The sequence below is a fragment of the Coregonus lavaretus genome (assembly GCF_964263955.1).
Source record: "Coregonus lavaretus genome assembly, chromosome: 3".
Classification (NCBI taxonomy): Eukaryota; Metazoa; Chordata; class Actinopteri; order Salmoniformes; family Salmonidae; genus Coregonus; species Coregonus lavaretus.
The window spans coordinates 77,342,830-77,406,356 of NC_139990.1; the positions used below are offsets into that span (position 1 = coordinate 77,342,830).

The 63,527-nt window shown below is 46.3% G+C and overlaps 1 protein-coding gene across 1 annotated transcript; it reads left to right on the forward strand.

Annotated features, from left to right (window-relative positions):
• Window positions 1-504: 504 nt before the first annotated feature.
• On the forward strand, window positions 505-49,584 carry LOC311108672 (grainyhead-like protein 2 homolog; the record flags this gene model as incomplete). Its single annotated transcript, XM_084151382.1, has 14 exons — window positions 505-524; window positions 1,540-1,726; window positions 2,708-3,156; window positions 6,193-6,352; window positions 7,501-7,612; window positions 8,641-8,735; window positions 27,746-27,904; window positions 31,979-32,036; window positions 32,327-32,460; window positions 32,641-32,678; window positions 42,233-42,324; window positions 42,840-42,925; window positions 49,319-49,377; window positions 49,470-49,584. The coding sequence occupies 14 exons, from the start codon at window positions 505-507 to the stop codon at window positions 49,582-49,584; spliced, it is 1,764 nt and encodes a 587-aa protein (XP_084007508.1).
• Window positions 49,585-63,527: the final 13,943 nt, after the last annotated feature.

Here is a 63,527-nt window from a genome sequence, read left to right on the forward strand (position 1 = left end):
CTAGGAAACTCGGAACTCTCCGATTTGCTAACGCATTGTTGAAATATGATCCCGAGTTTCCAGCTTGGGATGTATTAGAATCAACCAATAGGAAGCTCTACGCAAATAACTTACGTTAATTTTCACTCAGAGGATCCGAGTTTCCTATAGCACGTCAACGCGGCATTACACACCGCACAAACGTTCTATTATATGACTTCTACAGTCATTTGCAACTATGTCAATGGGATATGACCGTCTTTCAATAGTTCGTTTTTTACTCCAGATCCGTTTAATTAGAAAGGGACTCATCGGCTAATCTACTGGTTTACTAAGCGCCAGGGAACGCACACGTTGCGCAGTTGCGCACATCATACAGCCAGCCTTGAACCAAAGGACGCAAAGACAGGATCCTGATAAAAAAAAGTGGTATTACCTGTGGGCCAAGTTCATTTGACATCCTTCCTCCCGTGCCTCAGCTACTGAAACTTGACAGTCCAGTTCCTCAAGCAAGACCTAGTGAACATGCCTCAGGAGTTTGACAAGTAAGTCGTGTACTGTGCTGCTTGCCGAAGTTATTATGCCTGTTATCTTTGGCCCTCTTGTTGACCTAATATCCCCCAAGGAATTTATTTTGCCTAATTGATGTACATATTACGTCAATTTACCTCGACGAACCTGTACCCCCGCGCATTGACTCCGTACCGGTACCCCCTCTATGTAGCCTCGTTATTACCTGGACGAACCTGTACTCCCGCGCATTGACTCGGTACCGGTACCCCCTCTATGTAGCCTCGTTATTGTTATTTTATTGTGTTACTTTTTCTTACTTTAGTTTATTTAATATAAAAAATTAAAAACATTGTAAGTAAGCATTTCTGTAAGGTCTACACCTCTTGTATTCGGTGCATTTGACAAATAAAATGTGATTTGATTTGATTAACACATTGGTGACACATTTCTACAACCACCAACAGTAGCAGCAGTAAATATTCGCAGATTATGGCAGGTCTAACTTCTGTGGCTATTATGGTAACATAACTTGTGGTGGAATACTTGAAATGATGTGTCAGCTATATAGTCTGCCTGCTGTCTAGCATCTTTGACTCAGAGAAAAATATTTTAGGAATGAAATGCATCATTATTATTGATAAATATTGTGAAAGGCTATATTTTGTGAGAAAAATCAATACATTCATTCATTGCTGTAGTTTAACATATGCTGCAGCTCAATCAACATGATCATTATCTGTGACTAGCAAATGATCAGAGGGATACCATCAACAGTGTCAGGGAGGCAGGAGCTGCTTGATGTAAGCTTGGTGAGAAACAGCCTTGGGCAGAGCTCACAGCAACAGTAGTGGCTTGGCAGACATTGTGGTGAATGCCCTTTAATGACGTAATAAACATGTTCTCCCACTGTTTCCCATTGTGTTGGTTCCAAGAGTGTGAATATATATGGGTGTGTCCTAGAGTAAGCATCTGGTAATGTCGTTGTATTGTGTCCTACTGGTTGAAGTGTCCTGGGGTAAGGAATACTTTTTGGGGATTGTCCCACAGTAGGCGTCTGGTGATGGTGGTGCCCAACGAGATGTCTGCCCCGTCCCGGAGGTCCTTCAGCAGTGAGGACGAGGCATGGAAGACCTACCCGGAGAACCCTCTGACTGCAGCTACCAAGGCCATGATGAGCATCAATGGAGACGAGGACAGTGCCACCAATCTTGGACTGCTCTATGATTATTATAAGGTGAGAGGTCAGGGGTTAGACTGCTCTATGATTATTATAAGGTGAGAGGTCAGGGGTTAGACTGCTCTATGATTATTATAAGGTGAGAGGTCAGGGGTTAGACTGCTCTATGATTATTATAAGGTGAGAGGTCAGGGGTTAGACTGCTCTATGATTATTATAAGGTGAGAGGTCAGGGGTTAGACTGCTCTATGACTATTATAAGGTGAGAGGTCTGGGGTTAGACTGCTCTATGATTATTATAAGGTGAGAGGTCAAGGGTTAGACTGCTCTACGACCACTATAAGGTGAGGTCAGGGGTTAGGAGTTAGACTGCTCTACGACCACTATAAGGTGAGAGGTTAGGCGTTAGACTGCTCTACGACCACTATAAGGTGAGAGGTCAGGGGTTAGACTGCTCTACGACCACTATAAGGTGAGAGGTCAGGGGTTAGACTGCTCTACGACCACTATAAGGTGAGAGGTCAGGGGTTAGACTGCTCTACGACCACTATAAGGTGAGAGGTCAGGGGTTAGACTGCTCTACGACCACTATAAGGTGAGAGGTTAGGAGTTAGACTGCTCTACGACCACTATAAGGTGAGAGGTCAGGGTCAGGGTTAGGAGGGTTGTGGTTAGTAGGCCATGATGAACCTCAGTAGAGACGAAGACAGCGCTCTATGACTAAGGTGAGACGGCTGCAGTGGGAGAGGTCATTAAGGGGGATTCCTTGTGTTGTACCTTTTCCTTATGTGCTTTATTTGCCCCAACCCTAAAACCTGCTGCTAGCCAAGGCTCTGATATGAAATCTGACAGGCCAACGTCAAAGCTAAGTTGATACTTATGTTCAGTCAAATCATTGTAACGTTTCACACTGTTGAAGTGAGCTAATAACCCTCCTTGTGATAAATGTATTTATTTTTTATTTCACCTTTAGTTAACAGGGTAAACCAGTTGAGAACAAGTTCTCATTTACCTGTGGTGTGTGATTATTCTTCCTAGATCCCAAGAGACAAGCAACTACTGCCCAGCTCTAAAGCAGCAGAGACATCAGACCCTGATACCCAGGGGCACCTGGAGACCCCGGAGAACCACGTTCAGGTGTTAAAGACTGAACCTGTCAACCTGTCTCTGAACATCCAGCAGCTGGACTGTACAGACAGGCAGGGGTATGGAGGGGGTGGAGGGGGAGCTGTGGTGAAGACTGAGGCCCAGACGTCTTGCTACATGGCTCCTGGGGGTCCGTACAGGGGAGCTGGGGAGCAGCAGCAGGTCCGGGTGGTTTATGAGCAGAACAATCCCTATGACCATGGTTCCCTGTTCAGTCATGTCAGCCATGTTGTGAGCCACAGAGGCTACATGAATGAGGAACAGAGCCAGAGAAGTTCTCCAGACAGCACCTATGATGGCTCCTACCCTGAGGAGCAGGAGGTGAGGCCTGGAGCAGAGTGGTGTGGTGTCTAGATGTTTTGTTATTCATTTGAATCCAATCAATTATGATCAACTGGAGCAAAACCTTTTCAGCCATTACTGTACTGTTGTTCCTGTTTCTGTTGGTTAATGACACTATACTCCCATATCTCCTGACATGACTGTACTGTTGTGTATTCATCATACAGAGATACAGACCATCACCTTCTATAGGAGGGGACAAATCCCTCTACAGTCAGCCTGGAGTGTAAGTTACTGACTGTCTCTTTAACCTCTACAGTCAGCCTGGAGCGTTAGTTACTGACTGTCTCTTTAACCTCTACAGTCAGCCTGGAGCGTTAGTTACTGACTGTCTCTTTAACCTCTACAGTCAGCCTGGAGCGTTAGTTGCTGACTGACTCTCTTTAACCTCTACAGTCAGCCTGGAGCGTTAGTTACTGACTGTCTCTTTAACCTCTACAGTCAGCCTGGAGCGTTAGTTACTGACTGTCTCTTTAACCTCTACAGTCAGCCTGGAGCGTTAGTTACTGACTGACTCTCTTTAACCTCTACAGTCAGCCTGGAGCGTTAGTTACTGACTGACTCTCTTTAACCTCTACAGTCAGCCTGGAGCGTTAGTTACTGACTAACTCTCTTTAACCTCTACAGTCAGCCTGGAGCGTTAGTTACTGACTGACTCTCTTTAACCTCTACAGTCAGTCTGGAGCGTTAGTTACTGACTGACTCTCTTTAACCTCTACAGTCAGCCTGGAGCGTTAGTTACTGACTGACTCTCTTTAACCTCTACAGTCAGCCTGGAGCGTTAGTTACTGACTGTCTCTTTAACCTCTACAGTCATCCTGGAGCGTTAGTTACTGACTGTCTCTCTTTAACCTCTACAGTCAGCCTGGAGCGTTAGTTACTGACTGTCTCTTTAACCTCTACAGTCAGCCTGGAGCGTTAGTTACTGACTGTCTCTTTAACCTCTACAGTCATCCTGGAGCGTTAGTTACTGACTGTCTCTCTTTAACCTCTACAGTCAGCCTGGAGCGTTAGTTACTGACTGACTCTCTTTAACCTCTACAGTCAGCCTGGAGCGTTAGTTACTGACTGTCTCTTTAACCTCTACAGTCAGCCTGGAGCGTTAGTTACTGACTGTCTCTTTAACCTCTACAGTCATCCTGGAGCGTTAGTTACTGACTGTCTCTCTTTAACCTCTACAGTCAGCCTGGAGCGTTAGTTACTGACTGTCTCTTTAACCTCTACAGTCATCCTGGAGCGTTAGTTACATTTACATTTACATTTTAGTCATTTAGCAGACGCTCTTATCCAGAGCGACTTACATGAGCAATTAGGGTTAAGTGTCTTGCTCAAGGGCACATCGACAGATTTTTCACCTAGTCGGCAGTTACTGACTGTCTCTTTAACCTCTACAGTCAGCCTGGAGCGTTAGTTACTGACACTCTCTTTAACCTCTACAGTCAGTCTAGAGCGTTAGTTACTGACACTCTCTTTAACCTCTACAGTCAGCCTGGAGCGTTAGTTACTGACTGTCTCTTTAACCTCTACAGTCAGCCTGTAGCGTTAGTTACTGAACCTCTGAATAACCCAGCTCTTGACCACTGCTGCAACCACTACTATGCTGCTACCACTACTATACTGCTACCACTTCTATGCTGCTACCACTACTATGCTACCACTACTATGCTGCTACCACTACTATACTGCTACCACTACTATACTGCTACCACTACTATACTGCTACCACTACTATACTGCTACCACCACTATACTGCTACCACTACTATGCTACAACTACCACCACTATACTGCTACCACTACTATGCTACAACTACCACTACGATACTGCTACCACTACTATGCTGCTACCACTACTATACTGCTACCACTATTATACTGCTACCACTACTATGCTGCTACCACTACTATGCTGCTACCACAACTATACTTCTACCACTACTATGCTGCTACTACTATGCTGCTACCACTACTATGCTGCTACCACTACTATGCTGCTACCACTACTATGCTGCTACCACTACTATACTGCTACCACTACTATGCTACCACTATTATACTGCTACCACTACTATACTGCTACCACTACTATGCTGCTACCACTACTATGCTGCTACCACTACTATGCTGCTACCACAACTATACTTCTACCACTACTATGCTGCTACCACTACTATGCTGCTACCACTACTATACTGCTAACACTACTATGCTGTTACCACTACTATGCTGCTACCACTACTATGCTGCTACCACAACTATACTTCTACCACTACTATGCTGCTACCACTACTATGCTGCTACCACTACTATACTGCTACCACTACTATGCTGCTACCACTACTATACTGCTACCACTACTATGCTGTTACCACTACTATACTGCTACCACTACTATGCTGCTACCACTACTATACTGCTACCACTACTATGCTGCTACCACTACTATGCTGCTACCACTACTATACTGCTACCACTACTATACTGCTACCACTACTATGCTGCTACCACTACTATACTGCTACCACTACTATGCTGCTACCACTACTATGCTGCTACCACTACTATACTGCTACCACTACTATGCTACCACTACTATGCTGCTACCACTACTATGCTGCTACCACTACTATGCTGCTACCACAACTATACTTCTACCACTACTATGCTGCTACCACTACTATACTGCTACCACTACTATGCTACCACTACTATGCTGCTACCACTACTATGCTGCTACCACTACTATACTGCTACCACTACTATACTGCTACCACTACTATACTGCTACCACTACTATGCTGCTACCACTACTATGCTGCTACCACTACTATACTGCTACCACTACTATGCTGCTACCACTACTATGCTGCTACCACTACTATACTGCTACCACTACTATGCTACCACTACTATGCTGCTACCACTACTATGCTGCTACCACTACTCTAATTCAATTCCATTTAATTCAATAGAACTTTGTCCGTGAAGGGCAGTTTGGTCACGCTCAACACACATTAGTGTCCTCTTCTCAACAGTGACACGTTCCAGTATTCTCTAGAGGCACCCAGGTCTGTCCATCGGAAGCAGAGGGAGGGGCCTATGACCTACCTGAACAAGGGACAGTTCTACGCCGTGACGCTGCGCAAGATGGGCGGAGCCAACAAGGGCCAGCACAATCCATTCAGCAAAGTGCGGGTGAGTGGGCCGTGGTAAGAGCCAGGGAGGAGCCACAGCTTTGTGCAGGTGAGGGGGAGACAGCTGGAGGATGGGGGGAGGGAGACAGATGGATGATGGGGGGGGGGTGCTGTAGAGGAGTAGAGAACACATTCTGAACTCTACCAAAGTTTCCTGAGACGTTCTAAAGCTGTGAAAAATAGTTTCTGTTTCTGGGTACTGGGTATTGAGCTGACCCCTAGCCTGGATAATTATGTACTGGGTATTGAGCTTAACCCTAGCCTGGACAACGATGTACTGGGTATTGAGCTGAACCCTAGCCTGGATAATGATGTACTGGGTATTGAGCTGAACCCTAGCCTGGATAATGATAAATAATGATGTACTGGATATTGAGCTGAACCCTAGCCTGGATAATGATGTACTGGGTATTGAGCTCAACCCTAGCCTGGATAATGATGTACTGGGTATTGAGCTCAACCCTAGCCTGGATAATGATAAATAATGATGTACTGGATATTGAGCTTAACCCTAGCCTGGATAATGATGTACTGGGTATTGAGCTGAACCCTAGCCTGGATAATGATAAATAATGATGTACTGGATATTGAGCTGAACCCTAGCCTGTATAATGATAAATAATGATGTACTGGATATTGAGCTGAACCCTAGCCTGGATAATGATGTACTGGGTATTGAGCTGAACCCTAGCCTGGATAATGATAAATAATGATGTACTGGATATTGAGCTGAACCCTAGCCTGGATAATGATGTACTGGGTATTGAGCTGAACCCTAGCCTGGATAATGATGTACTGGGTATTGAGCTGACCCCTAGCCTGGATAATGATGTACTGGGTATTGAGCTGAACCCTAGCCTGGATAACGATGTACTGGGTATTGAGCTGAACCCTAGCCTGGATAATGATGTACTGGGTATTGAGCTGAACCCTAGCCTGGATAATGATGTACTGGGTATTGAGCTGAACCCTAGCCTGGATAATGATGTACTTGGTATTGAGCTGAACCCTGGATAATGATATACTGGGTATTGAGCTGAACCCTAGCCTGGATAATGCTGTACTGGGTATTGAGCTGAACCCTAGCCTGGATAATGATGTACTGGGTATTGAGTTGAATGTGAGCTAAATGTACTGTATTCTCTCCAGAGTGTGGTGATGGTGATGTTCAGTGAGGACAAGGACAGAGATCAGCAGCTGAAACACTGGAAGTACTGGCACTCCAGACAACACACCACTAAACAGAGAGTCCTAGACATCGGTAAGAACAACTAACTGTAGCTAACTAACCCTAACTAACCAACGTACTGGCACTCCAGACAACACACCACTAAACAGAGAGTCCTAGACATCGGTAAGAACAACATCCCTTTTCCCACATTGATATGATCAACCATGATATCAGTGTCCTCCAGGTAAGCCACAGTGTCTTTGAGCCAAAGCCCAGATAATGGAAAGACCGTTTTAATACCACTCCTCTCTCTGTCTGGTCTCCTGTTACGGAAACACACTGCGACTCATAACCAGTCTACAGATCCATGGAAAAACAGATGGGGAATACAGCGGGGCAGTGACAGACTCTAGCGAGGGAAGAATCAGTTAGATTTGAGGTCGACTGCCCCAGGTACCCAAGATATTAGGACTAGAGACCCCCAGAGCAGGTTGTAGACCTGGGAGATGAGAGGAGAGCCCTCCCATTACTGGTAGTGAAACCTGACACAGGGCAGTGATTAGAATAACGGTCTGGCACGATTCCACCTGAGGCCCGGGGCGATGTCACTGCATCAGGGATTTGAATAGAGCTGTTAGCATGAAACGTGGGGGAGGGGGGGACTTGTCTCAACTTGTGGGATGGAGTAAACTGTGGGTAAATAGGCCGTTTAGTTTATCTTCCTCATGTCCTTGTCCATGCACATAATTATATTTTGTATTCCTAAAAACTGTTGGTGCTGTGCTTTGTGGATTTGCCAACTAAATCCTTATAATCTGATTCAGCTCAAAAGATGTTGCAGATTTTGAAATAGTGATATTTTCTTGAAGTGAATTTAGTGTGGCCCCATTATCCATGCACTAGCAGTGTTAAAAACATTTTATACTGTGCAGCCGCAGGGAATATTTTCTCACTTAGGTCTTTGAGGTAGACATCCACTCTCCCCGTGCTCTCTCTGTGTGTGTGTGTGTGTGTGTGTGTGGTATTTTGAAATGCTCTTTAACATGCTCTATGTAAATGAAACAGTAAAGTAGCGTTTGAGAGATACTGATGTCCTGTGACCTCCTCTCTGCATGCAGCCGACTACAAAGAAAGCTTCAACACCATCGGGAACATTGAGGAGATTGCCTACAATGCCGTCTCCTTCACCTGGGATGTCAATGAGGAGGCCAAGGTAAGGAGACACATGACTGTTGTATAAAGGTGCTTCAACAGAAGTGGCAACTTGCTCTCAGTACCATACAGGAGACGGTGATATGAAAAAGTTAACAAGAGAAAACATTTCTAGGGTCCTAAATCTTTGGAGGATGTTGGAATACAGTATGTGGGAAATAATGAGTTCCATCGTACCTGTGGTGCCATTATCCACTCTGTTGGTCTGCCAGAAACAGGTCTACAGACAGACCATTATCCACTCTGTTGGTCTGCCAGAAACAGGTCTACAGACAGACCATTATCCGCTCCCTTTTGGTCTGCCAGAAACAGGTCTGTTTCTGGCAGACCAACAGAGTGGATAATGGTCTGTCTGTAGACCTGTTTCTGGCAGACCAACAGAGTGGATAATGGTCTGTCTGTAGACCTGTTTCTGGCAGACCAACAGGGAGCGGATAATGGTCTGTCTGTAGACCTGTTTCTGGCAGACAAACAGGGAGCGGATAATGGTCTGTCTGTAGACCTGTTTCTGGCAGACAAACAGGGAGCGGTCTCTGAGTGTTTCTCGTTCGAGGTGGCCCTGTAATCCTGATAGTACTGTAGGTGTGACACACTGGGCCACTCTGAGGTACAGAAAGGAGCAGCTCAGGTTTCAGCTCAGATTTCAGCTCTGAAAGAGACCCAGCTTCAGGCTCCAGCTCTCTAGATAAATATTGACCGTTCAGGAGGGCCTCTGTTGAAACAGCCTACAACTATTAGTAGTTTGTTGGTCATGTGATTGGGACATATATTATTTTGCATTGTTTAAAGGATGTATGTTATTTACAAAGGAAATCAATCTTTCCTAAAGGCCTCCCTATATTGTGAGTGGGTCAGACATGCGGTTGTTTTGTTCTCAGCTATTATATTTGTACTCTGTTATTGTCTGTTGATGAGCGGTACCAGATGAATTTAAATGCTTTACAGTTGATAGATCACACAGTTCTAAGCAAACTGTCTGAACTCTCAGAGCATGTAGGGTTCAGAGCAAACTGTCTGAACTCTTAGAGCATGTAGGGTTCAGAGCAAACTGTCTGAACTCTTAGAGCATGTAGGGTTCAGACCAAACTGTCTGAACTCTTAGAGTATGTAGGGTTCAGAGCAAACTGTCTGAACTCTTAGAGCATGTAGGGTTCAGAGCAAACTGTCTGAACTCTTAGAGTATGTAGGGTTCAGAGCAAACTGTCTGAACTCTTAGAGCATGTAGGGTTCAGAGCAAACTGTCTGAACTCTTAGAGCATGTAGGGTTCAGAGCAAACTGTCTGAACTCTTAGAGCATGTAGGGTTCAGAGCAAACTGTCTGAACTCTTAGAGCATGTAGGGTTCTGAGCAAACTGTCTGAACTCTTAGAGCATGTAGGGTTCAGAGCAAACTGTCTGAACTCTTAGAGCATGTAGGGTTCTGAGCAAACTGTCTGAACTCTTAGAGCATGTAGGGCTCAGAGCAAACTGTCTGAACTCTTAGAGCATGTAGGGTTCAGAGCAAACTGTCTGAACTCTTAGAGCATGTAGGGTTCTGAGCAAACTGTCTGAACTCTTAGAGCATGTAGGGTTCAGAGCAAACTGTCTGAACTCTTAGAGCATGTAGGGTTCAGACCAAACTGTCTGAACTCTTAGAGTATGTAGGGTTCAGAGCAAACTGTCTGAACTCTTAGAGCATGTAGGGTTCAGAGCAAACTGTCTGAACTCTTAGAGTATGTAGGGTTCAGAGCAAACTGTCTGAACTCTTAGAGCATGTAGGGTTCAGAGCAAACTGTCTGAACTCTTAGAGCATGTAGGGTTCAGAGCAAACTGTCTGAACTCTTAGAGCATGTAGGGTTCAGAGCAAACTGTCTGAACTCTTAGAGCATGTAGGGTTCTGAGCAAACTGTCTGAACTCTTAGAGCATGTAGGGTTCAGAGCAAACTGTCTGAACTCTTAGAGCATGTAGGGTTCTGAGCAAACTGTCTGAACTCTTAGAGCATGTAGGGCTCAGAGCAAACTGTCTGAACTCTTAGAGCATGTAGGGTTCAGAGCAAACTGTCTGAACTCTTAGAGCATGTAGGGTTCAGAGCAAACTGTCTGAACTCTTAGAGCATGTAGGGTTCAGAGCAAACTGTCTGAACTCTTAGAGCATGTAGGGTTCAGAGCAAACTGTCTGAACTCTTAGAGCATGTAGGGTTCAGAGCAAACTGTCTGAACTCTTAGAGCATGTAGGGTTCAGAGCAAACTGTCTGAACTCTTAGAGCATGTAGGGTTCAGAGCAAACTGTCTGAACTCTTAGAGCATGTAGGGTTCAGAGCAAACTGTCTGAACTCTTAGAGCATGTAGGGTTCAGAGCAAACTGTCTGAACTCTTAGAGCATGTAGGTAGGCTGTAGTAGTATGTTTTGTGGAGACTGTATTGGCATCAGGTCAGGAGTGTGTGTATGAGTCAGTGGTGTATGACAGACAGGGACAGAGTGGAGACATGATGTTAAAGGGTCAGTGTTGCTGAAAACAAACACATTCCCTCCCTGATCCCTCAGTCTCCACTACCTCTCTACCCCTCCACCTCTCTACCCTCCCCTGTCCCCTCCACCCTCCCCTGTCCCCTATACCCTCCCCTGTCCCCTCTACCCTCCCCTGTCCCCTCCCCTCTACCCTCCCCTGTCCCCTCCCCTGTCCCCTCCACCCTCCCCTGTCCCCTCCACCCTCTACCCTCCCCTCTCCACCCACCCCTGTCCCCTCCACCCTCCCCTGTCCCCTCCCCTCTACCCTGTCCCCTCCCCTGTCCCCTCTACCCTCCCCTGTCCCCTCCACCCTCTACCCTCCCCTGTCCCCTCCACCCCCCCTGTCCCCTCTATCCTCCCCTGTCCCCTCCATCCTTCCCTGTCCCCTCCACCCTCCCCTGTCCCCTCCACCCTCTACCCTCCCCTGTCCCCTCCACCCTCTACCCTCCCCTGTCCCCTCCACCCCCCCCTGTCCCCTCTATCCTCCCCTGTCCCCTCCATCCTTCCCTGTCCCCTCTACCCTCGCCTGTCCCCTCCACCCTCTACCCTCCCCTGTCCCCTCCACCCCCCCCCTGTCCCCTCTATCCTCCCCTGTCCCCTCCATCCTTCCCTGTCCCCTCCACCCTCCACTGTCCCCTCTACCCTCCCCTGTCCCCTCTATCCTCCCCTGTCCCCTCTACCCTCCCCTGTCCCCTCCATCCTTCCCTGTCCCCTCCACCCTCCCCTGTCCCCTCTATCCTCCCCTGTCCCCTCTACCCTCCCCTGTCCCCTCTATCCTCCCCTGTCCCCTCTCCCCTCCCCTCCACCCTCCACCCAAAATGCACATTCACTAATAATGATCAACTTCTTGTAGCAGGCATTATAGAAAATTAACACAGGTCTCATAAACAATCTCTCAAGCACAAGCCCATGCGCTAGTGAGTAGCCAGCTAATCTTTATAAAGTATTTCAAGTCTAGCCAACTTGGATCTATTTGCTAGCGAACACACCCTCCTGTCCGTCTCTAATTGTTTGAACTGCATGTTATCCTGTCCACTTAGTTCAGATGTTGAAATAGAGTGGCTTACCTCATTTCTCAGAATGAGAACGAGTTGCCAATTCTGTATATAATTGTATTTTTTATGCTCATTGCACATTTATAAAACACAGACTAAATTATAAGAGGCCGTCTAGGCTCTTTTAAGATCCTTACTACTGAATAGTGTCTGTTCCAGGTGTGTAGGAGTCAAAATAACAATACTGGAAGAGATGGAGACCCGCACACTGTCTTTTTTTTTGGGGGGGGGGAATAAATAAAAAAGGAAGCTTGAATGATAAAGATGTTTATTAAAACATCATGGTGGCCCAAAAGACCATAGTGCATAAATGAAAGGTGAAACCAAAACGCAACCGTTTCAGCCTCTGAGAAGCACCCCTACGTGAAGATTTATCTGCTGTAGAGCACAGAAGGACATGGAGGAGACGGGGTGACCGGCCTCTGAGAAATGACTTGCAATAGGGGATGTAGGGTCATTTCTCCTTGCAGCACTCTTGTGTTCTATAATACGTGTTCTTATCTGTCTACTGGTTTAGATCATGTATTGCTTATTGCGTGGACAAGAGATAAGGTATATGATGTTAGAAGAGCTGCATGTGAGGAACTGTTTGAACGTGTATTGTTTGAAAGTGGCAGAGCTGCTGAATACGCTCACTTTGTTACAGGAATCCCTACAACTACAGCAAGGAGAGAAACCAGACTAGACAGCTAGTACACTGAACAAAAATATTAACGCAACATGCAACAATTTCAAAGATTTTACTGAGGAAATCAGTCAATTGAAATAAATTCATTAGGCCCTAATCTATGGATTTTACATTACTGGGAATACAGATATGCATCTGTTGGTCACAGATACATTAAAAGACATGGGCCTCACAATGGGCCTCAGGATCTCGTCACGGTATTTCTGTGCATTTAAATTGCCATCGATAAAATGCATTTGTGTTCGTTGTCCGTAGATTATGCCTGCCCATACCATAACCCCACCGCCACCATGGGGCACTCTGTTCACAACACTGACATCAGCAAACCGCTCGCCCACACGACGCCATGTACGTGGTCTGCGGTTTTGAGGCCGGTTGGACGTACTGCCAAATTCTCTAAAACGACGTTGGAGGCGGCTTATGGTAGAGAAATGAACATTCAATTCTCTGGCAACAGCTCTGGTGGACATTTCTGCAGTCAGCATACCAATTGCACGCTCCCTCAACTTGAGACATCTGTGGCATTGTGTTGTGTGACAAAACTGCACATTTTAGAGTGGCCTTTTCTTGTCCCCAGCACAAGGTGCACCTGTGTAATGATCATGCTGTTTAATCAGCTTCTTGATATGCCACACCTGTCAGGTGGATGGATTATCTTGGCAAAGGAGAAATGCTCACTAACAGGGATGTAAACACATTTGTGCACAACATTTGAGAGAAATAAGGATATTTTATTTCAGCTCATGAAACATGGGACCAACACTTTACATGTTGCGTTTATATTTTTGTTCAGTGTATAACAGTCTGATAGCGGTACCGCTATGCTGCGTGCGACAGAAACTGAGCATTCATTTTTCAGAATCAATGTTAATTTATACTCCCGTTTTAGTAATGTCTGCTCTGCGCACAAATTGAGGAGTTGAGACATAAAAAGGGTATCGTTAGAAAGGTTGACTTCTCTAACACAGTAAAATAAAGTCTCAATGCGCTTCGGTGTCAAAATGAGCGATTCTGTTGGACCAAACCTCAAATGCAAATTGCGAGTTGAAACTGCTTGTTGTCAGAAAGGAAGAAGAGATCCTTCATCTTTGTTGTTGTGAGTGGCAGGGGCTTGGTGTGTGTGTGTGTGTGTGTGTGAGAGAGTGGGAGACTACAACAATAGTAAACGAACAAAAATTTGACCAACTGGGGACATTTTGTTAGTGCCCACGAGGTCAAATGCTATTTCTAGGGGGTTTAGGGTTAAGGTTAGATTTAGGGTTAGAATTACGTTAAGGGTTAGGGTTAGGAGCTAGGGTTAGTTTTAGGGTTAGGGTTAGGAGCTAGGGTTAGGTTTAGGGTTAGGAGCTAGGGTTAGGTTTAGGGTTAGGTTTTTGGGTTAAGGTTAGGGTTATGGTTAAGGTAAGGGTAAGAGTACGGGTTAGGGTTAGGTTTAGGGTTAGGGAAAATAGGATTTTGAATGGGACTGAATTGTGTGTCCCCACAAGGTTAGCTGTACAAGACTGTGTGTGTGTGTGTGTGTGTGTAAATGGGAAGGAAGGTGCAGAGTCACAGCAGAAGGAGATGAGATCATAAATCCTCTATTCTGACGATACAGGCATTTGGAATATCGTGCTAAAACATTAAATTGAATTAATCAAATTAATTATATATATCGGCCAGCCCTACTCTCCACCTCTCTATCTCTCTGACCCCTGACATCTTGTAATTATCACCTCTACTGGCACAGAGACAGATCCTGAAGTCACCCCGCTGATTTAACAGAGATCCCAGCTGAGATGGGCTGGCACAGGAAAACACAGGCTACGTCCCCAATGGCACCCTATTCCCTTCCTAGTGCACTACTTTAGAACAGGGCCCACAGGGCTGATAGGGCTCTGGTCAAACGTAGTGCACTGTACAGGGTGTAGGGTGCCATTGGGACGCATCCACACTTAGGGGTTCCATTAAACCAGCCTGTTCTGATTGGGGTGCCACTCATAGGGATGCAATATTAACTATGTGGTGCCACAGCCAAGTGGAGAGGCTCTAGTCATTACCTGGTCCTGTCGTGACAGGCTCTAGTCATTACCTGGTCTTGTCGTGACAGGCTCTAGTCATTACCTGGTCCTGTCGTGACAGGCTCTAGTCATTACCTGGTCCTGTCGTGACAGGCTCTAGTCATTACCTGGTCCTGTCGTGAGAGGCTCTAGTCATTACCTGGTCCTGTCGTGAGAGGCTCTCGTCCTTACCTGGTCCTGTCGTGGCAGGCTCTAGTTATTACCTGTTCCTGTCATGACAGGCTCTAGTCCTTACCTGGTCCTGTCGTGACAGGCTCTAGTCATTACCTGGTCCTGTCGTGAGAGGCTCTGGTCCTTACCTGGTCCTGTCGTGAGAGGCTCTGGTCCTTACCTGGTCCTGTCGTGACAGGCTCTAGTCATTACCTGGTCCTGTCGTGACAGGCTCTAGTCATTACCTGGTCCTGTCATGACAGGCTCTAGTCATTACCTGGTCCTGTCATGACAGGCTCTAGTCATTACCTGGTCCTGTCGTGAGAGGCTATGGTCCTTACCTGGCCCTGTCGTGACAGGCTCTAGTCATTACCTGGTCCTGTCGTGACAGGCTCTAGTCATTACCTGGTCCTGTCGTGACAGGCTCTAGTCATTACCTGGTCCTGTCGTGACAGACTCTAGTCATTACCTGGTCCTGTCGTGAGAGGGTCTAGTCATTACCTGGTCCTGTCGTGAGAGGCTCTGGTCATTACCTGGTACTGGTGTTTAGTCCTGTGGACCAATAATAATAACTAAATGGTGTCCTACTCAGACAAAGATTGTCAGGCAAACAAAACAATCACAATCATGAAGACAAGGGTGGATGATGATGATGATGCATTTAGGTTTTCATTTTGACAGAGTAGTTGCATGGCAACAGTCATCATCATTAGAACTCAGTGAGATATGTGTTGGATGGGATACAAAATCATTTCAATTCATTGGATGGATACTGAACACAGCCAGACGGTTGTTTGTGTTGAGCTGAAAGACTGACCAGAAAAGGCTCTTACAGTTATAGACCTCTTAGCTCTGTGAGACACACTCCTCTGGAGACTTGATGCTGAGGGGGTTATAGACCTCTTAGCTCTGTGAGACACACTCCTCTGGAGACTAGATGCTGAGGGGGTTATAGACCTCTTAGCTCTGTGAGACACACTCCTCTGGAGACTAGATGCTGAGGGGGTTATAGACCTCTTAGCTCTGAGACACACTCCTCTGGAGACTTGATGCTGAGGGGGTTATAGACCTCTTAGCTCTGAGACACACTCCTCTGGAGACTAGATGCTGAGGGGGTGTCACGATCGTCGTATTGAATAGACCAAGGCGCAGCGTGATGAACGAACATGGTTAACTTTATTATCTTTAGTGATAATAGAAACAACAATCAACAAAACAACAAACGACTCGTGAAGTCCACGGTAACAATGACCAACACGGAACAAGAACCCACAAACACAAAGGGAAAATAGACAGTATAAATATGGCTCCCAATCAGAGACAACCAACGACAGCTGACACTCGTTGCCTCCGATTGCGAGTCACTCTAGCCAACATAGAAATAAACACAACAGAATTACCAACATAGAAATAAACACAATGAATGAACACACCCTGGCTCAACATATAGAGTCCCAGAGCCAGGGTGTGACAGTACCCCCCCTAAAGTCCGCGCCTCAACCTGAACAAAACAGGGGAGGGCTGGGCGGGCATACCTCCTCGGCGGCGGTTCTGGCTCCGGCCTTGACCACCACCCTCCAATAAACCCCCCATAGCGCCCCTGGTCCAGTCTGGCCCCGCCGGCTGGAGCTGAACTGGACATAGCAGGAGCGGTTAGCTTCAGCTCCATAGTGGAGCAATTGACCGGTACCTTACCAGGCACCGGTGACCCAGGCACGGGTTGTGCTGGACTGACGACGCGCACCCCTGGCTTGGTGCGTGGAGGAGGAACGGGCCTTACCAGGCTGACGTCTCGCACCCCTGGCTTAGTGCGAGTAGCAGGAACAGGCCTTACCAGGCTGACGTCTCGCACCCCTGGCTTAGTGCGAGTAGCAGGAACAGGCCGGGCCGGGCTGGCGACGCGCACCGTAGACTTGGTGCGAGTGGCAGGAACAGGCCGGGCCGGGCTGGCGACGCGCACCGTAGACTTGGTGCGAGTGGCAGGAACAGGCCGGGCCGGGCTGGCGACGCGCACCGTATACTTGGTGCGAGTGGCAGGAACAGGCCGGGCTGGGCTGGCGACGCGCACCGTAGACTTGGTGCGTAGGGCAGGAACAGGCCGGGCCGGGCTAACGACGCGCACCGTAGACTTGGTGCGAGTGGCAGGAACAGGCCGGGCCGGGCTGGCGACGCGCACCGTAGACTTGGTGCGAGTGGCAGGAACAGGCCGGGCTGGGCTGGCGACGCACACCGTAGGCTTGGTGCGTGGAGCAGGGACAGGCCGGGCTGGGCTGGCGACGCACCCCGTAGGCTTGGTGCGTGGAGCAGGGACAGGCCGGCCTGGGCTGGCGACGCACACTGTAGGCTTGGTGCGTGGAGCAGGGACAGGCCGGACCGGGCTGGCGACGCACACCGTAGGCTTGGTGCGTGGAGCAGGGACAGGCCGGACTGGGCTGGCGACGCCCACCGTAGGCTTGGTGCGTAGAGCAGGGACAGACCGGACCGGGCTGGCGACGCACACCGTAGGCTTGGTGCGTGGAGCAGGGACAGGCCGAACCGGGCTGTGGAGACGGATAGGAGACCTGGAGTGAAGAGCGGCCACAACCCGTCCTGGCTGAATGCCTACCTTCACACACTCTGTGTGAGGCATCCGCACAGGACGTACAGGGCTGTGTACCCGTACTGGCATAACAGCACGTGACACTGGAGCAGGATATCCGGGACCGCGGAGAGGCATTGGAGACCACGAGCGTTGAGCCGGCACACTCCGTCCTGGCTGCATACCCACCTTCGCACGACACGTGCGGGGTGCTCGCACAGGACGTACAGGACTATGCCGGACCACTCGTGGCACAGTACGCCGCTCCGCATACCGCGGAACCTGCCCCGTCCCATGCTGCCATGCCTGAGTACGGGAAGTTGGTTCCGCTCTCCATCCAGGCTCCGCCAACCTGCCTTCTGGCCCCCCTAACCCGGTGGCCTCTTCTCCAAATCGCCCTGTGGCAGCCTCCTGCTGCCCAGCCGCCCATGCCGTGTGCCCCCCCCTAAAAATTTTCTGGGGTTGTCTCTCGCCTGTCCGACGTTGACACTGCTGACGCCGCTGCTCCTCTCTCACCAGGGCCTTAATCCTAGCCCATGGCCCTTTTCCCCCGAGCATGTCCTCCCAGGACCACACTTTGCCCACCTGGGCCATCGCCAACCTCTCCATCTCCTTTCCCGGCGCTTCCTCCCATGTCCAGTCCAAGATCTGCCCCTGGACACGCTGCTTGGTCCTTGTATGGTGGGTTCTTCTGTCACGATCGTCGTATTGAATAGACCAAGGCGCAGCGTGATGAACGAACATGGTTAACTTTATTATCTTTAGTGATAATAGAAACAACAATCAACAAAACAACAAACGACTCGTGAAGTCCACGGTAACAATGACCAACACGGAACAAGAACCCACAAACACAAAGGGAAAATAGACAGTATAAATATGGCTCCCAATCAGAGACAACCAACGACAGCTGACACTCGTTGCCTCCGATTGGGAGTCACTCTAGCCAACATAGAAATAAACACAACAGAATTACCAACATAGAAATAAACACAATGAATGAACACACCCTGCCTCAACATATAGAGTCCCAGAGCCAGGGTGTGACAGGGGGTTATACACCTCTTAGCTCTGAGACACACTCCTCTGGAGACTAGATGCTGAGGGGGTTATAGACCTCTTAGCTCTGTGAGACACTCTCCTCTGGAGACTTGGTGCTGAGGGGGTTATAGACCTCTTAGCTCTGTGAGACACACTCCTCTGGAGACTTGATGCTGAGGTGGTTATAGACCTCTTAGCTCTGTGAGACACACTCCTCTGGAGAATTGATGCTGAGGGGGTTATAGACCTCTTAGCTCTGAGACACACACTCCTCTGGAGACTTGATGCTGAGGGGGTTATAGACATCTTAGCTCTGTGAGACATACTCCTCTGGAGACTTGATGCTGAGGGGGTTATAGACCTCTTAGCTCTGTGAGACACACTCCTCTGGAGACTTGATGCTGAGGGGGTTATAGACCTCTTAGCTCTGAGACACACTCCTCTGGAGACTTGATGCTGAGGGGGTTATAGACCTCTTAGCTCTGAGACACACTCCTCTGGAGACTTGATGCTGAGGGGGTTATAGACCTCTTAGCTCTGTGAGACACACTCCTCTGGAGACTAGATGCTGAGGTGGTTATAGACCTCTTAGCTCTGAGACACACACTCCTCTGGAGACTTGATGCTGAGGGGGTTATATACCTCTTAGTTCTGTGAGACACACACCTCTGGAGACTAGATGCTGAGGGGGTTATAGACCTCTTAGTTCTGTGAGACACACTCCTCTGGAGACTTAATGCTGAGGGGGTTATAGACCTCTTAGCTCTGAGACACACACTCCTCTGGAGACTTGATGCTGAGGGGGTTATAGACCTCTTAGTTCTGTGAGACACACACCTCTGGAGACTAGATGCTGAGGGGGTTATAGACCTCTTAGTTCTGTGAGACACACACCTCTGGAGACTAGATGCTGAGGGGGTTATAGACCTCTTAGCTCTGAGACACACACTCCTCTGGAGACTTGATGCTGAGGGGGTTATAGACCTCTTAGTTCTGTGAGACACACTCCTCTGGAGACTAGATGCTGAGGTGGTTATAGACCTCTTAGCTCTGAGACACACACTCCTCTGGAGACTAGATGCTGAGGTGGTTATAGACCTCTTAGTTCTGAGACACACACTCCTCTGGAGACTTGATGCTGAGGGGGTTATAGACCTCTTAGTTCTCTGAGACACACTCCTCTGGAGACTAGATGCTGAGGGGGTTATACTTCTGTTAGGCATATTGTGTGTGTGAGGGATGAGTAGTGGTGTTGTGCTCAAGCCTCTAGGCCTGTCAGTAATCAGCAGTGGTTAACACGATACCAAATCTTATTTGCCACATGCACCGAATACAACAGGTGTAGACATTACAGTGAAATGCTTACTTACAAGCCATTAACCAACAATGCAGTTTTTTAAGAAGAAAAAAAAAGTGTTAAGTAAAAAATAGATCAGTAAAAAAATTTAATAAACAGTAGGGAGGCTATATACAGAGGGTACCGGTACAGAGTCGATGTGCGGGGGCACAGGTTAGTCGAGGTGATTGAGGTAATATGTACATGTGGGTAGAGTTAAAGTGACTATGCATAAATAATAAACAGAGTAGCAGCAGCGTAAAAGAGGGGGATGGGGTGGGGGGGGGGGGCAATGCAAATATTCCGGGTAGCCATGATTAGCTGTTCAGGAGTCTTATGGCTTGGGGGTAGAAGCTGTTAAGAATCCTTTTGGACCTAGACATGGCGCTCCGGTACCGCTTGCCGTGCGGTAGCAGAGAGAACAGTCTATGACTAGGGTGGCTGGAGTCTGACAATTTTGAGGGCCTTCCTCTGACACCGCCTGGTATAGAGGTCCTGGATGGCAGGAAGCTTGGCCCCAGTGATGTACTGGGCCGTACGCACTACCCTCTGTAGTGCCTTCTGGTCGGAGGCCGAGCAGTTGCCATACCAGGCGGGGATGCAACCAGTCAGGATGTTCTCGATGGTGCAGCTGTAGAACCTTTTGAGGATCTGAGGACCCATACCAAATATTTTCAGTCTCCTGAGGGGGAATAGGCTTTGTCGTGCCCTCTTCACGACTGTCTTGGTGTGTTTGGACCATGATAGTTTGTTGGTGATGTGGACACCAAGGAACTTGAAGCTCTCAACCTGTTCCACTACAGCCCCGTCGATGAGAATGGGGGCGTGCTCAGTCCTCTTTTTTTTCCTGTAGTCCACAATCATCTCCTTTGTCTTGATCACATTGAGGGAGAGGTTGTTATCCTGGCATCACACGACAAGGTCTCTGACCTCCTCCCTATAGGCTGTCTCATCGTTGTCGGTGATCAGGCCTACCACCAGTGGCGGCTCCTGAAAAAATTCTCAGGAGGGGCAATTTTTCTGATGATTTAGGTGACCTACACACATTTAAAAAAAAGATATGTCCAGCAACAACATGAAGACAGGGGCAGCATATAAGTCAATACCAGAAGCATTTATTGACTGATCTCAAAAGTGTTGGCTTACCAGGGTTGGTGGAGCCCTCAGTTTCATCTTTGCCTCGCAAAGCTAACTCAAACACTCCGCAAAACTTCACACACTGGATTAGCCGGCTGAGGATGTGGCGGTTCTTGCTAATGTCGTAGTAAATATATTTGTTATAGTGAATATGGAATATGATATGTTGAGTAAAATGTTGTGCTAAGATCTATTTAGGTCAGGAGCTGGTTATAAGTTCTGTTCCTATCCAATAACAATGGACAAAAGGGTCCTATCTTGTCAGCCTTGTCAGCAGGTGGCCAAGGACAACACCCACGCCATAGGCCTCTCAGTTCTTCCAACTCACGAGTTCTTGCTCTGAGGACACACACACACACAAACACACACACACACACACACACACATCATCACTGTTAAACACACACACACACACACACACACATCATCACTGTTAAACACACACACACACACACACACACAAAAATCCCCTCTCTTAGGCTGAACATTTGAAGACAGAGAACCCGACTCAGAGCCAATGCAACAGTGACAGTAGCCTGGAGGTGACCTCGCCCAACTCATCAGGACCAATCAGAAGATCAGAACTACTAGATTGAACCTACTTCATTTATTGCATAAAATGTCTGCACACAATGTTTCGGGGCTCTCTTCAGATAATAATAATAATAATAATAATAATAATAATAATATGCCATTTAGCAGACGCTTTTATCCAAAGCGACTTACAGTCATGCGTGCATACATTTTTGTGTATGGGTGGTCCCGGGGATCGAACCCACTACCTTGGCGTTACAAGCACCATGCTCTACCAGCTGAGCTACAGAAAGTGGATACTCATGGATGCGCATTGCAATTGTAAAATGTCAACACAATTGGAGACACCACGTCATTTTTGGAGACATGTTATTGACAGTAAACTATTGTAGATGCGACTGCTAACTAAATAAAACATTTTAGCTGGCTAGCTAATCATCTTAGCTAAATGTGGGGCAAACAATTCAGTTATTTACCGTTAATTTGAGGGATTGGGGTGAAAGAAATCGAGTTACATAGTGATACTTTACGATATACTGTATTGACAATATCGCAATATTTTAGCGCTAGTTGGCTGTACCTGCACCAAAACACCATTATTGTTCCTTCATAGCTTGTTCTCAATCTTTTCACATTGGGAGCCAATTAGTTTTCAGCACTTTTATTTCCATGACTGATCAAAACTCGTTCTCATGGCTTTCTGATCCCTCTGCAACAGACATATGGTGCGCAATAAAATCACAGTATCGAATCGCAATACGTATAGAATCATGAGACTCGCAATGCTGATGCATATATCTTATCGTGAGGTTCCTGGCAATTCCCAGGCCAAGTTCATTTGCCACAACAAATCTCTTCGCTAGCAAACGCGATGTCTTCTCCAAAACGACAATGTGTCTCCAGCAATGTTTACTTTTTTGACGTTCTATGGCATCTCCACTTTCCAAGCATATATGACCACATGTAATATTTTGGTAAGTGATGCAAATAGTGAACTATGTAGGGCCAGGATGTAAAATATATGTAGCTGCAGCAATTTCTCTTATCTGATATGGTAAGTAATGGGGCTTAATGTATAGCTCCCTAAGAGTTTGACGAACGGGTCCGTGAACGCGATTCCAGATATATTTACCTCTGAATAAACTGCCTTTATTACACCATATCCACATCCAGTAAACTTGTGATTATCAACACTAACCTCATCGTTGTGGCGGCGGACAGCTAGCCTGTATCCCTCGTCATCCAGTTGAGTGAGTCGCAATGTCTTTTTTCGTTCGTACCAATTTTTGGAAAATCCTCGGGTGTAGGACTTTCCGCCTTTAGTAGAAACCTGTTGAATTATTAAATTTGGTCTGGGAGGTCCTAATTGTTTCGTTGCCAATTTATCTTAATTTGTTCGCCGACAAAAAGGAACTTCTTTCAAAGACACAATCGAGTTGGACTGAAGCCTAGCCATTTTGATAGTAGTAGTGAATTGATTGAGGCTGCTACCTGGTCTTTTCTTAGTTACGTTCATTCGTGGTTACGTTATGTATGACGAAAGCGCGTAAGTGCAAGCCCACAGACACCCATAGAGAATGTATTGAAAGCTTTGAAATGTGAAAAAAATAGATTTTACATGACAGGCTATGAGAGACTTCTGGGCGATTTTCAACCTGACTGAAATCGCCCAAAAAACGGGCGGGGCCATTTGAAGCACGACTTTAGCCTGATTTGACATTTAGTGGCTGTCAGATCAGACGTGAACACTGATAACTGCTGTTGCCGTGATATAATTTTTTATAAATTTATAAAAAAAAAATATATATATATTTTTTTTTATTTTATTTTTTTATAATTGATTAGAAAAAAAATCCCTTCCTTTTCCCGTTTGGCAGTGCGTCGCCCATATCGCCCTATTGAACAAGCCGTCCCTGCCTACCACTGTTGTGTCATCGGCAAACTTAATGATGGTGTTGGAGTCGTGCCTGGCCATGCAGTCATGGGTGAACAGGGAGTACAGAAGGGGACTGAGCACACACCCCTGAGGGGCCCCTATGTTGAGGATCAGCGTGGCAGATGTGTTGTTACCTACCCTTACCACCTGGGGGTGGCCCGTCAGGAAGTCCAGGATCCAGTTGCAGAGGGAGGTGTTTAGTCCCAGGGTCCTTAGCTCAGTGATGAGCTTTGAGGGCACTATGGTATTGAACGCTGACCTGTAGTCAATCAATAGCATTCTCACGTAGGTGTTCCTCTTGTCCAGGTGGGAAAGGGCAGTGTGGAGTGCAATAGAGATTGCATCATCTGTGGATCTGTTGGGGCGGTATGCAAATTGGAGTGGGTCTAGGGTTTCTGGGATAATGGTGTTGATGTGAGCCATGACCAGCCTTTCAAAGCACTTCATGGCTACAGACGTGAGTGCTACGGGTCGGTAGTCATTTAGGCAGGTTATCTTAGTGTTTTTGGGCACAGGGACTATGGTGGTCTGCTTGAAACATGTTGTTATTACAGACTCAGTCAGGGACATGTTGAAAATGTCAGTGAAGAGACTTGCCAGTTGGTCAGCGCATGATCGGAGTACAAGTCCTGGTAATCCGTCTGGCCCTGCGGCCTTGTGAATGTTGACCTGCTTAAAAGTCCTACTCACATCGGCTACGGAGAGCGTGATCACATAGTCATCCGGAAATGCTTCAGTGTTGCTTGCCTTTAAGCGAGCATAGAAGTGATTTAGCTCGTCTGGTAGGCTTGTGTCACTGGGCAGCTCGCGGCTGTGCTTCCTTTTGTAGTCTGTAATAGTTTTCAAGCCCTGCCACATCCGATGAGCATCAGAGCCGGTGTAGTACAATTCAATCTTAGTCCTGTATTGACTCTTTGCCTGTTTGATGGTTCGTCGGAGGGCATAGCAGGATTTCTTATAAGCGTCCGGGTTAGAGTCCCGCTCCTTGAAAAAGCGGCAGCTCAGTGCGGATGTTGCCTGTAATCCATGGCTTCTGGTTGGGGTATGTATGTACGGTCACTGTGGGGACGACGTCATCGATGCACTTATTGATGAAGCCAGTGACTGATGTGGTGTACTCCTCAATGCCATCGGAAGAATCCCGGAACATATTCCAGTCTGTGCTAGCAAAACAGTCCTGTAGTTTAGCATCTGCTTCATCTGACCACTTTTTTATTGACCAAGTCACTGGTGCTTCCTGCTTTAGTTTTTGCTTGTAAGCAGGAATCAGGAGGATATAATTATGGTCAGATTTGCCAAATGGAGGGCAAGGTCTAGAGTTCTTTTCTCCTCTGGTTGCACATTTAACATGCTGGTAGAAATGAGGTAGAACGGATTTAAGTTTCCCTGCATTAAAGTCCCCGGCCACTAGGAGCACTGCCTCTGGATGAGCGTTTTCCTGTTTACTTATGGCCTTATACAGCTCATTGAGTGCAATCTTAATGACAGCATCGGTTTGTGGTCGTAAATGGACAGCTACGACAGGCGAGCAAAACCTCGAGACTTCCTTAGTATTAGATTTTATGCACCAGCTGTTGTTTACTGTCACGGTTTCGGCCGAGGCTGCTCCTCCTCCTGGTTCGGGCAGGCTTCGGCAGTCGTCGTCCCCGGAGTACTAGCTGCCACCGATCTATGTTTCATGTTCGTTTGGTTTTGTCTTGATGTTGTACACCTGTGTCTTGTTAGTCCTCGTTAGTGTCCTATTTAGTTCTCGTTGGTTGTGTGTGTCTTTGTGTGTGATTGCTCTTCTGTTTCGTGTTGGAGCTACTATTTTCCCTCCAGTGTTTTGGAGAGGTTCTTTTACACATGTTAGTGCGCCGTTTGTTTTGTCGCCTGTGTGCGCCGTGTATTCGCCTTCGGGCTTATTGTGCTTATGTCTTTTGTGAATATTGCACTAAAGCCTTTGGACTGAGCCTCTGCGTCCTGCGCCTGATTCATACACCACACCCACCTTCAGCACCCGTTGACATTTACAAATATACACAGACCGCCACCCCTTGTCTTACCGGAGTCAGCCGTTCTATCCTGCCGATGTAGCGTATATCAGCCACGACTCTGTGAAACATAAGATATTACAGTTTTTAATGTCCCGTTGGTAGGATAACCGTAATCTTAGGTCGTCCAATTTGTTTTCAAATGATTGGACATTGGCTAATAGGCTTGATGGAAGAGGCAGTTTACTCGCTCGCCGTCGTATCCTTACAAGGCACCCCGACCTACGTCCACGATATCTCCGTCTCTTTCTCATGCGAATGACGGGGATTTGGGCCTTGTCGGGTGTCTGTAGGATATCCTTCACGTCCGACTCGTTGAAGAAAAAGTATTCGTCCAATACGAGGTGAGTAATCGCTGTCCTGATATCCAGAAGCTGTTTTTGGTCATAAGAGACGGTGGCAGAAACATTATGTATAGAATAAATTACAAATATCGTCAAAAAACACACATAATAGTACAATTGGTTAGAAGGCTGTAAAACGGCAGCCATCTTCTCTGGCGCCATCGTTTCAAGCCTCTAGGCCTGTCAGTAATCAGCAGTGGTTAACACGATGCCTCAAGCCTCTAGGCCTGTCAGTAATCAGCAGTGGTTAACACGATGCCTCAAGCCTCTAGGCCTGCCAGTACTCAACAGTGGTTGACACGTTCAGATACGATGCCTCATACAGGAAACAGCTAGGATGTTGTGGTGACTCTTTATTAGGCAACATGACCTACAGTTAACGACCTGGCAGATTGTGGCTCCTGAACAATGACAAAAACAACAACCTACGTAAACTGTTTCGTGAAAAAGTGATATTTGTTTGACTTCATATTAGGGCTTGTGATCATCTTGTGATCATTTTGACCCCACGGGGTGAGATCTTGCGTGGAGCCCCAGATCGAGGGAGATTATCAGTGGTCTTTTATGTCTTCCATTTCCTAATAATTGCTCCCACAGTTGATTTCTTCAAACCAAGCTGCTTACCTATTGCAGATTCAGTCTTCCCAGCCTGGTGCAGGTCTACAATTTTGTTTCTGGTGTCCTTTGACAGCTCTTTGGTCTTGGCCATAGTGGAGTTTGGAGTGTGACTGTTTGAGGTTGTGGACAGGTGTATTTTATACTGATAACAAGTTCAAACAGGTGCCATTAATACAGGTAACGAGTGGAGGACAGAGGAGCCTCTTAAAGAAGAAGTTACAGGTCTGTGAGAGCCAGAAATCTTGCTTGTTTGTAGGTGACCAAATACTTATTTTCCACCATAATCTGCAAATAAATTAATTAAAAATCCTACAATGTGATTTTCTGGATTTTTTTTCCTCAATTTGTCTGTCATAGATGACGTGTACCTATGATGAAAATTACAGGCCTCTCTCATCTTTTTAAGTGGGAGAACTTGCACAATTGGTGGCTGACTAAATACTTTTTTCCCACACTGTAACCATTGTGCTGCCATATAAATAGAATGAATAGAACGGGCGTCCCCATTCAAGTCAATGATGGCATACTGGGTGGACTGGCGGCCATTGCGAGTGTATCTATAGGAGCAAAGAAGTAAAAGCAGGAAGTAAAAGCAGGACGTAAAGCAGGAAGTAAAAGCAGGAAGTGTTCGTGTTTTGTTGATTCAACTCAACTGACATTACAAAAAATGTATTCCATTGCATTAGAGTCACATCAGTTAACATAATTTGAATTAACATTATACATTACCATGGACATTGTTGCATCAAAATACCAGGCAGCCATTGCGAGTGTACCCATGAGTTTACCAGTCAAACTGCCAGGGTTAGAGGTTTCCAAGCCAATTCCACTCATCATTTGCTACAATACCTTGCTTGTTTCAGCGAGGGGCAACGAAGTTTCATCACGTTGTTATCGCAGAAACGGACTCAACCACACGTTTTTTTTTCTTCATCCATAACCGTCCGTTATACGGTAATCATACTATCCCTACTTCATATAGATGTAACCTGTACTCTGTCTTCTCTCTACCAGGTATTCATCACAGTCAACTGTCTGAGTACAGAGTTCTCCTGCCAGAAGGGGGTGAAGGGCATGCCTCTGATGATCCAGATAGACACCTACAGCTATAACCACCGCTCCGACACACCCACACACAGAGCCTTCTCTGAGATCAAGGTCTTCTGTGACAAGGTGAATCTCTCTCTGACCTCTAACCCTAACCCTCCACAGAGCCTTCTCTGAGATCAAGGTCTTCTGTGACAAGGTGAGTCTCTCTCTCTGACCTCTAACCCTAACCCTCCACAGAGCCTTCTCTGAGATCAAGGTATTCTGTGACAAGGTGAGTCTCTCTCTCTGACCTCTAACCCTAACCCTCCACAGAGCCTTCTCTGAGATCAAGGTCTTCTGTGACAAGGTGAGTCTCTCTCTCTGACCTCTAACCCTAACCCTCCACAGAGCCTTCTCTGAGATCAAGGTCTTCTGTGACAAGGTGAGTCTCTCTCTCTGACCTCTAACCCTAACCCTCCAAAGAGCCTTCTCTGAGATCAAGGTATTCTGTGACAAGGTGAGTCTCTCTCTCTGACCTCTAACCCTAACCCTCCACAGAGCCTTCTCTGAGATCAAGGTCTTCTGTGACAAGGTGAATCTCTCTCTGACCTCTAACCCTAACCCTCCACAGAGCCTTCTCTGAGATCAAGGTCTTCTGTGACAAGGTGAGTCTCTCTCTCTGACCTCTAACCCTAACCCTCCACAGAGCCTTCTCTGAGATCAAGGTCTTCTGTGACAAGGTGAATCTCTCTCTCTGACCTCTAACCCTAACCCTCCACAGAGCCTTCTCTGAGATCAAGGTCTTCTGTGACAAGGTGAGTCTCTCTCTCTGACCTCTAACCCTAACCCTCCACAGAGCCTTCTCTGAGATCAAGGTCTTCTGTGACAAGGTGAGTCTCTCTCTCTGACCTCTAACCCTAACCCTCCACAGAGCCTTCTCTGAGATCAAGGTCTTCTGTGACAAGGTGAGTCTCTCTCTCTGACCTCTAACCCTAACCCTCCACAGAGCCTTCTCTGAGATCAAGGTCTTCTGTGACAAGGTGAGTCTCTCTCTCTGACCTCTAACCCTAACCCTCCACAGAGCCTTCTCTGAGATCAAGGTATTCTGTGACAAGGTGAGTCTCTCTCTCTGACCTCTAACCCTAACCCTCCACAGAGCCTTCTCTGAGATCAAGGTCTTCTGTGACAAGGTGAGTCTCTCTCTCTGACCTCTAACCCTAACCCTCCACAGAGCCTTCTCTGAGATCAAGGTCTTCTGTGACAAGATGAGTTTCTCTCTCTGACCTGTAACCCTAACCCTCCACAGAGCCTTCTTTCAGATGGGAGGTGGGCTGGACTGGGGGTTGGCTGGGGAGATGTGAGGTGGGCTGTACTGGGGTGGGCTGGGGAGATTGGAGATGGGCTGGACTGGGGGTTGGGAGATGTGAAGTGGGCTGGACTGGTTGTGGACTGGGGAGATGTGAGGTGGGCTGAAAAGGGAATTTATAGTGTTTTTATATCGCTTTAATAGTGTTTTTCCAGGTTTGAGCATGATAATGGATATGTTATATATATATATATATATATATATATACATACACACACACACACATACATACACACATACAGTACCAGTCAAAAGTTTGGACACACCTACTCATTCAAGGGTTTATATTTATTTGTACTATTTTCTACATTTTAGAATAGTGAAGACATCAAAGCTATAAAATAACATATGGAATCATGTAGTAACCAAAAAAGAGTGTGCAAAGCTTTCATCAAGGCAACGGGTGGATACTTTGAAGAAACTCAAATATAAAATATATTTGTATATGTTTAACACTTTTTTGGTTACTACATGATTCCATATGTGTTATTTCATAGTTTTGATGTCTTCACTATTATTCTACAATGTAGAAAATAGTAAAAATAAAGAAAAACCCTTGAATGAGTAGGTGTCGAAACTTTTGACTGTGCATTCGGAAAGTATTCAGACCCCTTGACTTTTTCCACATTTTGTTACGTTACAGCCTTATTCTAAAATTGATTAAATGGTTTTTTCCCCTTTATCATACACACAATGCCCCATAATGACAAAGCAAAAACAGGTTTTTAGAAATCTTTGTAACTGTACTAAAAATAACCCTTTACTCAGTACTTTGTTGAAGCACCTTTGGCAGCGATTACAGCCTCAAGTCTTCTTGGGTATGACGCTACAAGCTTGGCACACCTGTATTTGGGGAGTTTCTCCCATTCTTCTCTGCAGATCCTCTCAAGCTCTGTCTGGTTGGATGGGGAGTGTCGCTGCACAGCTATTTTCAGAGATATTAGATTGGGTTCAAGTCCAGGTTTTCATCAAGGATCTGTCAGAACTTTGCTCCGTTCACCTTTCCCTTGATCCTGACTAGTCTCCCAGTCCCTGCCGCTGAAAAACATCCCCACAGCATGATGCTGCCACCACCATGGTTCGCCGTAGGGATGCTGCCAGGTTTCCTCCAGATGTGATGCTTGGCATTCAGGCCAAAGAGTTCAATCTTGGTTTCATCAGACCAGAGAATCTTGTTTCTCATGGTCTGAGAGTCTTTAGGTGCCTTTTGGCAAACTCCAAGCGGGCTGTCATGTGCCTTTTACAGAGGAGTGGCTTTCGTCTGACCACTCTACCTGAAAGGCCTGATTGGTGGAGTGCTGCAAAGATGGTTGTCCTTCTGGAAGGTTCTCCCATCTCCACAGAGGAACTCTGGAGCTCTGTCTGTGACCATTGGGTTCTTGGTCACCTCCCTGACCAAGGCCCTTCTCCCCTCATTACTCAGTTTGTCCGGGTGGCCAGCTCTAGGAAGAGTCTTGGTGGTTCCAAAATTCTTCCATTTAAGAATGTTGGAGGCCACTGTGTTCTTGGAGACCTTCAATGCTGCAGAAATGTTTTGGTACCCTTCCCCAGATCTGTGCCTCGACACAATCCTGTTTCGGCGCTCTATGGGGCGTCTATTAATATGGAGTTGGTCCTCCCCTTTGCTGCTATAACAGCCTCCACTCTGGGAAGGCTTTCCTCTAGATGTTGGAACATTGTTGCGTGGACTTGCTTCCATTCAGCCACAAGAGCATTAGTGAGGTCGGGCACTGATGTTGGGCGATTAGGCCTGGCTCACAGTTGGCATTCCAATTCATTCCAAAGGTGATCGATGGGGTTGAGGTCAGGGCTCTGTGCAGGCTAGTCAAGTTCCTCCACACCATTTCTGTATGGACCTCACTTTGTCATGCTGAAACAGGAAAGGGCCTTCCCCAAACTGTTGCCACAAAGTTGGAAGCACAGAATCGTCTAGAATGTCATTGTATGCTGTAGCGTTAAGATTTCCCTTCACTGGAACTAAGGGGCCTAGCCCGAACCATGAAAAACAGCCCCAGACCATTATTCCTCCTCCACCAAACTTTACAGTTGGCATTATGCATTGGGGCAGGTAGCGTTCTTCTGGCATCCACCAAACCCAGATTCGTCCGTCGGACTGCCAGATGGTGAAGCGTGATTCATCACTCCAGAGAACGTGTTTCCACTGCTCCAGAGTCCAATGGCAGCGAGCTTTACACCCCTCCAGCCGACGCTTCACATTGCGTTTTTGTGATCTAAGGCTTGTGTGTGGCTGCCTGGCCATGGAAACCCATTTCATGAAGCTCCCGACGAACAGTTCTTGTACTGACGTTGCTTCCAGAGGCAGTTTGGAACTCGGTAGTGAGTGTTGCAACCGAGGACAGACGATTTTTACGCGCTACGCGCTTCAGCACTCGGCAGTCCAGTTCTGTGAGCTTCTTTGGCCTACCACTTCGCGGCTGAGTCGTTGTTGCTTCTAGATGTTTCCACTTCACAATAACAACACTTACAGTTGACTGGGGCAGATCTAGCAGGGCAGAAATTTGACAAACTGACTTGTTGGAAAGGTGGCATCCTGTGACAGTGCCACGTTGAAAGTCACTGAGCTCTTCAGTAAGGCAATTCTACTGCCAATGTTTGTCTATGGAGATTGCATGGCTGTGTGCTCGATTTTATACACCTGTCAGCAACGGGTGTGGCTGAAATAGCCGAATCCACTAATTTGAAGGGGTGTCCACATACCTTTTGTATATATAGTGTATTTGGGCCTATTTTGATTAAAATAAAAAAGCGTTGATGGTTCACCAAATTCCATAGGCCATGTTTCCATATCTCAGTATTAATCCCTGGTATTAATCATCCCATCCATTCCACAGGGAGCAGAACGGAGAATCCGTGATGAGGTGAGGAAGCAGATCCGGATGAAGCCCAAAGGTCAGATAAGTAGTTTCCATGGAGATAATAGTAAAGAACATGCCGGTAAAGTTCTCCTGCAGTAAAGAGAGTACCTGTCTGGATTCAACAGGAAGCTATGATTAGGGGTTCAGACTGGTGCAGCTGGGAAGGTGGATGATGGTTGCATGAATCTGAATCAACTGATGTCAGACTTCAGTTTCGATTTTCCTACGCACCTGTGTACCTGTGAAATTAGGTGTGCAGACGTTTTTGTTCTATGTAGACTAACTATGAGTAACCGTGCATGTTGTTTCCCTCCCGCGGTCCAGGTAAGGATGGGAGCCTGGTAGCATTGAACAGGAAGCCAGACACAGTGTTCTTCAAGTCCGTCTCTAACCTGGACACCCAGCCTGTCTTGTTCATCCCAGACGTCCACTTTGGGCACCTGCAGAGGACTGGACAGGTGAGAGACACTCTTGGAGACAACAGTTAAACCAGCCACTGTGACACACAGAAAATGCATGAGCCAATACTGACCAGAATGATCCAGAATATCTCCTCTATCACTTGGTAATGTGTATATCCTTGAAAGCAAAAACCTTATAGCGTGATTCATCTGTCTGTCTGTGTTGTCCAACCCTAGGTCTTTGCCTTCAACACAGAGGAGATGGAGAGGGATGGGTAAGTGTAGCTGTATAGTTCTAATAGAGAGGGAAGGGTAAGTGTAGCTGTATAGTTCTAATAGAGAGGGAAGGGTAAGTGTAGCTGTATAGTTCTAATAGAGAGGGAAGGGTATGTGTAGCTGTATAGTTCTAATAGAGAGGGAAGGGTAAGTGTAGCTGTATAGTTCTAATAGAGAGGGAAGGGTAAGTGTAGCTGTGTAGTTCTAATAGAGAGGGAATGGTAAGTGTAGTTGTATAGTTCTAATAGAGAGGGAAGGATAAGTGTAGCTGTATAGTTCTAATAGAGAGGGAAGGGTAAGTGTAGCTGTGTAGTTCTAATAGAGAGGGAAGGGTAATTGTAGCTGTATAGTTCTAATAGAGAGGGAAGGGTAAGTGTACCTGTATAGTTCTAATAGAGAGGGGAGGGTAAGTGTAGCTGTGTAGTTCTAATAGAGAGGGAAGGGTAAGTGTAGCTGTATAGTTCTAATAGAGAGGGAAGGATAAGTGTAGCTGTGTAGTTCTAATAGAGAGGGAAGGGTAAGTGTAGCTGTATAGTTCTAATAGAGAGGGAAGGGTGAGTGTAGCTGTATAGTTCTAATAGAGAGGGAAGGGTAAGTGTAGCTGTATAGATGGAGAGGGAAGGGTAAGTGTAGCTGTATAGTTCTAATAGAGAGGGAAGGGTAAGTGTAGCTGTATAGTTCTAATAGAGAGGGAAGGGTAAGTGTAGCTGTACAGTTCTAATAGAGAGGGAAGGGTAAGTGTAGCTGTATATATGGAGAGGGAAGGGTAAGTGTAGCTGTATAGTTCTAATAGAGAGGGAAGGGTAAGTGTAGCTGTATAGTTATAATAGAGAGGGAAGGGTAAGTGTAGCTGTATAGTTCTAATAGAGAGGGAAGGGTAAGTGTAGCTGTATAGTTCTAATAGAGAGGGAAGGGTAAGTGTAGCTGTATAGTTCTAATAGAGGAGGAAGGGTAAGTGTAGCTGTATAGATGGAGAGGGAAGGGTAAGTGTAGCTGTATAGTTCTAATAGAGAGGGAAGGGTAAGTGTAGCTGTATAGTTCTAATAGAGAGGGAAGGGTAGGTGTAGCTGTATAGTTCTAATAGAGAGGGAAGGGTAAGTGTAGCTGTATAGTTCTAATAGAGAGGGAAGGGTAAGTGTAGCTGTATATATGGAGAGGGAAGGGTAAGTGTAGCTGTATAGTTCTAATAGAGAGGGAAGGGTAAGTGTAGCTGTATAGTTCTAATAGAGAGGGAAGGGTAAGGGTAGCTGTATAGATGGAGAGGGAAGGGTAAGTGTAGCTGTATAGTTATAATAGAGAGGGAAGGGTAAGTGTAGCTGTATAGATGGAGAGGGAAGGGTAAGTGTAGCTGTATAGTTCTAATAGAGAGGGAAGGGTAAGTGTAGCTGTATAGTTCTAATAGAGAGGGAAGGGTAAGGGTAGCTGTATAGATGGAGAGGGAAGGGTAAGTGTAGCTGTATAGTTATAATGGAGAGGGAAGGGTAAGTGTAGCTGTATAGTATAATAGAGAGGGAAGGGTAAGTGTAGCTGTATAGTTCTAATAGAGAGGGAAGGGTAAGTGTAGCTGTATTGTTCTAATAGAGAGGGAAGGGTAAGTGTAGCTGTATTGTTCTAATAGAGAGGGAAGGGTAAGTGTAGCTGTATAGATGGAGAGGGAAGGGTAAGTGTAGCTGTATAGTTCTAATAGAGAGGGAAGGGTAAGTGTAGCTGTATAGTTCTAATAGAGAGGGAAGGGTAAGTGTAGCTGTATAGTATAATAGAGAGGGAAGGGTAAGTGTAGCTGTATAGTTCTAATAGAGAGGGAAGGGTAAGTGTAGCTGTATTGTTCTAATAGAGAGGGAAGGGTAAGTGTAGCTGTATAGATGGAGAGGGAAGGGTAAGTGTAGCTGTATAGTTCTAATAGAGAGGGAAGGGTAAGTGTAGCTGTATAGTTCTAATAGAGAGGGAAGGGTAAGTGTAGCTGTATAGTTCTAATAGAGAGGGAAGGGTAAGTGTAGCTGTATAGTTCTAATAGAGAGGGAAGGGTAAGTGTAGCTGTATAGTTCTAATAGAGAGGGAAGGGTAAGTGTAGCTGTATTGTTCTAATAGAGAGGGAAGGGTAAGTGTAGCTGTATAGATGGAGAGGGAAGGGTAAGTGTAGCTGTATAGTTCTAATAGAGAGGGGAGGGTAAGTGTACCTGTATAGTTATAATAGAGAGGGAAGGGTAAGTGTAGCTGTATACTTCTAATAGAGATGGAAGGGTAAGTGTAGCTGTATAGTTCTAATAGAGAGGGAAGGGTAAGTGTAGCTGTATAGATGGGTAGGTGAAGCTGTATAGTTCTAATAGAGAGGGAAGTGTAAGTGTAGCTGTATAGTTCTAATAGAGAGGGAAGGGTAAGTGTAGCTGCATAGTTCTAATAGAGAAGGAAGGGTAAGTGTAACTGTATAGTTCTAATAGAGAGGTAATGGTAAGTGTAGCTGTATAGTTCTGATAGAGAGGGAAGGGTAAGTGTAGCTGTATAGTTCTAATAGAGAGGGAAGGGTAAGTGTAGCTGCATAGTTCTAATAGAGAAGGAAGGGTAAGTGTAACTGTATAGTATAATAGAGAGGGAAGGGTAAGTGTAGCTGTATAGTTCTAATAGAGAGGGAAGGGTAAGTGTAGCTGTATAGTTCTAATAGAGAGGGAAGGGTAAGTGTAGCTGTATAGTTCTAATAGAGAGGGAAGGGTAAGTGTAGCTGTATAGTTCTAATAGAGAGGGAAGGGTAAGTGTAGCTGTATAGTTCTAATAGAGAGGGAAGGGTAAGTGTAGCTGTATTGTTCTAATAGAGAGGGAAGGGTAAGTGTAGCTGTATAGATGGAGAGGGAATGGTAAGTGTAGCTGTATAGTTCTAATAGAGAGGGGAGGGTAAGTGTACCTGTATAGTTATAATAGAGAGGGAAGGGTAAGTGTAGCTGTATACTTCTAATAGAGAGGGAAGGGTAAGTGTAGCTGTATAGTTCTAATAGAGAGGGAAGGGTAAGTGTAGCTGTATAGATGGAGAGGGAAGGGTAGGTGAAGCTGTATAGTTCTAATAGAGAGGGAAGTGTAAGTGTAGCTGTATAGTTCTAATAGAGAGGGAAGGGTAAGTGTAGCTGCATAGTTCTAATAGAGAAGGAAGGGTAAGTGTAACTGTATAGTTCTAATAGAGAGGTAATGGTAAGTGTAGCTGTATAGTTCTGATAGAGAGGGAAGGGTAAGTGTAGCTGTATAGTTCTAATAGAGAGGGAAGGGTAAGTGTAGCTGCATAGTTCTAATAGAGAAGGAAGGGTAAGTGTAACTGTATAGTTCTAATAGAGAGGTAAGGGTAAGTGTAGCTGTATAGTTCTGATAGAGAGGGAAGGGTAAGTGTAGCTGTATAGTTCTAATAGAGAGGGAAGGGTAGGTGTAGCTGTATAGTTCTAATAGAGAGGGAAGGGTAAGTGTAGCTGTATAGTTCTAATAGAGAGGGAAGGGTAAGTGTAACTGTATAGTTCTAATAGAGAGGGAAGGGTAAGTGTAGCTGTATAGTTCTAATAGAGAGGGAAGGGTAAGTGTACCTGTATAGTTCTAATAGAGAGGGACGGGTAAGTGTAGCTATATAGTTCTAATAGAGAGGGAAGTGTAAGTGTAGCTGTATAGTTCTAATAGAGAGGGAAGGGTAAGTGTAGCTGTATAGTTCTAATAGAGAGGGAAGGGTAGGTGTAGCTGTATAGTTCTAATAGAGAGGGAAGGGTGAGTGTAGCTGTATAGTTCTAATAGAGAGGGAAGGGTAAGTGTACCTGTATAGTTCTAATAGAGAGGGAAGGGTAAGTGTAGCTGTATAGTTCTAATAGAGAGGGAAGGGTAGGTGTAGCTGTATAGTTCTAATAGAGAGGGAAGGGTAAGTGTAGCTGTATAGTTCTAATAGAGAGGGAAGGGTAAGTGTAGTTGTATAGATGGAGAGGGAAGGGTAAGTGTAGCTGTATAGTTCTAATAGAGAGGGAAGGGTAAGTGTAGCTGTATAGTTCTAATAGAGAGGGAAGGGTAAGTGTACCTGTATAGTTCTAATAGAGAGGGAAGGGTAAGTGTAGCTGTATAGTTCTAATAGAGAGGGAAGGGTAAGTGTAGCTGTATAGTTCTAATAGAGAGGGAAGGGTAAGTGTAGCTGTATAGTTCTAATAGAGAGGGAAGGGTAAGTGTAGCTGTATAGTTCTAATAGAGAGGGAAGGGTAAGTGTAGCTGTATAGTTCTAATAGAGAGGGATGGGTAAGTGTAGCTGTATAGTTCTAATAGAGAGGGAAGGGTAAGTGTAGCTGTATAGTTCTAATAGAGAGGGAAGTGTAAGTGTAGCTGTATAGTTCTAATAGAGAGGGAAGGGTAAGTGTAGCTGTATAGTTCTAATAGAGAGGGAAGGGTAGGTGTAGCTGTATAGTTCTAATAGAGAGGGAAGGGTGAGTGTAGCTGTATAGTTCTAATAGAGAGGGAAGGGTAAGTGTACCTGTATAGTTCTAATAGAGAGGGAAGGGTAAGTGTAGCTGTATAGTTCTAATAGAGAGGGAAGGGTAGGTGTAGCTGTATAGTTCTAATAGAGAGGGAAGGGTAAGTGTAGCTGTATAGTTCTAATAGAGAGGGAAGGGTAAGTGTAGTTGTATAGATGGAGAGGGAAGGGTAAGTGTAGCTGTATAGTTCTAATAGAGAGGGAAGGGTAAGTGTAGCTGTATAGTTCTAATAGAGAGGGAAGGGTAAGTGTACCTGTATAGTTCTAATAGAGAGGGAAGGGTAAGTGTAGCTGTATAGTTCTAATAGAGAGGGAAGGGTAAGTGTAGCTGTATAGTTCTAATAGAGAGGGAAGGGTAAGTGTAGCTGTATAGTTCTAATAGAGAGGGAAGGGTAAGTGTAGCTGTATAGTTCTAATAGAGAGGGAAGGGTAAGTGTAGCTGTATAGTTCTAATAGAGAGGGATGGGTAAGTGTAGCTGTATAGTTCTAATAGAGAGGGAAGGGTAAGTGTAGCTGTATAGTTCTAATAGAGAGCGATGGGTAAGTGTAGCTGTATAGTTCTAATAGAGAGGGAAGGGTAAGTGTAGCTGTATAGTTCTAATAGAGAGGGATGGGTAAGTGTAGCTGTATAGTTCTAATAGAGAGGGAAGGGTAAGTGTAGCTGTATAGTTCTAATAGAGAGGGAAGGGTAAGTGTAGCTGTATAGTTCTAATAGAGAGGGAAGGGTAAGTGTAGCTGTATAGTTCTAATAGAGAGGGAAGGGTAAGTGTAGCTGTATAGTTCTAATAGAGAGGGATGGGTAAGTGTAGCTGTATAGTTCTAATAGAGAGGGATGGGTAAGTGTAGCTGTATAGTTCTAATAGAGAGGGAAGGGTAAGTGTAGCTGTATAGTTCTAATAGAGAGGGATGGGTAAGTGTAGCTGTATAGTTCTAATAGAGAGGGAAGGGTAAGTGTACAGTGGGGGAAAAAAGTATTTAGTCAGCCACCAATTGTGCAAGTTCTCCCACTTAAAAAGATGAGAGAGGCCTGTAATTTTCATCATAGGTACACGTCAACTATGACAGACAAATTGAGAAAAAAAATCCAGAAAATCACATTGTAGGATTTTTTATGAATTTATTTGCAAAAAAAAAAGTATTTGGTCACCTACAAACAAGCAAGATTTCTGGTCTCACAGACCTGTAACTTATTCTTTAAGAGGCTCCTCTGTCCTCCACTCGTTACCTGTATTAATGGCACCTGTTTGAACTTGTTATCAGTATAAAAGACACCTGTCCACAACCTCAAACAGTCACACTCCAAACTCCACTATGGCCAAGACCAAAGAGCTGTCAAAGGACACCAGAAACAAAATTGTAGACCTGCACCAGGCTGGGAAGACTGCATCTGCAATAGGTAAGCAGCTTGGTTTGAAGAAATCAACTGTGGGACAAATGATTAGGAAATGTAAGACATACAAGACCACTGATAATCTCCCTCGATCTGGGGCTCCACGCAAGATCTCACCCCGTGGGGTCAAAATGATCACAGGAACGGTGAGCAAAAATCCCAGAACCACACGGGGGGACCTAGTGAATGACCTGCAGAGAGCTGGGACCAAAGTAACAAAGCCTACCATCAGTAACACACTACGCCGCCAGGGACTCAAATCCTGCAGTGCCAGACGTGTCCCCCTGCTTAAGCCAGTACATGTCCAGGCCCGTCTGAAGTTTGCTAGAGTGCATTTGGATGATCCAGAAGAGGATTGGGAGAATGTCATATGGTCAGATGAAACCAAAATAGAACTTTTTGGTAAAAACTCAACTCGTCGTGTTTGGAGGACAAAGAATGCTGAGTTGCATCCAAAGAACACCATACCTACTGTGAAGCATGGGGGTGGAAACATCATGCTTTGGGGCTGTTTTTCTGCAAAGGGACCAGGACGACTGATCCGTGTAAAGGAAAGAATGAATGGGGCCATGTATCGTGAGATTTTGAGTGAAAACCTCCTTCCATCAGCAAGGGCATTGAAGATGAAACGTGGCTGGGTCTTTCAGCATGACAATGATTCCAAACACACCACCCGGGCAATGAAGGAGTGGCTTCGTAAGAAGCATTTCAAGGTCCTGGAGTGGCCTAGCCAGTCTCCAGATCGCAACCCCATAGAAAATCTTTGGAGGGAGTTGAAAGTCCGTGTTGCCCAGCGACAGCCCCAAAACATCACTGCTCTAGAGGAGATCTGCATGGAGGAATGGGCCAAAATACCAGCAACAGTGTGAAAACCTTGTGAAGACTTACAGAAAACGTTTGACCTGTGTCATTGCCAACAAAGGGTATATAACAAAGTATTGAGAAACTTTTGTTATTGACCAAATACTTATTTTCCACCATAATTTGCAAATAAATTCATTATAAAATCCTACAATGTGATTTTCTGGAATTGTTTTCCTCATTTTGTCTGTCATAGTTGACGTGTACCTATGATGAAAATTACAGGCCTCTCTCATCTTTTTAAGTGGGAGAACTTGCACAATTGGTGGCTGACTAAATACTTTTTTCCCCACTGTAGCTGTATAGTTATTTTCACAAAGTGGAACTGACAGCGTTTTAACTACTTTGCAGATAAGAAACAAACAGACAATCATAATTTGTCAAATTTCAAATTTCAAGTTTATGCTTCAAAACCAACTTCATAAGAGGTTTTAAAAGTAGGTTATATTTGACTCAAAATGTAATGACGTACAGTGAGGCATTGTTGGCAGAATAGATGGATGCAGTTCAATGCATGATTAATATAATTCACCAAAACATTTCTTGGTAGTCCAAAACATATTGCTATCAGGTTGTAAATCACAGCTGGCCTGGTACATTGGTTGGTGCCTCAACCTATTCGGGATGTTTCAGTTTCAATATTTTTAACAAAAACGGACGACTGTAACTAAGGCTGGGAATGTCAATACATTCAAACTAGCCGGGGCAATGATCACAAGTCAGTCATAACGTGGCTAGTAGGCTAGCGCACCTGTCAAACACCAGGCCCCCTGATGTGCATCAGTGAATGTTTTATTTTTTTTGTAGTGGCAATTGCGCTGCTTTTCTTTGTCCCGTTTACAGCGTGCAGCGGAGGGAGAGTGTACAGACACATGCCACAGTCCTAGATAGGCTACTAAAATGTTGCAGTCTGGCTTCGGTTTTTAAAGCTTGACAATGAATAAACTAAACCTGCATCAGAACACTGTGCAAAGGAGAAACATGTAGGCCTACTACAGCAACATTTGAGCAGTAGCCAAGGCTGGTTACTCAACTACAATACATGTTGAGTGCGCCATACAGCAATGCTCCATTCAACCGTACCAGTGATCCATGCAGTGCAAAAAATGTACAGCTGGTTTTAAGTTTAAATGTTACAATAAACCTATACCTTGCATTAGGAAAGTATTTAGACCCCTTGACTTTTTCCACATTTTGTTACGTTACAGCCGTATTCTAAAATGTATTGAATTGTTCCCCCCTCCCCCCTCATCAACCTACACACAATACCACATAATGACAAATAAAAAACTGGTTTTTAGACATTTTTGCAAATGTATTAAAAATAAAAACCTGAAATATCACATTTACATAAGTATTCAGACCCTTTACTCAGTACTTTGTTGAAGCACCTTTGGCAGTGATTACAGCTTCGAGTCTTCTTGGGTATGACGCTACAAGCTTGGCACATCTGTATTTGGGGAGATTCTCCCATTCTTCTCTGCAGATCCTCTCAAACTCTGTCAGGTTGGATGGGGAGTTGCACAGCTATTTTCAGGTCTCTCCAGAGATGTTCGATTGGGTTCAAGTCCGGGCTCTGGATGGGCCACTCAAAGACATTCAGAGACTTGTCCATCAATGATCTCTCTGTACTTTGCTCCGTTCATCTTTCCCCCGATCCTGACTAGTCTCCCAGTCCCTGCCACTGAAAAAATTCCCCACAGCATGATGCTGCCACCACCATGCTTCACCGTAGGGATGGTACCAGGTTTCCTCCAGACGTGATGCTTGGCATTCAGGCCAAATAGTTCAGTCTTGGTTTCATCAGACCAGATAATCTTGTCTGAGAGTCTTTAGGTGCCTTTTGGCAAACTCCAAGTGGGTTGTCATGTGCCTTTTACTGAGGAGTGGCTTCCATCTGGCCAGTCTACCATAAAGGCCTGATTGGTGGAGTGCTGCAGAGATGGTTGTCCTTCTGGAAGGTTCTTCCATCTCCACAGAGGAACTCTGGAGCTCTGTCAGCATGACCATCGGGTTCTTGGTCACCTCCCTGACCAAGGCCCTTCTGCCCCAATTGCTCAGTTTGGCCGGGCGGCCAGCTCTAGGAAGAGTCTTGGTGGTTCCAAACGTCTTATATTTAAAATGATGGAGGCCACTGTGTTCTTGGGGACCTTCAATGTTGCAGATTTCTTTTTGTACCCTTCCGCAGATCTGTGCCTTGACACAATCCTGTCTCAGAGCTCTACGGACAATTCCTTAGACCTCATGGCTTGGTTTTTGCTCTGACTGTGTTTTATTTGTAATACATTTGCAACAATTTCTCAAAACCTGTTTTTGCTTTGTCATGGGGTATTGTGTGTAGATTGATGATGATTTTTATTTATTTAATCAATTTTAGAATAAAGGCTGTAACAAAATGTGGAAAAAGTCAAGGGGTCTGAAAACATTCCGAATGCTCTGTAGCTACGTTATTGTTATTTGGAGTTATTAAATACTTGAACCGATTTAATAAGATTTCATGTTGCTAAAACGCTGTCAGTTCCACTTTAAAGGGTAGGAGAGAGTAGGAAGAATGTCAATTCCACACATTCCAGTGGCTCCTTGGTTAAGCTCCTATGTGTTTCCATGGCGACATAATTGCCATGTTGTGCTGTATGTCTCTGTTTTAAACGGCTTGTAATGCAATCCTCCTCAATGTTGTGACAATTTCTCAGTAGTTGGTCTTCATTACAACGTTAGAGGATTGGTCGAGACTAAGATGAGTTAGAGCTGCTGATTGGCTGCTGTTAAACCGTGGTGGGTTCCTATTCGTTGTTGTTAAACTTTGATGCATTGCTGTGCTTAAGGGGTGTCGTGATGAAGAGTGTGTCACGACCTGCTGAGGAACACATCTGTCCGCCTCCTGCCAAGCACTTCAAACCAGAAATCCAGAAGAGAGGTGGGTGGTTATCATAATATCCTCATCTCTCTCCTCTCTGAACTACAGGGAACATCAGTCATGTCTCCTCTCTGAACTACATCACTACAGGGAACATCAGTCATGTCTCCTGTCTGAACTACATCACTACAGGGAACATCAGTCATGTCTCCTGTCTGAACTACATCACTACAGGAAACATCAGTCATGTCTCCTCTCTGAACTACATCACTACAGGGAACATCAGTCATGTCTCCTCTCTGAACTACATCACTACAGGGAACATCAGTCATGTCTCCTCTCTGAACTACATCACTACAGGGAACATCAGTCATGTCTCCTCTCTGAACTACATCACTACAGGGAACATCAGTCATGTTAAAAATAAACATCAGTCATGTCGCTGTAATAAAGAAATGTTCATGTTTGTTTCAAGCCTACTCAAATGACATCTCAATTGGTTTGCTGTAAATCAACAAAATAATTGTCTCACCCAGCCCTATTGACCAAATGTGTCCTATTCCCCGTCTCTACAGTCCTGCTGTACGTGAGGAAGGAGTCAGATGAGGTGTTTGATGCCTTGATGCTGAAGTCACCCACCCTGATGGCCTTGCTGGAAGCAGTAAGTACTACAGATCTATACTGAACAAAAATACAAACGCAACATGCAACAATTTCAAAGATATTTCAGAGGGACAGTTCATATAAGGAAATATGTCAATTGAAATCAATTCATTAGGCCTTAATCTATGGATTTCACATGACTGGGAATACAGATATTAATCTGTTGGTCACAGATACCTTTAAAAAAGGTAGGGCTGTGGATCAGAAAACCAGTGAGTATCTGGTGTGACCACCATTTGCCTCATGCAGCGCGACACATCTCCTTCCGATAGTTGATCAGGTTATTGATTGTTTTGTCCCACTCCACTTCAATGACTTTGCGAAGTTGCTGGATATTGGCGGGAACTGGAACACGCTGTCGTACAAGTCCATCCAGAGCATCCCAAACATGCTCAATGGGTGATATGTCTGGTGAGAATGCAGGTGTCAGGAGTGCTGTATGTGGAAGGTGCGGGAATCAGGCGCAGGACACAGAAGCTTCGTTAAACAGTCTTTAGTGAATAAATACGAGCAAAAGTGCCCGGAGACGAGCGATACGCACACAGGCATAAACGAACAGGAAAAATACTAACGTGCACAACAAGTGCGAAAACCTCTCCTCAAACACAAGGAGGGAAAACCAATACAGACACGAAGACAGGAAGCTCAATAACACACAACACATGACTAACAAAACGAGAACTATATAGGACACATAATCAACGCTAACTAACCACAGGTGTACAACAATCAGACAAAAGCAAACGAACATAGAAACATACAACGGTGGTAGCTAGTACTCCGGGGACGACGACCGCCGAAACCTGCCCGAGCAAGGAGGAGGAGCAGCCTCGGCAGATTCCGTGACAGTACCCCCCCCCCCCCGGCCTCGGGGACGACCAGGAGGACGCGGTGCAGGGCGCGTAGGGTGACTACGGTGGAACTCAGTCAGGAGAGACGGGTCTAGGATGTCCCTCCTCGGCACCCAGCACCGCTCCTCCGGGCCGTACCCCTCCCACTCCACAAGATATTGGAGACCCCCCATCCGACGTCTCGAATCCAAGATGGACCGAACTGTGTACGCCGGAGCCCCCTCGATGTCCAATGGGGGCGGAGGAGTCTCTGCTATCTCACCTTCCTGGAGTGGACCAGCTACCACCGGCCTGAGAAGAGACACATGGAACGAGGGGTTAATATTCTTATACTCAATAGGTAGTAGTAACCTGTAACACACCTCGTTCAATCTCCTCAGGACTTTAAAGGGCCCTACAAACCGCCGACCCAGCTTCCGGCAGGGCAGGCGGAGGGGTAGGTTTCTGGTCGAGAGCCAGACTCGATCTCCAGGTGCGTACACCGGCCCCTCACTGCGGTGGAGATCGGCGCTCGCTTTTTGTCGACGGATGGCCCGCTGCAGATGGACGTGTGCAGCGTTCCACGTCTCCTCCGAGCGCCCTACCCACTCATCCACCGCAGGGGCCTCGATCTGGCTCTGATGCCACGGTGCCAGAACTGGCTGGTAACCCAACACACATTGGAAAGGGGTTAGGTTGGTGGAGGAGTGGCGAAGAGAATTCTGGGCCATCTCTGCCCAGGGAATATACCTCGCCCACTCCTCCGGCCGGCCCTGGCAATACGACCTCAGAAACCTACCCACATCCTGGTTCACACGTTCTACCTGCCCATTACTCTCCGGGTGGTACCCCGAGGTAAGGCTCACCGAGACCCCCAGGCGCTCCATGAACGCTCTCCAGACTCGGGAGGTGAACTGGGGACCTCGATCAGACACTATATCCTCGGGTACCCCGTAATGCCGGAAGACGTGGGTGAATAGTGCCTCAGCGGTCTGCAAGGCAGTGGGAAGACCTGGCATTGGGAGAAGACGACAGGCTTTAGAGAACCGGTCCACAACGACCAGTATGGTGGTATTCCCCTGAGAGGGGTGAAGGTCTGTAACAAAGTCCACCGAGAGGTGAGACCAGGGTCGTTGTGGAACGGGCAGGGGTTGTAACTTACCCCTGGGCAGATGTCTGGGCGCACACCGAACAGGAGGAGACATAAACCCTCACATCCCTGGCTAACGTTGGCCACCAGTACTTAGCGCTAAGGCAGTGCACAGTCCGGCCAATACCTGGATGTCCAGAGGAGGGTGACGTGTGAGCCCAATAAAAAAGTCGATCCCGAACCTCGAGCGGAACGTACGTCCGACCCACCGGACACTGTGGAGGGCTAGGGTCGGTACGCAACGCCCGCTCGATTTCAGCATCGACCTCCCACACTACCGGTGCCACTAGACAAGACTCCGGCAGTATGGAAGTGGACTCAACGGACCTCTCCTCTGTGTCATACCGCCGGGACAGGGCGTCTGCCTTACCGTTCTGGGACCCTGGGATGTACGTGATTTTAAATACAAACCGGGTTAGAAACATGTTCCACCGAGCCTGGCGAGGGTTCAGTCTCCTAGCTGCCCGAATGTACTCCAGGTTACGGTGGTCAGTCAAAATGAGAAAAGGGTGTTGAGCCCCCTCAAGCCAATGTCTCCACACCTTTAGGGCTTGAACCACGGCTAACAGCTCCCTGTCTCCTACGTCATAATTACGCTCCGCCGGGCTGAGCTTTTTAGAGTAGAAAGCACAGGGGCGGAGTTTAGGTGGCGTGCCGGACCGTTGTGATAGCACGGCCCCTATACCGGCCTCAGACGCGTCCACCTCTACCTGAAATGGTAAGGCGGGATCCGGATGCGCAAGCACTGGAGCCGAGGTAAACAGGGCCTTCAGTCTCCCAAATGCCCTGTCCGCCTCCGCTGACCACTGCAATCGCACCGGACCCCCCTTCAGAAGAGACATTATGGGAGCTGCCACCTGTCCAAAACCCCGGATAAACCTCCGGTAGTAATTCGCAAAACCCAAGAACTGCTGCACCTCTTTCACGGTGGTTGGGGTTTGCCAATTACGCACGGCTGACACCCGGTCAACCTCCATCTTCACCCCTGACGCGGATAACTGATAACCCAGAAAGGAGACCGACTCCTGGAAAAACAGACATTTCTCTGCCTTAACATACAGGTCGTGCTCCAACAGCCTACCCAACACACGACGCACCAGGGCTACATGCTTGTCTCGGGTAGGCGAGTAAACCAGGATGTCATCTATGTACACGACCACACCCTGCCCCTGCATGTCCCTGAAAATCTCATCCACGAAGGATTGGAAGACTGAAGGAGCATTCATCAACCCGTATGGCATGACGAGATACTCGTAATGACCCGAGGTGGTACTAAATGCCGTTTTCCATTCATCGCCCTCCCTAATGCGCGCCAAGTTATACGCGCTCCTGAGATCCAGTTTCGTGAAGAAACGGGCTCCGTGCAAAGACTCAGTCATAGTCGCAATCAGAGGGAGTGGATAACTGTACTTCACAGTGATCTGATTGAGACTACGGTAATCTATGCACGGGCGCAACCCTCCATCCTTTTTCTTCACAAAAAAGAAGCTTGAGGACGCAGGAGAAGTGGAGGGCCGTATGTATCCTTGTCTTAGAGATTCGGCTATGTAAGTTTCCATAGCCCTCTTCTCCTCTTGGGACAGAGGATACACATGGCTCCGCGGAAGCGCTGCTCCTGCCTGGAGGTCTTATCGCACAATCCCCCTGTCTATGAGGAGGCAAACGCGTCGCCCTCGATTTACTAAACACAAGTGCCAAATCCTCATACTCAGTGGGAATGCGCAGTGAGGACACCTGGTTTGGACTTTCCACCGAGGTCGCCCCCACGGAAACACCCAAACATCTCCTCTCACACTGGGCAGACCACTCCTTAAGAGCCCTCTCTTGCCACGAAATAGAAGGATCATGGGTACTCAACCAGGGAATTCCCAGCACCACCGGATACGCAGGAGACTCGATAAGATATAGCTGGATAGTCTCCTCATGACCCCCCTGCGTACACATCCTAAGTGGCGCTGTGACTTCCCTGATCAACCCCGATCCCAACGGACGGCTATCTAGGGCATGAACAGGAAATGGGATGTCAACAGGAAGTTGGGGAATCCCTAATTCTAAACAAAATTTACGATCAACAAAATTCCCAGCTGCGCCTGAATCTACTAGCACCTTATGCTGGGAATGAGGTGCAACCTGTGGAAATCGCACAGGTATACAGAAGTGCACAACAGAGAGCTCTGGGTAAGTGGGACGCCTACTCACCTGGAAGGACTCCCCAGTGCAGGGCCTGCCGTCCTCTCCCCTAGGAGACCCTCCCCAACACCTGGCCGCGGTGTGTCCTCCACGGCCACAGTTGGTGCAGGGGATGGCCCCCCTTTGTGCTCCTTCCCCTCTTCTCTCTAGCGCCAGCACCCCCGAGCTCCATAGGGCTCGGCTCGGAGGTGCTGGAGGGTGGAATGGACGAACCCCACTCGGAACGTCCACGAGTGGCCAGCAGGGTGTCCAGCCGGATGGACATGTCCACCAACTGGTCGAACGTGAGACTGGTATCCCTGCAGGCCAGCTCTCGACGGACGTCCTCCCGAAGACTACAACGATAATGATCGATGAGGGCCCGCTCATTCCACCCTGCGTCAGCCGCTAGAGTCCGGAACTCCAGTGCAAATTCCTGGGCGCTCCTCCTCCCCTGCCGGAGGTAGAATAGACGCTCCCCCGCCGCTTTCCCCTCAGGTGGATGGTCGAAACACAGCCCTGAAGCGGCGGGAGAACTCCGTGTATGTGATCGTGGCGGCGTCTATCCTCCTCCATTCGGCGTTGGCCCACTCCAACGCCTTGCCGGTGAGACAGGAGATGACGGCGGAAACTCTCTCGAGTCCCGAGGGCACCGGGTGTACGGTGGCCAGGTATAGTTCCACCTGCAGGAGGAACCCCTGATACCCGGCAGCGGTACCATCATACGCCCTCGGGAGCGAGAGCCGAATCCCACTGGGTTCCGGAGCTTGGATGGGCGGACTGGCCGATGGTGATGGCAAGGTAGGGGGAGATGTGGGTGCCCCTCTGTTCTCCCATCGGTGCAGAGTGTTTATTACGTCCTGAAGGGCGGTCCCGATGCGGTTGATCTGGTCGTTCTGCTCGCGGACGCGCTCCTCCAGGGACTCGGATGCTAGTGCTGCTCCTGCTGATTCCATCTTGGTGTGTTATTCTGTCAGGAGTGCTGTATGTGTAAGGTGCGGGAATCAGGCGCAGGACACAGAAGCTTCATTAAACAGTCTTTAGTGAATAAATACGAGCAAAAGTGCCCGGAGACGAGCGATACGCACACAGGCGTAAACGAACAGGAAAAATACTAACGCGCACAACAAGTGCGAAAACCTCTCCTCAAACACAAGGAGGGAAAACCAATACAGACACGAAGACAGGAAGCTCAATAACACACAACACATGACTAACAAAACAAGAACTATATAGGACACATAATCAACGCTAACTAACCACAGGTGTACAACAATCAGACAAAAGCAAACGAACATAGAAACATACAACGGTAGTAGCTAGTACTCCGGGGACGACGACCGCCGAAACCTGCCCAAGCAAGGAGGAGGAGCAGCCTCGGCAGATTCCGTGACAGCAGGCCATGGAAGAACCTGGACATTTTCAGCTTCCAGAAATTGGGTACAGATCCCTGCGACATGGGGCCGTGCATTATCATGCTGAAACATGAGGTGATGGCAGCGGATGAATGGCACGACAATGGGTCTCAGGATCTCGTCACGGTATCTCTGTGCATTCAAACTGCCATTGATAAAATGCAGTTGTGTTCGTTGTCCGTAGCTTATGCCTGCCCATACCATAATCCCACCGCCACCATGGTGCACTCTGTTCATAATGTTGACATCAGCAAACTGCTCGCCCACACAACGTCATACACGTGGTCTGCGGTTGTGAGGCCGTTTGGACGTACTGCCAAATTCTCTAAAACGACTTTGGAGGCGGCTTATGGTAGAGAAAGGAACATTCAATTCTCTGGCAACAGCTCTGGTGGACATTCCTGCAGTCAGCATGACAATTGCACACTCCCTCAAAACTTGAGACATCTGAGGCATTGTGTTGTGTGACAAAACTACACATTTTAGTGGCCTTTTATTCTCCCCAGCACAAGGTGCACCTGTGTAATGATCATGCTGTTTAATCAGATTCTTGATATGCCACACCTGTCAGGTGGATGGATTATCTTGGCAAAGGAGAAATGCTCACTAACAGGGATGTAAACAAATTTGTGCACAACATTTGAGAGACATAAGCTTTTTGTGCATATGGAACATTTCGGGGATCTTTTATTTCAGCTCATGAAACATGGGACCAACACTTTACATGTTGCATTTCTATTTTTGTTCAGTGTAGATACACTGGAAACATGCCTAAATGGAATAAAACACGGCATGTATCTTGAGGTCCTCTGTAACTGTTTTCACAGATCTCAGAGAAGTATGCAGTACCCCGTGAGAAGACCAAGATCTACAAGAAGAACAGAGGGTGAGTCATTCCTGTATGAAGAACCTGGACTATGATTGTAGAAATCAGTTTTTTTAAAATGTGAAACATGAACCTTTTCTTGTCTCCCTCAGGATCCTGGTGAACATGGATGACAACATCATAGAGCACTATTCCAATGAGGACACCTTCATCCTGGCCATCGAGAGGTCAGCGGACTGCTTCCGGGTCACGCTGGCAGAGATCTGAGCCTTTGTGTGGGAGTAGGGGCCATCTCAAACCTCAGGACCTCCCCAAACCTCATTGGACGCCCCACACCTCAGAGTCCATACCTCAGGCCAATGCTGGACGCCAAGGCTCTCGCTCCAGAATGATCTCACCAAACCCCATGTGGTAACTCAATAGCTCCCCCTGCAGGTGGAGAATGGGACTCCAGGGCAGTGGGACATTAGGGCTCTGATCTGCTTCTCTCTCCAGCATGGTTCCGTTTCTTTCCTCCCGGTTAGTGCCTTCTGAACATGGCTCTGATCTGCCTCTCTCTCCAGCATGGTTCCGTTACTTTCCTCCCGGTTAGTGCCTTCTGAACATGGCTCTGATCTGCCTCTCTCTCCAGCATGGTTCCGTTACTTTCCTCCCGGTTAGTGCCTTCTGAACATGGCTCTGATCTGCCTCTCTCTCCAGCATGGTTCCGTTACTTTCCTCCCGGTTACTGCCTTCTGAACATGGCTCTGATCTGCCTCTCTCTCCAGCATGGTTCCGTTACTTTCCTCCCGGTTACTGCCTTCTGAACATGGCTCTGATCTGCCTCTCTCTCCAGCATGGTTCCGTTTCTTTCCTCCCGGTTAGTGCCTTCTGAACATGGCTCTGATCTGCCTCTCTCTCCAGCATGGTTCCGTTACTTTCCTCCCGGTTACTGCCTTCTGAACATGGCTCTGATCTGCCTCTCTCTCCAGCATGGTTCCGTTACTTTCCTCCCGGTTAGTGCCTTCTGAACATGGCTCTGATCTGCCTCTCTCTCCAGCATGGTTCCGTTACTTTCCTCCCGGTTAGTGCCTTCTGAACATGGTTCTGATTCCAACATCCGTCTCCATCCTGCCTGGGCTCCTGCTACCTCTTGTGACTGAGAGGAAATAATACTGGACAGCATGCTGAGTCCTAAATGGTGCCCTGTTCCCTCTGGGTCCTGGACAGCATGCTGAGTCCTAAATGGTGCCCTGTTCCCTCTGGGTCCTGGACAGCATGCCGAGTCCCTAATGGTGCCCTATCCCCCCTGGTCAAAGTAATGCCTATTAAGGGAATAGGGCACCATTTGGGAAGGACTCTACTAAGCTGAAGCTTCAAAGCCCTGTTGCATTTCAAGCAAGTTCAGTCAACAACTGCACTGGTAGTAGCACTCAAGAAGACTGTTTCATGTTGTACAAAACATACAGATACAAACGACGACATCATATAAACATCAACTACATCACTCCTGTCCAGACCCACTATCCTCCACCCCTATCTCCATCAACTACATCACTCCTGTCCAGACCCACTATCCTCCACCCCTATCTCCATCAACTCCATCACTCCTGTCCAGACCACTATCCTCCACCCCTATCTCCATCAACTACATCACTCCTGTCCAGACCCACTATCCTCCACCCCTATCTCCATCAACTACATCACTCCTGTCCAGACCACTATCCTCCACCCCTATCTCCATCAACTACATCACTCCTGTCCAGACCCACTATCCTCCACCCCTATCTCCATCAACTACATCACTCCTGTCCAGACCACTATCCTCCACCCCTATCTCCATCAACTACATCACTCCTGTCCAGACCCACTATCCTCCACCCCTATCTCCATCAACTACATCACTCCTGTCCAGACCCACTATCCTCCACCCCTATCTCCATCAACTCCATCACTCCTGTCCAGACCACTATCCTCCACCCCTATCTCCATCAACTACATCACTCCTGTCCAGACCCACTATCCTCCACCCCTATCTCCATCAACTACATCACTCCTGTCCAGACCACTATCCTCCACCCCTATCTCCATCAACTACATCACTCCTGTCCAGACCCACTATCCTCCACCCCTATCTCCATCAACTACATCACTCCTGTCCAGACCACTATCCTCCACCCCTATCTCCATCAACTACATCACTCCTGTCCAGACCCACTATCCTCCACCCCTATCTCCATCAACTACATCACTCCTGTCCAGACCCACTATCCTCCACTCCTATCTCCATCAACTACATCACTCCTGTCCAGACCACTATCCTCCACCCCTATCTCCATCAACTACATCACTCCTGTCCAGACCCACTATCCTCCACCCCTATCTCCATCAACTACATCACTCCTGTCCAGACCACTATCCTCCACCCCTATCTCCATCAACTACATCACTCCTGTCCAGACCCACTATCCTCCACCCCTATCTCCATCAACTACATCACTCCTGTCCAGACCACTATCCTCCACCCCTATCTCCATCAACTACATCACTCCTGTCCAGACCACTATCCTCCACCCCTATCTCCATCAACTACATCACTCCTGTCCAGACCCACTATCCTCCACCCCTATCTCCATCAACTACATCACTCCTGTCCAGACCACTATCCTCCACCCCTATCTCCATCAACTACATCACTCCTGTCCAGACCCACTATCCTCCACCCCTATCTCCATCAACTACATCACTCCTGTCCAGACCACTATCCTCCACCCCTATCTCCATCAACTACATCACTCCTGTCCAGACCCACTATCTTCCACCCCTATCTCCATCAACTACATCACTCCTGTCCAGACCCACTATCCTCCACCCCTATCTCCATCAACTCCATCACTCCTGTCCAGACCACTATCCTCCACCCCTATCTCCATCAACTACATCACTCCTGTCCAGACCCACTATCCTCCACCCCTATCTCCATCAACTACATCACTCCTGTCCAGACCACTATCCTCCACCCCTATCTCCATCAACTACATCACTCCTGTCCAGACCCACTATCCTCCACCCCTATCTCCATCAACTACATCACTCCTGTCCAGACCACTATCCTCCACCCCTATCTCCATCAACTACATCACTCCTGTCCAGACCCACTATCCTCCACCCCTATCTCCATCAACTACATCACTCCTGTCCAGACCCACTATCCTCCACTCCTATCTCCATCAACTACATCACTCCTGTCCAGACCACTATCCTCCACCCCTATCTCCATCAACTACATCACTCCTGTCCAGACCCACTATCCTCCACCCCTATCTCCATCAACTACATCACTCCTGTCCAGACCCACTATCCTCCACCCCTATCTCCATCAACTACATCACTCCTGTCCAGACCCACTATCCTCCACTCCTATCTCCATCAACTATCCAAGGATTGTTCCATAAGGTTGTGTTTTTAGGGAGTGATATTGGTTCTTGTAGAATACGTTTCATTTTCTTCCATATTGTTATAGTGTTCTTAACTAGGAAGTTATTAATGTTCTCAGCTTTACCTTTAGAAAATAAACACGTAAAAACATTCTGGGGATGAGCATGTGCATCTTCAGTATGTACCCATTGTTCCTCTTTAGTGCATTTAACTAAAAGAATACTATTTCATGATGGTGCAGTTTGAAACAGAAACAACAGGTCAGAGTGATGTATTTTACACTATGATGTTGAATTGAACAGAACCAGTTTCAAATAAAATAAAATAACATTTTATTTGTCACATACACGTGTTTAGCAGATGTTATTGCGTGTGTAGCGAAATGCTTGTGCTTCTAGCTTCGACAGTGCAGTAATATCTAACAAGTAATATCTAACAATTTCACAACATATACCCAATACACACAAAAGGGATGTAGCTCAGTTGATAGAGCATGGCGTTTGCAACGCCAGGGTTGTGGGTTCGATTCCCACGGGGGGCCAGTATAAAAAAATATGTATTCACTAACTGTAAGTCGCTCTGGATAAGAGCGTCTGCTAAATGACTAAAATGTAAATGTAAAACTAGTAAGGAATAGAATTTAAGAATATATACATATATGGATGAGCAATGACAGAGTGGCATGGACTAAGATACAGTAGAATATTATAGAATAGAATGCAGAATGAGATGAGATGTGCAAGATATGTAAACATTATTAAAGTGACTAGTGTTCCATTTCTTAGTGGCCAGTGATTTCAATAGGCAGCAGCAGCCTCTAATGTGCTAGTGATGGCTATTTAACAGTCTGATGGCCTTGAGATAGAAGCTGTTTTTCATTCTCTCGGTCCCAGCTTTGATGCACCTGTACTGACCTCACCTTCTGGATGATAGCGGGGTGAACAGGCAGTGGCTCGGGTGGTTGATGTCCTTGATGATCTTTTTGGCCTTCCTGTGACATCTGGTGCTGTATGTGTCTTGGAGGGCGGGTAGTTTGCCCCCGGTAATGCGTTCGGCAGACCGCACCAACCTCTGGAGAGCCCTGCGGTTGTGGGCAGTGCAGTTGCCGTACCAGGCGGTGATACAGCCCGACAGGATGCTCTCAATTGTGCATCTGTAAAAGTTTGTGAGGGTTTTAAGTGCTAAGCCGAATTTCTTCAGCCTCCTGAGGTTGAAGAGGCGCTGTTGCGTGGGTGGACCATTTCAGTTTGTCGGTGATGTGTACGCCAAGGAACTTGAAGCTTTCCACCTTCTCCACTGCGGTCCCGTCAATGTGGATAGGGGGGTGCACCCTCTGCTGTTTCCTGAAGTCCAGCTTGCCAAACAACAGGTCTTTTCACTTTTCTGATTAGATAACTGTTCTCCTTTATTTACTGAGAATGACAACAGAGACAAAGCCACAAACCCCTCCCTCTTTCTGTTGTCCAGGCTTCTCAAAGTTTCTGTAGGATCAACAGGAAATTGTCCACCCAGTGAGGAGATAATCAACCACACAGATATTTCTAACTCCGATGGACTGTCCTGGTTTGGTTTGGGGCATATTTATTAGATTGTCTCATTGGGGATACCGGAGTTCATTCTCCAGAGGTTATTATTCAATCATATCTCTTCCTCTGTGTATAATCAATGTTCTTCATCGCATTGAGAAGGCTATTGATGCTGTCTGTGAGGATATCACCAGAGCAACAATCATCTAAACGTTTTGGAACTTCACAGAATAGATCTATTGGAACATACCACGTTCAAAACCTAATTTGCTGAATTTAATTTTGGGAGCAAGTGGGTGGGTGTGTCTTACCAATGTGAATGTCTTGGTATAAACATAATGTATTGTGTATATAGTCTGTTAATAAATGAGTTCATAAATATAGTTTCAGATGAACGTTACAACTTCTGTGCTATTGTGATGTATTTTGGGCAGTGACATTGAGGAGACAGAAATGCTTGTCAGTGACTCATCTCTTTTTGATATTAAACCATTCCGGAGAGGAAAGCGCCGCAGAATATATTCTACTACCCTGACTGGAAGAAGCACTCTGGGCTGAGGATTGTCTGTTCTTACAGAGAACAGAGCCTGATGTTATGAAGACAATGTGTTATACAGGTGGAGGAGGGAGACTGAGCAGCTCACAGAAGTTAACTTGAATAACGTATTCAGTGGTTCAATAACTTCAGATGGCAGTTATTTGTGACTAAAAGCTAAATATGCTGATATGGACTAGTCTTCTACGGTTAAGTAGTTAGATATATAAGCTGATATGGACTAGTCTTCTACGGTTAAGTAGTTAGATACAGTGGGGGAAAAAAGTATTTAGTCAGCCACCAATTGTGCAAGTTCTCCCACTTAAAAAGATGAGAGAGGCCTGTAATTTTCATCATATGTACACGTCAACTATGACAGACAAATTGAGATTTTTTTTTCCAGAAAATCACATTGTAGGATTTTTAATGAATTTATTTGCAAATTATGGTGGAAAATAAGTATTTGGTCACCTACAAACATGCAAGATTTCTGGCTCTCACAGACCTGTAACTTCTTTAAGAGGCTCATCTGTCCTCCACTCGTTACCTTTATTAATGGCACCTGTTTGAACTTGTTATCAGTATAAAAGACACCTGTCCACAACCTCAAACAGTCACACTCCAAACTCCACTATGGCTAAGACCAAAGAGCTGTCAAAGGACACCAGAAACAAAATTGTAGACCTGCACCAGGCTGGGAAGACTGAATCTGCAATAGGTAAGCAGCTTGGTTTGAAGAAATCAACTGTGGGAGCAATTATTAGGAAATGGAAGACATACAAGACCACTGATAATCTCCCTCGATCTGGGGCTCCACGCAAGATCTCACCCCGTGGGGTCAAAATGATCACAAGAACGGTGAGCAAAAATCCCAGAACCACACGGGGGGACCTAGTGAATGACCTGCAGAGAGCTGGGACCAAAGTAACAAAGCCTACCATCAGTAACACACTACGCCGCCAGGGACTCAAATCCTGCAGTGCCAGACGTGTCCCCCTGCTTAAGCCAGTACATGTCCAGGCCCGTCTGAAGTTTGCTAGAGTGCATTTGGATGATCCAGAAGAGGATTGGGAGAATGTCATATGGTCAGATGAAACCAAAATAGAACTTTTTGGTAAAAACTCAACTCGTCGTGTTTGGAGGACAAAGAATGCTGAGTTGCATCCAAAGAACACCATACCTACTGTGAAGCATGGGGGTGGAAACATCATGCTTTGGGGCTGTTTTTCTGCAAAGGGACCAGGACGACTGATCCGTGTAAAGGAAAGAATGAATGGGGCCATGTATCGTGAGATTTTGAGTGAAAACCTCCTTCCATCAGCAAGGGCATTGAAGATGAAACGTGGCTGGGTCTTTCAGCATGACAATGATCCCAAACACACCGTCCGGGCAACGAAGGAGTGGCTTCGAAGAAGCATTTCAAGGTCCTGGAGTGGCCTAGCCAGTCTCCAGATCTCAACCCCATAGAAAATCTTTGGAGGGAGTTGAAAGTCCGTGTTGCCCAGCGACAGCCCCAAAACATCACTGCTCTAGAGGAGATCTGCATGGAGGAATGGGCCAAAATACCAGCAACAGTGTGTGAAAACCTTGTAAAGACTTACAGAAAACGTTTGACCTGTGTCATTGCCAACAAAGGGTATATAACAAAGTATTGAGAAACTTTTGTTATTGACCAAATACTTATTTTCCACCATAATTTGCAAATAAACTCATTAAAAATCCTACAATGTGATTTTCTGGATTTTTTTTCTCATTTTGTCTGTCATAGTTGACGTGTACCTATGATGAAAATTACAGGCCTCTCATCTTTTTAAGTGGAAGAACATGCACAATTGGTGGCTGACTAAATACTTTTTTCCCCCACTGTATATTAGCTGATATGGAACAGTCTTCTACAGTAGTTAGATATATTAGCTGATATGGACTAGTCTTCTACAGTTAAGTAGCTCAGAGTCAGATATTTAGAGTTGGGCCAACTTTTAAAATGGTTAATATTGTTCTAACTCTATACATTCAGTTACATAGCATTGTTTAAATATCCCCCATGTAATGCTAATGGGGAGCTAACATGGCTGCCATAGAATGTTCTAGTTATGTAAATGCATCATAATGTAGAAACCTCAATGTCCCCACTCTAAATACATGTATCCAAATCAATACAAATACAAATCACCTGTTATTAGTAAGTAGTTGCATCCTATTGGAACCAACTAACATGAGACTTGGAAAAAGAAGGCAGGACATCCAACATCGCGCACAAAATTTGCAGATTTAATTCTTGCTTTTTAAAGTTGACCAAAAAACAGAATCCTGTGTTTAAAAAACTACAGGGTCACTAAATACAGGAAACCAATACAAAACCTACAAAATCCAACAAGTACAAACATTTTGTTCGACACAATTTTACAGTATAAATGTATACAATACTGTTTGTGTTTATTTGGCACATGACCACATGATGCTATCGTTGATTTATTTCTTACAGAAATGTTACATCTGACAGCTTAAAACAATATAGAAATACAATAAAAGCAATTACAATGTGAAAATCATTGCAGTAGTTGTGATCCTCACTTATTTCAATGTACTTCTTTCTTTACAAAACAGCAGTTATTTTCAAAAGAACATTCAAAGATTTGTCGAATGAACAGTAAGCCAACTGAAACCACTGAGTTAGGCCCTGATCTGGGGGCCTCAGTTACATTCAATTAACAGGAGATAGAAGGGTTATTAGTTCAATGGGTTCCGGAATGAGCAACTGACGCAGTATAACTGACCCAGCAACTGACGCAGTATAACTGACCCGGCAACTGACGCAGTATAACTGACCCGGCAACTGACGCAGGACTGTATGCTAGGGGGTTGGAGAGGAGAACGCCTGTGAGCTCTGAGAGGATGTCCAATATTATACAGTGAGGGAAATAAGTATTTGATCCCCTGCTGATTTTGTACGTTTGCCCACTAACAAAGACATGATCAGTCTATAATTTTAATGGTAGGTTTATTTGAACAGTGAGAGACAGAATAACAACAAAGAAATCCAGAAAAACGCATGTCAAAAATGTTATCAATTGATTTGCATTTTAATGAGGGAAATAAGTATTTGACCCCTCTGCAAAACATGACTTAGTACTTGGTGGCAAAACCCTTGTTGGCAATCATAGAGGTCAGACGTTTCTTGTAGTTGGCCACCAGGTTTGCACACATCTCAGCAGGGATTTTGTCCCACTCCTCTTTGCAGATCTTCTCCAAGTCATTAAGGTTTCGAGGCTGATGTTTGGCAACTCGAACCTTCAGCTCCCTCCACAGAATTTCTATGGGATTAAGGTCTGGAGACTGGCTAGGCCACTCCTGGACCTTAATGTGCTTCTTCTTGAGCCACTCCTTTGTTGCCTTGGCCGTGTGTTTTGGGTCATTGTCATGCTGGAATACCCATCCACGACCCATTTTCAATGCCCTGGCTGAGGGAAGGAGGTTCTCACCCAAGATTTGACGGTACATGGCCCCGTCCATCGTCCCTTTGATGCAGTGAAGTTGTCCTGTCCCCTTAGCAGAAAAACACCCCCAAAGCATAATGTTTCCACCTCCATGTTTGACGGTGGGGATGGTGTTCTTGGGGTCATAGGCAGCATTCCTCCTCCTCCAAACACGGCAAGTTGAGTTGATGCCAAAGAGCTCCATTTTGGTCTCATCTGACCACAACACTTTTACCCAGTTCTCCTCTGAATCATTCAGATGTTCATTGGCAAACTTCCGACGGGCATGTATATATGCTTTCTTGAGCAGGGGGACCTTGCGGGCGCTGCAGGATTTCAGTCCTTCACGGCGTAGTGTGTTACCAATTGTTTTCTTGGTGACTATGGTCCCAGCTGCCTTGAGATCATTGACAAGATCCTCCCGTGTAGTTCTGGGCTGATTCCTCACCGTTCTCATGATCACTGCAACTCCATGAGGTGAGATCTTGCATGGAGCCCCAGGCCGAGGGAGATTGACAGTTATTTTGTGTTTCTTCCATTTGCGAATAATCACACCAACTGTTGTCACCTTCTCACCAAGCTGCTTGGCGATGGTCTTGTAGCCCATTCCAGCCTTGTGTAGGTCTACAATCTTGTCCCTGACATCCTTGGAGAGCTCTTTGGTCTTGGCCATGGTGGAGAGTTTGGGATCTGATTGATTGATTGATTGCTTCTGTGGACAGGTGTCTTTTATACAGGTAACAAACTGAGATTAGGAGCACTCCCATTAAGAGTGTGCTCCTAATCTCAGCTCGTTACCTGTATAAAAGACACCTGGGAGCCAGAAATCTTTCTGATTGAGAAGTGGTCAAATACTCATTTCCTTCATTAAAATACAAATCACTTTTTTGTTGTTATTGTCTCTCACTGTTCAAATAAACCTACCATTAAAATTATAGACTGATCATTTCTTTGTCAGTGAGCAAACGTACAAAATCAGCAGGGGATCAAATACTTTTTTTCCTCACTGTATGTACTGTATATACTGTATATGGAGATGACTCATGTCATATACACACTATACATTACATACTGTATATGGAGATGACTCATGTCATATACACACTATACATTACATACTGTATATACTGTATATGGAGATGACTCATGTCATACACACTATACATTACATACTATATATACTGTATATGGAGATGACTCATGTCATATACACACTATTCATTACATACTATATATACTGTATATGGAGATGACTCATGTCATACACACTATACATTACATACTATATATACTGTATATGGAGATGACTCATATCATATACACTATACATTACATACTGTGTGTGTGCGTACATTGGCCACTACATGACTAAAAGTATGTGGACACCTGCTAGTCGAACATCTCATTCCAAAATCATGGGCATTAATATGGAGTTGGTCCCCCCTTTGCTGCTATAACAGCCTCCACTCTTCTGGGAAGGCTTTCCACTAGATGTTGGAAAATTGCTGTGGGGACTTGCTTCCATTCAGCCACAAGAGCATTAGTGAGGTCGGGCACTGATGTTGGGCGATTAGGCCTGGCTCGCAGTCGGCGTTCCAATTCATCCCAAAGGTGTTTGATTGGGTTGAGGTCAGGGCTCTGTGCAGGCCAGTCAAGTTCTTCCACACCGATCTCAACAAACCATTTCTGTATGGACCTCGCTTTCTGCACAGAGGGCATTGTCATGCTAAAACAGGAAAGGGCCTTCCCCAAACTGTTGCCACAAAGTTGGAAGCACAGAATAGTCTAGAATGTCATTTGTATGCTGTAGCATTAACATTTCCCTTCACTGGAACTAAGGGGCTTAGCCTGAACCATGGAAAACAGCCCCAGACCATTATTCCTCCTCCACCAAACTTTACAGTTGGTACTATGCATTGGGGCAGGTAGCGTTCTTCTGGCATCCACCAAACCCAGATTCGTCCGTCGGACTACCAGATGGTGAAGCGTGATTCATCACTCCAGAGAACGCGTTTCCACTGCTCCAGAGTCCAATGGCAGCAAGCTTTACGCCACTCCAGCCGACGCTTGACATTGCGCATGGTCATCTTAGGCTTGTGTGCGGCTGCTCGGCCATGGAACCCCAGTTTGGAACTCAGCAGTGAGTGTTGCAACTGAGGACGGAGGATTTTCACACGCTACAGCACTGGGCGGTCCTGTTCTTAATATAATAATACAGCTGAGCCGTTTTTGCTCCTAGACGTTTCCACTTCACAATAACAGCACTTAGAGTTGACCGGGGCAGCTCTACCAGGGCAGAAATTTGACGAACTATTGTGTGTAGATTGAGGAGGGAAAGAAAACAATTTAATCCATTTTAGAATAAGGCTGTAACATATCAAAATGTTTAAAAAGTCACGGGGTCTGAATACTTTCTGAATGCACTGTATATATACAGACGTATAGATGTATGTGTGTGTGTATATATACACTGCTCAAAAAAATTAAGGGAACACTTAAACAACACAATGTAACTCCAAGTCAATCACACTTCTGTGAAATCAAACTGTCCACTTAGGAAGCAACACTGATTGACAATACATGTCACATGCTGTTGTGCAAATGGAATAGACAACAGGTGGAAATTATAGGCAATTAGCAAGACACCCCCAATAAAGAAGTGGTTCTGCAGGTGGTGACCACAGACCACTTCTCAGTTCCTATGCTTCCTGGCTGATGTTTTGGTCACTTTTGAATGCTGGCGGTGCTTTCACTCTAGTGGTAGCATGAGACGGAGTCTACAACCCACACAAGTGGCTCAGGTAGTGCAGCTCATCCAGGATGGCACATCAATGCGAGCTGTGGCAAGAAGGTTTGCTGTGTCTGTCAGTGTAGTGTCCAGAGCATGGAGGCGCTACCAGGAGACAGGCCAGTACATCAGGAGACGTGGAGGAGGCCGTAGGAGGGCAACAATCCAGCAGCAGGACTGCTACCTCCGCCTTTGTGCAAGGCGGAGCAGGAGGAGCACTGCCAGAGCCCTGCAAAATGACCTCCAGCAGGCCACAAATGTACATGTCTGCTCAAACGGTCAGAAACAGACTCCATGAGGGTGGTATGAGGGCCCGACGTCCACAGGTGGGGGTTGTGCTTACAGCCCAACACCGTGCAGGACGTTTGGCATTTGCCAGAGAACACCAAGATTGGCAAATTCGCCACTGGCGCCCTGTGCTCTTCACAGATGAAAGCAGGTTCACACTGAGCACATGTGACAGACGTGACAGAGTCTGGAGACGCAGTGGAGAACGTTCTGCTTCCTGCAACATCTTCCAGCATGACCGGTATGGCGGTGGGTCAGTCATGGTGTGGGGTGGCATTTCTTTGGGGGGCCGCACAACCCTCCATGTGCTCGCCAGAGGTAGCCTGACTGCCATTAGGTACCGAGATGAGATCCTCAGACCCCTTGTGAGACCATTTGCTGGTGCGGTTGGCCCTGGGTTCCTCCTAATGCAAGACAATGCTAGACCTCATGTGGCTGGAGTGTGTCAGCAGTTCCTGCTAGAGGAAGGCATTGATGCTATGGACTGGCCCGCCCGTTCCCCAGACCTGAATCCAATTGAGCACATCTGGGACATCATGTCTCGCTCCATCCACCAACGCCACGTTGCACCACAGACTGTCCAGGAGTTGGCAGATGCTTTAGTCCAGGTCTGGGAGGAGATCCCTCAGGAGACCATCCGCCACCTCATCAGGAGCATGCCCAGGCGTTGTAGGGAGGTCATACAGGCACGTGGAGGCCACACACACTACTGAGCCTCATTTTGACTTGTTTTAAGGACATTACATCAAAGTTGGATCAGCCTGTAGTGTGGTTTTCCACTTTAATTTTGAGGGTGACTCCAAATCCAGACCTCCATGGGTTGATACATTTGATTTCCATTGATAATTTTTGTGTGATTTTGTTGTCAGCACATTCAACTATGTAAAGAAAAAAGTATTTAATAAGATTATTTCATTCATTCAGATCTAGGATGTGTTATTTTAGTGTTACCTTTATATTTTTGATCAGTATATATATATATATACATACACATACACACACACACACACACATATATATACACTGTATATATGACTCAGGGCCAGATCCATGGCTCAGATCCTTGTCAGGGGGTCGTGGTTGTGGTGTGCTTTCGTAGAACAGGGGGTTGTGGTTGTGTTGTGCTTCAGACTGACAGTGAAGGGGTTCAATAAGCACAGATGACCATGCTTCAACCATAACTAAGACAGCACAACATATCTAGTAACCTACGGTACTGTACCCCATTCAACAGGGCACATCTAGGTGTGGTAGTCAGTGGTATGGTCGTTGGCCAGCTTTAGCCATCATAGCTGCTCTGTCTACAAAGCTTTGTGGCCGTTGACAAACCACAGGAATGTTGGTTATCCATAATAACACAGTGACTTTCACAACATTACTGGGAGGGAGGACACAGGCTAGTCAATCACCACTGAAGACCATCAGCAAATGAACACACACATGCACCATACGTACAGGTACCTGCTCAAAAACAAACCCCTCCTTTAAAAATTATTGAAACTTGTTTAACATGCGCCAGTTAAAACATCTAAAATGTCAGTAAATCAGAACTAAAACAGATCTGCATGCTTGATATCCTTTAAACAACTTCTATGGAAACACATCTCATAACATTTGTTCTGTAACCCGTGGTTCTGGTTCTGAGGCCGGATGGTTTCTGAACATTAGAACTATTTAGAAAGCGGGGGGGGGGGGGGGGTCTCGTTTAACTTATTAACAGCTCAGAAGGCTGTGATCAAATGTCTTGAAGGCTCTGCTTAAGGATCACTCATACGATTTACATTTTAAATGCATTTGACCATTTTAAAGTCATTTTTCTGCATAAAATAATGTGTTTAAGAGAAGCCTGTCAAAAGGAACCATGTAGTTAACATCAATGATCCCATTATCTGTGACAGGCAACAACTGACAGACGGGCCAGATATGGACTGAGTCCCAAACGGCACCCTATCCCCTATATAGTGCACAACTTTAGACCAGAAGGGCCCTGTTAGTGCACTATGTAGGGAACAGGGTGCTGTTTGGGACTCATCCATGGGGACAGTCCTCTTCCTTTATTTCACTAGAGGTACTTCAAACCATTACTAAGGGTCTTTAACAGTATCTGCATAGCACTATATGGAGACCCCATCTTCAAACAGTCTGAAAACACCACCGAAAAACATTACAACTAAACACAA